Source organism: Somniosus microcephalus, unplaced genomic scaffold, assembly GCF_052327205.1.
Source record: "Somniosus microcephalus isolate GS21.2 unplaced genomic scaffold, FLI_Smic_1.0 unresolved_chr5, whole genome shotgun sequence".
Classification (NCBI taxonomy): domain Eukaryota; kingdom Metazoa; phylum Chordata; class Chondrichthyes; order Squaliformes; family Somniosidae; genus Somniosus; species Somniosus microcephalus.
Genome location: NW_028225183.1, coordinates 45,757,065 through 45,829,153, shown reverse-complemented (window position 1 = coordinate 45,829,153; position 72,089 = coordinate 45,757,065). Strand labels below are relative to the sequence as shown.

Genomic DNA, 72,089 nt, shown 5'->3' with positions numbered 1-72,089 from the left:
CAGGAATGACGTACGAGGAGAGATTGTGTCAATTGGGCTTATACTCACTGGAGTTTAGAAGATTGAGAGGGGATCTCATCGAAACCTATAAAATTCTGTCAAGCCTGGACAGACTAGAAGCAGGAAGGATGTTTCTGATGGCTGGGGAGTCCAGAACCAGGGGTCATAGTCTAAGGATAAGGGATAAGCCATTTAGGACTGAAATGAGGAGGAATTTCTTCACCCAGAGAGTGGTGAACCTGTGGAATTCTCTGCCACAGAGGGCGGTGGAGGCCAGTTCATTAAATATATTCAATAAAGAGTTGGATATATTTCTTCAGGCTAAAGAGATCAAGGGATATGGGGAGAAGGCAGGGACAGGGTACTGAATTTGGATGATCAGCCATGATCTCATTGAATGATGGAGCAGTCTCGAGGGGCCGAATGACCTACTCCTGCTCCTATCTTGTATGTTTCTATGTAATACCATTGGTACCGCCTTCCTTGGTTTGCACTGGTAACCGTGAATATTCCACTGTTGCCCCTGGTGAGGATTTCATTCGAGGATAGCAGTTCACCATCTCCATAAAAGTGGAATTGTTTACCGCGATATTCTCCGGGCGTGCTGCAGGTATTGGTGAGCGTCTCTGCTTCCAAATACACCACTGTCAGCTCATCAAAAGATATCACTGGGGGTTTTTGCCGAGCTGGGTAAAATAAGTAGATACAATGGACCAGTGGAATTTCTTGTACAGTGGAAGTTTGGGACCTCAATATCTATTGGGCTGTCTTGAAGGGAAGTTTCAATAAAAGGGGAACTGGTGAACTTATCGGGGAAAGCCATCAGAAGTTTGGAAGCATTGAAATTACACTGTGGGAAGCGAGCGGAGCAAGGGAAATGTTTAAGTTGAAAATCTTATTTTTCTACATTAGCGGAGGAGCAAATCCACTTGTGAAGACTGAAAGCCCCTGTTAAACCAGGGAAAATCGAATTGTAAGAGCTGGAGTCCGAGCTTCAAACACTGAGACACATCAGGGAGGGGGCGAGTTACCTGGACTCTGTGTATCACGAGGTATTCACGCCAATTAGATTAATTAATTCAGATGTAGTCCGTGGCCAGGGTCAGGATGGTGTGACTAGAAGTGAGGCAGGTACGGGGATCCAGGAGGTAGTGTTGGAGGAGCCGCAGCCCTTGCACTTGTCCAACAGGTTCGAGGCTCTTACTCCCTGTGAGGATTGGAACAGGGACTGCGGGGAGGATGAGCAACCTGGCCACAGCACCGTGGAGCGGGGGGCCATTCAAGTGGGGGGAGTTAAAAGAAATGTTGTAGAGGTAGGGGATAGTATCGTTAGGGGGATAGATAGAGTTCTTTGCAGCCGAGAGCGAGAGTCCCGAAGGCTATGTTGCCTGCCCGGTGCCAGGATTTAGGACATCTCCTCTGGACTGGAGAGAAACTTGTAGTGGGAGGGGAGGATCCAGTTGTCGTGGTCCATGTTGGTACCAACGACATAGATAGGACAAGGAAGGAGGTTCTACTGAGGGAGTTTGAGCAGCTAGGGGCCAAATTAGAAAGCAGAACCACAAGGGTAATAATCTCTGGATTATTACCTGAGCACGAGCGAATTTGGCTAGGACAAATAAAATTACAGATTTAAATGCGTGGCTCAAAGACTGGTGTGGGAGAAATGGGTTTTGCTTCCTGGGACACTAGCACCAGTACTGGGGCAGGAGGGAGCTGTTCCATTGGGACGGTCTTCACTTGGCCAGTGCTGGGATTAGAGTCCTGGCGGATCATATAACTAGGGCTGTAGAGAGGGCTTTAAACTAACTAGTGGGGGGGGGGAGGCTCCAAGAGAGCAAATAACAAAAATGACAACAGAGAAGGTCATAAACTTAGGTAGCAGTGGGGAAATTAAAAACCAGAGCTTGTCAGGAAGGGGCAGAAGGTATGGAATAAAAGGTAACGTAATAAAAAGGGCAAAAGCAGGAAAGAAGTGTCACAAAACATCTTTGAAAGTTCTCTAACTGAATGCACATAGCATTCGTAACAAAATAGACGCGTTAATGGCACAGATAACTACATATGGGTATGATCTTGTGGCCATTACAGAAACATGGCTGCAGGGTGACAATGCCTGGGAATTAAACATACCAGGTTATTTAACGATCAGGAAGGACAGGCGGGAAGGAAGGGGAGGTGGGGTGGCTATGTTAATAAAGGAAGGAATCACTGTAATACAGAGCAATGATATTGGGTCAAAAGTTCAGGATAATGAAACAGTTTGGGTGTAGGTAATTAATAATAAGGGGAAAAAACACTAGTGGGCGTAGTCTATAGGCCTCCGAGCAGTGGCAACTCTGTTGGACGGAGTATCAATCAGGAAATAGTTGAGGCTTGTAATAAGGGAACATCTATAATTATGGGGGTATTTAACTATCATATTAATTGGACAAATCAAATTGGGCAGGGCTGCCTTGAGGATGAGTTCCTTAAGTGTATTAGGGATGGGTTTCTTGAGCAGTATGTAACTGAACCGACCAGGGGGCAAGCAACCTTAGATCTGGTCCTGTGTAACGAGACAGGATTAATTAAAAATGTCCTAGTAAAGGATCCCCTTGGAATGAGTGACCATTACATGGTTGAATTCCATATTCAATTAGAGGGTGGGAAGGTTGGATCTCAAACAAGCGTGCTAAGCTTGAATAAAGGAGACTATGAAGGTATGAGAGCGGAATTGAGTAGAGTGGATTGGGGAAATAGATTAAAGGGTAAGACGATACATGATCAGTGGTGTACATATAAGCAGTTATTTTACAACTTCCAAAAAATATATATTCCACTGAGAAGAAAAGGGTGTAAAAGAAAAGACAGCCATCCGTGGTTAAGTAAAGAAATTAAGGATAGTATTCGACTAAAACAAGGGCATATAAGGTAGCCAAATCTAGTGGGAGGATACAGGATTGGGAAAACTTTAAAAGACAGCAAAAAATAACAAAAAGATTGATTAAGAAAGGGAAGATAGATTATGAAAGTAAATTAGCAAAAAATATAAAAACAGATGGTAAGAGTTTTTACAGTTATATAAAAAGAAAAAGGGTGGCTAAAGTAAATGTTGGTCCCTTAGAGGATGAGACCGGGAAATTAATGGTGGGAAATATGGAGGTGGCAAAAACACTGAATGAATATTTTATATCAGTCATTACAGTAGAAGACACTAAGAATATCCCAACACTGGACAAACAGGGGGCTAAAGGGGAGGAGGAGCTAAACACGATCAAAATCACTAAGGAAGTGGTACTCGGTAAAATAATGGGACTCAAGGCGGATAAATCACCTGGACCTGATGGCTTACATCCTAGGGTCTTGAGGGAAGTGAATGTAGGGATTGTGGATGCATTGGTAATAATTTTCCAAAACTCCCTGGTCTCGGCAAAGGTCCGGGCAGACTGGAAAGCTGCTAATGTAACACCCTTATTTAAAAAGGGCAGTAGACAGAAGGCTGCAAACTATAGACCGGTTTGCCTAACATCTGTGGTAGGTAACATTTTGGAGTCCATTATTAAGGAGACAGTAACAGGACATTTGGATAATCATAATTTAATAGGACAAAGTCAGCATGGTTTTATGAAGGGGAAGTCATGTTTGACAAATTTGCTGGAGTTCTTTGAGGAAGTAACATATAGGGTGGATAAAGGGGAACCAGTGGACGTAGTGTATTTAGAGTTCCAAAAGGCATTTGACAAGGTGCCACACAAAAGATTATTGCTTAAGATAAAAAATCATGGGATTGGGGGTAATATTCTGGCATGGATAGAGGATTGGCTATCTAACAGAAGGCAGAGAGTTGGGATAAAAGGTTCATTCTCAGACTGGCAAACAGTAACTAGTGGTGTTCTGCAGGGGTCAGTGCTGGGTCCCCAACTCTTTACAATCTATATTAACGATTTGGAGGAGGGGACCGAGTGTAACATATCAAAGTTTGCAGATGATACTATGATGGGAGGAGGACATAAAAAACCTGCAAGGGGACATAGACAGGCTAAGTAAGTGCGCAAAGAATTTGCAGATGGAATACAATACTGGAAAGTGTGAGGTTATGTACTTTGGCAGGAAAAATCGTAGAGCAAGTTATTATCTTAATGGCAAGAAATTGGAAAGTACTGAAGTACAAAGTGATCTGGGGGTCCTGGTGCACGAAACTCAAAAGATTAGTATGCAGGTGCAGCAAGTGATTAAGAAGGCCAAGGGAATGTTGGCTTTCATTGCTAGGGGGATAGAATATAAAAATAGGGAGGTATTGCTTCAGTTGTACAAGGTATTGTTGAGACCGCAACTGGAATACTGCGTACAGTTCTGGTGTCCATACTTAAGAAAGGACATACTTGCTCTCGAGTCAGTACAAAGAAGGTTCACTCGGTTAATCCCGGGGATGAGGGGATGGACATATGAGGAGAGGTTGAGTAGATTGGGACTCTACTCATTGGAGTTCAGAAGAATGAGAGGCGATCTTAGTGAAACATATAAGATTTTGAAGGGGTTGGATCGGGTGGATGCGGGGAAGAAGTTCCCGATGATGGGTGAAACTAGAACTAGGGGGCATAGTCTTAGAATAAGGGGCTGCTCTTTCAAAACTGAGATGAGGAGGAACAACTTCACTCAGAGGGTGGTAGGTCCATGGAATATGCTGCCCCAAAAAGCTGTAGAAGCTACATCATTACATAAATTTAAAACAGAAATAGACAGTTTTCTAGAAGTAAAGGGAATTAAGAGTTACGGGGAGCGGGCAGGAATTTGGACATGAGTCTAGGTTCGGATCGGTCATGGCCCTGTGGGTAGCGAAGCGGGCCCAGGGGCCGTGTAGCCTGATCCTGCTCCTATTTTGTGTGTCTAATTCTGTTAGATTCAGGAGATGGTTCTGTGATAGTGGATTGGCGGTTAGGATCAGATCAGCCATGAACTTATTGAATGGCTGAGCAGGCTCGAGGGGCCGATTGGCCTACTCCTGCTCCTATTTCTTATGTTCTTATGTTCTTATGTAAATGAAGGAGAAAACGGCTGCCGGGCTCGGATGCTGAGGCTGATTTCAGAGACACTTTCACCAGTTGCCTGTAATGCTCAAAATCATTCAATCGTTCCATTAATTTACTGCTGTCATTCTTATTGTTCATGTTCTTCCGTGTTCACTCAATATAATATATCTCTCCCATGTAGTTGGAATTGTAATGTTATTTATATTGTAGATAATATGGTGACCAGAAATGTGTGCTAACCCGCAAGTGGCCTGCATTCAATCTGTTCAGCCGGGATAGGAAATAAAATGGCAAGATCCATGTCTGGTCACTCGCTTGATTAGCAAAGCTTATATTCACCCTCAAACAGGTAGCATGGTGGCATAGGGGTTAGCACTGTTGCCTCACAGCACCAGAGACCCGGGTTCGAATCCGGCCTCGGGTGACTGTCTGTGTGGAGTTTGCACTTTCTCCCCGTGTTTGCGTGGATTTCCTCCGGGTGCTCCGGTTTCCTCCCACAGTCCAAAGATGTGCGGGTTAGGTTGATTGGCTGTGATAAATTTACCCTTAGTGTTAGGGGGGATTAAATACATGGGGATAGGGTGGGATATGTGTTGGTGTTGGTGTAGGGGTTATGGGGATTGGGTGGGACATGTGTCGGTGCAGGCTCGATGGGCTGAAATAGCCTCTATCTGCACTGTGGGGTTTCTGTGATTCTGTGAACAGCACCAGCAAAAACACATATTTATCAAACATTGATCTATTTGCTGTTTGTGGAACCTTGTGTGGGTAAGGGGGCTTTGAGCTCTTTTGTCAGATTAATTGATTGCATCAATCTAACTAATACAGTATCAGATGGCAGTGATAAATTAACTTGTTGGCATATGAAATATCGACTGAAGTTACACTCAAATATATACGTCTATATAATCAAAAGTAGTAGAGACACAGGGGATCCGAATAATCCTATCCAGGCGAGCTTCCAGCACTGAATACAAAACAACTACTGAAATCGGTGTATATTCAACTATTTGATGGAGAGTGTCGAAGCAATGACAGGTGACTTGCTGTGAACCTCTCAAATGTAAGGTTTTTGTCGTGTGCTACTGCACTAGTAAGAGGGCAGGGCTAGGGGACCTGGTTGAATGGAAGAGGAAGAAGCAGAAGAGGAGGAAGCAGAAGAGGAACAATCAATAAGGAGGAAGCAGAAGAGGAGGATGTGGAACAGGAGGAAGGAGAAGGAAGGATGCAACTCAGACAGCCCCTTTCTGGACGGGATATCCAGCATGCAATCATTCACCTTCCGTACCAGTGACCGCAACCACAATTCCCCTTTCAACATTAATCCCACACCTTATCTTCCATTTGTTCGTCAGTATTTACTGTGCGCCCATTGAATGTCATCTGCAAACTTTGTTGTTCCGATTCTCGTGTTTACATACTTTCTGTAAATGGGGAAGATAATTGGTTCTAGCAGCGATCTCTCTGGAACACCACTTCACACCTTTCAGTAATCTATTAACATCTACATATTGCTTTCCGTTTTGTAGCCAGTTGGCTATCTATTCTGCTAATTGTACACTAACTCCACATCCACTGACCTCAGTCATGATTCTACTGTATCAACTATTTTTTAACATCCATGTATATCACAGTTATCAAATGAACTTTGTCTACTCTTTCTGTTACTTCTTCATAGAATTAAATAATTTGGCTCAAACATGACCCCCATTTTGAATTCCTTGTTAAATATATTTTATTACATTATCCGTTTCTAGATAATTTTTCTATATAATCTTTGAGTAAAGATTATATTATTCTCCTACCTACGACGTTGCGATAACTGGCCTAGATTTTCCTGGACTTATTCTACATCTCTTTATCAATATAGGAATACCATTACCTGTTCTTCAGTCTTCTGGCACTATATCATTTTCTATTTTTTAATGAAAATGTCATCGTGCCATAGCTCTGTTCTAACCAGCATCGGTTATTTTGTAATGGAGTACAGTGACTTAATATATTTTAAACACAAAGCTTGCGAACAATGTAGTCCTTGTAATGTAACAAGAGACTAACATCACAAATCGATTGATCTGGTGGAGAGGATTGTTGAATTCACACATTATTATATTTTTCTACGGCATTTACTCATTTCAAAAAACGAGGTTACATTTTCCTTCCTGGTCTACACTTCTACTATTAGGTGATCTGTAGAACAACTATTAACGTCAACCATCACTTATTTTTCTTTATCTCAATTCATATGGATTCTGTTTGTACACTACTGTTAGTTAATATACTTGTTTTTACTTCGATGATGTTATCTCTAGTGAGTACCGTTACCCACCGCCCCATTTTATCATTCCCTATCTTTCTAAATAGTCTGCAAGAGGGAACTGGAATTTTTCCCAGGTGGAACGTCAATTGCAGAAGATTTAAATGAACCAGTGGAAGTGCAATAACAGTCAAAGGTGTTAAACTGATTGGAAAAGTAGGAAGGACAACGGGGACAATCAGAACGTCGTGCAGTTAGTTGCAACTAACAGGCATGTGGACCCTTTAATTAACATTAACATCAGCATGAACAACTTGCCTTTATATTGTGTTTTAAAATACAAAAACTTCAGAAGCTGCCTCACAGATGCGTAAGACATATGCAAGACCAGTTTAAGAAAGAAATATTAAGAAGCATTATCATAAGCTTGATCAAAGAGATGAATTTTATGTAGAATTTTAAGCAAGGGGAGATGGCGTGCTATGGGGAGTTCAATGTTGTGAAGGGAACAGGAGGAGGGTTTCATGGGCAAAGTGAGTGCAAGGAGGGCAGGAAGACACACGGGAGAGATACACAGATTACAATTTGAAGACTACAGCAAGGGGTCGACTAGCGGGAGTTTCCTCTGGTGGACGCAAATAAGGGGTAAAATCAGCAGAGGCAGCGGAATAGTTGACAATAGTGGAGAGATCACCTGAGAGGTAGGAGGAGCCATCCAAGTATACTTCAGAGGCTCCTTCAATTGTTGATCACAAAACAGGTTGTGACTCAAAGTCTATTAAAGGCAGTGGACACTTGTGAGGGTGTCCCTCGTACGCAAGTCCCGTTGTATTAATTCTAAAGTCCATTTAATGATGCGTTGGGATGAAATCAATAATTCCATTGATGAGGTGTTTGACCTAAGAGGAAAGGTTGAGCAGGCTGGGCCTATATTCATTGGAATTTAGAACAATGAGAGGTGATCGTATTCAAACATATAAGATGCTGAGGGGGCTCGACAAGGTAGATACAGAGAGGATGTTTCCCCTCGTGGGGAAAACTAGAACTGGCGGGCATATTTTCAGAATAAACGATCGCCCTTTTAGAACTGAGATGAGGAGGAATTTCTTCTCTCAGAGGGTTGTAAATCTGTGGAATTCTCTGCCCCAGAGAGCTGTGGAGGCTGGGTCATTAGATACATTTAAGTTGGAGATAGACAGATTTTTGCAAGACAAGGGAGTGAAGAGTTATGGGGAGCGGGTAGTGAAGTGCATTTGAGCCTCAGATCAGCCATGATCTTATTGAATGACGGAGCAGGCTCGAGGGGCCAAGTAGCCTATTCCTGCTCCTATTGCTTATGTTCTTATTTTCTTATGTCTAAGTCCTGACGAGCACAAGATAAACGTCATTCAATTACTCCCGCTTCCTGTATCCAGGACAGCGCTCTGATCTTTTTTGTTACTAGTTGGATACCAGCATAGTTTTATTCCTGGATTTGCAGAACTTGCAAAACCACTCGATGAACAATTTAAAGTAAAATATGATCAGGAGATTCAGTGGAGTGTGAGCGGAATGCAAGAAAATCCTCTATAAGCCCGTAATGTAGGTAAAGTGTTGACTGGACCAGAACGTCGCCAGTAGGTGGCGCTCACACGCTGAATAAATCCGTTCTGCCCACTGCAAAACCCGTGAGGCATGGGCAATCGGTTGTAACCTGTGCAGTCGTTCTTGATATAAGAACGCAGTCAGACTATGGTCGGTGGATGCGACCTCGAGATGGAATGGCTGTGTCGGGTCAGGTGATATCAAACAGGTATCCCGCATAACAGCCAGTTTCAATTTCGCAACTGCAGCGGTGTGATCTGGCCCCCACAGGGAGGAAATTTGATCATATTTTACTTTAAATTGTTCATCGAGTGGTTTTGCAATGTCTGCAAATCCAGGAATAAAACTATGCTGGTATCCAACTAGTAACAAAAAAGATCAGAGCGCTGTCCTGGATACAGGAAGCGGGAGTAATTGAATGACGTTTATCTTGTGCTCGTCAGGACTTAGACATAAGAAAATAAGAACATAAGCAATAGGAGCAGGAATAGGCTACTTGGCCCCTCGAGCCTGCTCCGTCATTCAATAAGATCATGGCTGATCTGAAGCTCAAATGCACTTCACTACCCGCTCCCCATAACTCTTCACTCCCTTGTCTTGCAAAAATCTGTCTATCTCCAACTTAAATGTATCTAATGACCCAGCCTCCACAGCTCTCTGGGGCAGAGAATTCCACAGATTTACGACCCTCTGAGAGAAGAAATTCCTCCTCATCTCAGTTCTAAAAGGGCGATCGTTTATTCTGAAAATATGCCCGCCAGTTCTAGTTTTCCCCACGAGGGGAAACATCCTCTCTGTATCTACCTTGTCGAGCCCCCTCAGCATCTTATATGTTTGAATACGATCACCTCTCATTGTTCTAAATTCCAATGAATATAGGCCCAGCCTGCTCAACCTTTCCTCTTAGGTCAAACACCTCATCAATGGAATTAAACTAGTGAATCGTCTCTGATCTTCCTTAAATGCAAGTATATCCTTCCTTAAATAAGGAGAGTAAAAGTGTACGCAGTATTCAAGGTGTGGTCTCTCGAATACCCTGTAAAGTTGTAGCAGGACTTCCCTGCTTTTATTCTCCAACCCCTTTGAAATAAAGGCCAGCATTCCATTTGCCTTTTTGATTACTTGCTGTAACTGCATGCTAACATTTTGTGTCTCATGCACCAGGACCCCCAAGTACCTCTGAACTGTAGCATTTTGTAATCTCTCTCCATTTAAATAATAATATGCTTTTTTATTTTTTCCTGCCAACGTGTATAACCTCGCACTTAACCACATTATATTCCATCTGCCAAATATTTGCTCACTCACTTAGCCTGTCTACCTCCCTTTGCAGGTTATTTGCATCCTCTGCACAACTTGCTTTCCCACCCATATTTGTATCAACTTGGTTACATTACATGCGGTCCTTTCATCCAAGTCATTGATGTAGATTGTAAATAGTTGAGACCCCAACACCGATCCCTGTGGCACACCACTAGTTACCGTTTGCCAACCAAAAATGACCCATTTACCCCGACTCTCTGCTTTCTGTTAGTTAGCCAATCTTCTATCCATGCTAATATATTACCCTCAACTCCGTGAGCTCTTATCTTATGCCGTATCCTTTTATCTGGCACCTTATCGAATTTCTGCTGGAAATTCCAATACACCACATCCACTGGTTCACCTTTGTCCACCCTGCTCGTTACCTCCTTAAAGAACTCCAGTAAATTTGATAAACATGATTTCCCTTTAATAAATTAATGCTGACTCTGCTTGACTGCATTATGCCTTTCCAAATGCCCTGCTACTGCTTCCTTAATGAAGGAATCCAGCATTTTCCCAACGACAGATGTTAGGCTAACTGGCCCATAGTTTCCTGCTTTCTGTCTCCCTCCTTTCTTAAATAGGGGTGTTACATTTGAGGTGTTCCAATCCTCTGGCACGTCTCCAGAATCCAGGGAATTTTGGTATTTTGCAACCAATGCATACAGTTTCTCTGCAGCCACTTGTTTTAAGACCCTGGGATGCAGCCCGTCAGGTCCAGAGGACTTTTCATCTTTTAGTCACTTATTTTACCAAGTACTATTTCCTTACTGATAGTTGTTGTCTTTAGTTCCTCCCTCCCTGTGGCCCCTTGATAATCCGTTATTGGGATGTTGTTAGTGTCTTCTACCGTGAAGACAGATAAAAAGTATTTTTCAGAATCTCTGCCATTTCCCCATTCCCCAATATTAATTCCCCAGTCTCATATTCGAAGCGACCACCGTTAACTTTAGCTACCCTCTTCCATTTTATATACCTGCAGAAGCTCTTACCCCACGGAGGGATCCTCAATGCCTAATAGGAGACCTGTTGCTGCAAAAGCTGAGCTTTTCGAGGATTACATTTCTAGCCTGAACTGCTTAACAGTGTTAAAAATTCACCTAACAGTTCAAGGTGCTACTCGATTGAACTTGTCACCTGTCGCAAGACGTCGACATACTGAAGCGTGCACTGGGGCTTAGAAGAAGCTTTCAGGAACCGTACCAATCTGGTATGGAAGGTGATCGGGGCGTTGGTGTAGGCATGTCCACGTGTAACTCTGGTCCTCAAAGGTAAAGACAAACTTATATTGATCCTCTGTTCTGATGGGTATAATCCAAAATCCATTCGTACTGTCTAGGGTGGAGTAGTATTTAGAGTCTTTTGCGAGTTCTGATAATAAGGTCGGCGCTTCCTTAATGATAGGGGCATTCTTGGGTGTAACCTTCTTAATACTTCGGTTATCAGTAGTGAGCCTCCAGCTTTCATCCAGCTTCCGAACTGGCCAAGCTGGTGAATTGGCCGTGAAAGTGCCTGTTCTCAGAATGCCCTGTTTTAAGAGGGAGTCGATTAAATCTCTAATTTCGGGATTACTTTCTTTGGGAATTGGTTACCGTTTAACAAAGGAGTGGGGCAGTCCCTTAAACGTCACCTCACCCTCCATTCGACCGCAGTCATGCATACCAGTGGCGAATGCGGGTGAGTGCATTTGAATTAATAATTTGACTTTCTTATCTGGGTGATCTGGTGCCTCGTACATGCAAGTCCTCTTAATCGCGAATACGGATTGGGCATCCGATATTTCAACCAATTCACTGCCTCATCTCCCGATCCAAATACACCACTGGTTGTAATCAATAATTTTCCTGTCACATTCCAAAATATCCTTTCCCAATATGCCCCTTCCGTCAGGAATTGTCATCGTGACAGGGTCATCAACATTCAAATCAATCCCGTTTGTGCACATAGTTATCATTTCCCTCTTAAAGCAGAGGTTGACCTCCCATCAAAGCCTTGTAACGTCAAGTAACCTTTGCCCGCCGCAGTATGGCATTCAGGATGTGGGGTATGGATGAGGTAACAGATGAACGGGTGTCAATAAGCATGATATGTTGTCGGCTCCCCGGTAGAGCACATGACATTTCTGGTCGCCCGTTAACATCACGTCGGAACCCACTTCAGAAAAAGAGGTGAACCGTCCCCTTCATTGGGCCGTTGTCTGTGATCCCTGTGGTTGTTGTACAGCCGGATCCGAGATGGCTGCCACCTGATTAGCTCATGTAATAATAGGAATGCTCGGTATGGCTGTTAATTTACTCATTTCTGCGGCCAATTGATCTACCTTGGGGGTGGGGGTAGATTTCCTTGAAAGGGAGGGTACCGTTGGCACTGTTTTTGAGGCTTCCTAAAAATTTAGAGTAGTGCCCAGGTCTCCCACAGTTATAACAATTTCCTTCGAATCAACGTGTGTAGCGGGGTGCAGTGGGCATAACTGGCCGTTCTACCACACTAACATGTTTAGTTGGTCCACACCCATCCGTTGCAAAAGTCCATGACTGATTGGTGTACTGGAGTAGGTCAGTCCACCCAGTCTCAGGCGAGACTATGTGTCCTAGAGCATGCCTCAGTGAGCTTTCTTGAATGGCTCCTGGTCCTTCCCTTCATCATCGGAGTCAGGTGCAACCCCTTGGGTTCCACCATAAACCGTGTCGAGCTTGTCACGCTATACAGTGGGCGATTCTACTGGTCCCTGAGTTGCTTGATTACATGTCTTAGCCATATCCATGCTGCTCATGCTCCTGAATGGACTCCATGACTTCTGCCGAGGTAGTAGCGATATTATAAACCAGGAACGAAGATTTTGCAGTATCTTGGGGTTGCTGGCAGCGAGGAGGAAGCATTTCAAATCGGTGTCCCCTAATTCGCTGTGCCCCGCTTCCATGTCGGCCATCGAACTTTAACGTCGTTGGGGCACTCGGATCGTGTTATGGGGCCTAACCCATTAACACAAGCTTGTACTTCGACAGCACTGAGGGGAATGGAGCGCTTCTCGGAGGTGGTTTCCTCCCCCTTGTCATTATACGCTTGGGTTCTAACTATGACGCTCACAGGGGCCGACCGCCTATTCTCATGGATGGAGGACACCCCGGGGTATCCCCAACCATCATGTCCACCGTGCAGCTATGCCTTTTCTCCAGTGCGTCTCACCTCTCCTCCCCCCACTGCTCCCACTGCTGAATCGTAACGGCAGCCACAACAGCCTCCCGTTTTTCCAGCTTTCCATCTAGTTCGTATATCTTCAATCTACACAGAGTCTGATCCGTCTCTCCCACTTGCGGGAGAAATTCTCGCAAGGCGCCTCTGGCATTTTTTAAGTCATGCATAAGATTCTCCCTCTCTATCTCACAAGATTGTAATGCCTGTTCGGTTTCTTCTAGTTCACGCATAGCACTTCCTGCCTGGACCGCGCACCCGCTCTTTTGTTGCAGAACTCCCGCAGCTTGAGAGGTCTTGCGCTCTAAGTCAGTAATTCGTTTTTTCAAATCGCCTACTTCTTGAAAAATGCTTTCCTTATATGTGTTCGACCTCCAGCTCTTACTGCTTTTTTAAGTCCACTACCTCCCGGCTATACGATAGCAAAATACTACAGATGCTGGAAAGTGCTGGAAAAACTCAGCAGGCCAGGCAACATCTGTGGAGAGAAATTAGAGTTGACGTTTCGGGTGAAAACCCTTTAACAATACTAAAGAGGCATAAGGAATGAAATAGTTTAAGAGGCCGGCTATGTTTTTCCTTTAACTCATTGTGCTGTGCTCTTAGCTCTTCTATCTCTTTACTTGGTATCTTACATTACTCATCAGCACTTTGCGCACAGTAAAATACTGCATAGGCGAGTAGCCTAGTCGTCTTTTCACTTCTCATTTTCTTTAGCTTCACACTTTCCTGAATAAAGTTTCTCATCTCTTCAAAGGGGACTCGGTCTCCTTTGGTTAAACATTCTGTCAATAATAACTGTGCTTGCTCCTCACAGGCACCTCTGTCTAACTTACTCTTATATGCGTTAACGAAACTCTTACTAGCCATTTTGTAATTTTCTTAACAGACCTCTACCATCAATAACTATCGCCGTGCAATTCAGGGGCACTCCCCACGAGGGGGTTATCCCTCCTGAAGAGCAGCAGCTGATCAGGAAGCTACTTTCGAGGTCCGATCTAGTACACAATACTAGCCGCTTTGGCTAGTCCCGTCTGAAGGGTGCCAATCTATAAGATCTTAAATGATCCCTCAGTGTTCTTGGAAAAGACACAAATATACAGCAGCCAGTATGTTTGAGCAACAGATCAAGATTTAGGAAGCTTATGGCATAATATACTTAACAGTGGGCGACAGTTTAACGAGTAGCTTGCAGCCCTTTGACTCTGGAACTTCTCGGACACAGGTGACGTCATCTTCAACCTGTTCCTTTGCCTTCGCGGTAGTTTTGTGTGAAGTTATTCTTTTAGTTCGAGGTTTCAACCATTTTCTTATCAACAGTTCGTTTGGCCGTTAACAAAATATGGTCGTTAACAAAATCACCTATTTTCATAGTTTCTAATGGGCAATATACCATCTGTCACTCAGACTGAGGGCAGCACCTTGACTTCTCCTGGTCGGTAACTTTCCAATAACTCTACACTGTTCCATCGTTAACTGTTTATACATTTCTTCACTTTATTGGAATTTATCTTATCTCTCTTATTCTAGCTTCCCTGGTACAAGCAGTGCAAGGCCTAATACCAAGGGGCCCATGTCAGAGCTGCCTCCTTTATCTTGACGGTGTTCAGGCTATCTCACTTTGATCTACCAAGTGGATACATGTACTCCCAAGATCTCTTTAATTTTCATCCATTATACTAATTATCTCTCAAATATATTTGCAATTAGTTTTGTTAAGCGAACTCTGATACCTACTTAGAATTATAATATGTTAATAGTACAATAACATGTTATTTAACTATTTAACCTGCACCTGCAGCCTGAGCCTGTGGCTATTTGTTATCTAACATTAGTCAAAACTGCTTTTTAATTGTCTTGTGGCTACATTGGAACAGACCTTGGCATTTCCATACTCACATAGAATCATGGATAAGATTAGTTGGTCAATGGCTACGCTTGAATTTATACATATATGATTCCCATCTACCACGAATCTCTAATACCAGTCCTTCGTACAATCCCCATCCTCAAAGATGGTGGAGCCCAGTAGGGGAATGCAAAATACAAGGCTGAAGCATTTGTTATCTGCACCCCCACTTCCATCAGCAACCTGGGATGCTAGAGAGTTTCATATCCTGCACATTTATAAGCCAGGTCTCCTTATATCCGCTATTTCATAATCACATATGGCATCTTGCGCCTGCGACTTGTCAATCTTATGTGTAACACTCCTCGCAATAACGCACATGCATTCCAACAGCATGCTAGTTGGCTTTGCTTTTTTCGTCACTTTAATTGCTGCTCTTTCTACATTATTCTCTGTTTTGTTTCTGTTTGTCCTACCCAAATATTAGCCAGACCTGACTCTGCTTAGCTTCCAAGGTCAGACGAGACTGGGCGGTTTTTAGAAATTATTTATTGAACATTAAACACAATTACTTCATCGTGATCATTCCATTGTATCATACAAATCCATTCCGACGCTCTGCACAGCCATTCCTCCACCACATATTAACACCAAACCCTAATGTTTAATTTGTCTCCCGTAAAATGTATTAGTCGATCGTACTTTAAGAATTGATCGTAAAAATGCCATCTTTAAATTCCTTTCTGAATAAAACACCCACAGAGCCTTATAATGATATTTTAGCTTATATTAAAATACTCTTGTACATTTATTCTCCTCCCCTGAAAAAACAGAGCATTCCTTCTTTGCACAATCACGAATCTAGTCAAACTGAACATTAAATTAATGGCCTCTCCGCTAGACTCTGCCAGACTCTCCTGCAATCCCCATCTCAAAATGAAATCCCACCAGATTCCCATTCTCGCTCTTCGGTCCCCACCCAGCAAAACAAACTCACACAACTCTCGAACAAAGTACTTAAAATCCTTTAACTGCGGACATAACAACAGTCAATGTGACAGAGTCTCATCCCATGTCCCACACACTGGGAAAGTTGCCCCCTTCTCTCACCCAATATTACACAAGACCATCATGGTAAAAATCCGGTTATGAACCAATTTGAAATCCAGTTCAATTCATTCTGGACATTTAAAATTCACCCACACTCCCTTCCAAATCCTGTTGAAATCCAGCTGTGGGTATGTACGCTGCCAAAACTCCTTACACACAGGCGTCTTGAATCTCCATTCTCTAAATAACGCATAGAAATCTTGAGTATTGCAGTTGTCAAATTGGAACAACTTTTCCCTTTCTCCAGCAGAAAGCTTGGAATAGCGGGACGCATTTTATTTCCTTTGGAGATTTCCGCATGTATTTATTCCATCCAATCCTGTGGTATTGCCCTCACCATATTCTCATACATGATCATAATTGAGTTTTCCTCTAGCTCCTGATCCTCCTCCCACACCAGGTCCCTCACTGTCGCTTCTGGCAACCAACCTGGAATTACCTCGTATTATACATTCTTCACACATATAATACCAGCTTTTATAAAAGCTTGATTAAATAATACCTTCAAGGTTGAGCCAACTATTCAAAAATAAGCGCAAAAAATTCCTCAGCACCCTTGGGCATAAACTGCACACTTTTTAAAAATTAGCCGAAGACTCTACAATCCCCTTATAAACCAAAGGGAGAGGTTTAATCGATTTCAAACAGATATTCTTGTATTCTATATACAATATCCCCTACCCACCTATCCCACTTCGTTTAAAAAAACAGCTCAAAACAACTCTTCCACAAACATGTGTTTGACGTCTGAAGAAATCACTTCACCCATTTGATTCTAAGGAATTTTTTTTAGATCAATACGTGGGAAATTGTGTCTTCCCTGATTTCTCCGTCAAATGATGGTATTATAAGCAACCAAGGCTGATTTCCCTGCTCATGAAAACCTCACACAAGCCTCTTTGATGGAATTTTCCTCCCACTCAGGAAGATCCTTCACCGTCAATAAGTACCATAGCTTAGATAGCAGGAGAGCGGACATCACTGTCGCACTTCCTTGCACTTTCAATCAACTTCTTTCCCATCTTCCCAAAATCTTTTTAATTTTCCTAACCTCCGGTTCCCAATTTAATCGATCCACTCCTTCCCTGTCCTTCTTGCACCACATATGCACCTCAAAAGCTTCCAAAACTTCCAGCACCATAAAGGGCATTTCCTCCAACACTTTCCCCCTACCCCTTCCTGCAACCAGGCACTGGGACATATTATAATTCACTCTGGCTCCTTAAGCCCTATAAAACTCCTCCACTACGCCCCTAGGTTTCCTCACTGACTCCCCATTTCTCAATGTTATATTTGTGTTATCTGCATATTGGTGTATTACCGACACCCGCCCGGAACTGGGAACCGCAATCCCGACTACACCTTGTTCCTTTCACATCATGTAACATGGCGGTTCTGCTATCAATGTGTACAAGAATGGTGACAGGCGAGAACCCTGTCTCACTGACATCTGTATCGGAAAATACTTGGATAAAAAACCGTTACATATAACACAGCGAAATATGTTTGAATAAAACATCCTTAGCCACTCAATGACATTTTCCCCGAAACCAAACGCTTCTAAAACCATAATTAAAAACTCATGAGAGACACTATCAAAGGCTCACTCTTGATCTATCTTTAATACATAAGCCTCCCGCCCACTCTCTTCGATGTGCTCTAACGCATCACGGATTGAGACCACAGAGTCTGCGATGTCCCGGACTATGACTTCATGACTTCATAGGACTGAGAGAGCAAAACTATCTGCGCCATCACCTCCTACATAAGATTTACCATAACCCGTGCATAGATCTTATAACCCACATTTAATAACGTGATGGAATTCCAATTCTTTAGACACCTTCTTTCCCCTTTATTTTTATATAAGCTAAGTTTTTGAAACCTCTCATCATAGATGGGGCCAGCCGACCCTTAATTTTAATCCCCTCAAAAACCTCTTAGAGCAACAGACTTAAAATCTCTAAAACTTCTTCATAAAATTCTGCACTTATTCCATCGGACCCTGGCTCCCCCCTCGCGCCTCATACGACCCCACACCGCATCATTCCACTTATTGCCACATATATTTCCACTAATCCTATTTGTTTGTCACACATTCTTATCCCATCCTCCTTTAAAACGTCTCTAACAAAAGCACTTACCTTCTGCATCTGCAATTTGGAAATGTCTTATTTTGTATATAAATCTTGATATAAGCTGCTAGCAGCCTCCAAAATATCCAAACTTTCATAAATGACCTTCTTCACAACCGTCAACACTTCAAATAATGATAATCTCTGTCGCAGCTTCCCTTGCTCTCGGAAATATCTAATTAATCTTTCGCCCTCTAATTCATCTTTAGCCATTGCATGGCGAATGGCCCCCTTGCATTTTTCAGCTTGCAATGAATTCCACTCCTCCTTTAAAACTACCCACTTAGTGTCAGCTCCCTTAGCCCCTCCGTCAACTGCGTTACAGACATCTGTAAGCCTTTTATTGACACTTTCCTTGCGACGCCAGTTAGCTGCCGCTCTCTATTTCCCAAAATGGATCGAAAAAATGCGTACCTCATATTTGAAATTGTCCCACCAAACGCTTCTTTCTTTCAAGAGCAAAGGTTCCTTCTGAGCATTATTTATTATATTAAAATCCCTTCTTTAGAAGCGATTTCTTTCAGGTTTTGGTTGTTTAACATCCACCCCCCTAGACCGATCTTAACTCTGCTGTTCTTAATTCTTAGAACCAAAGCCGAGTGGTCACTAAAAAAAGCATTTTTGCAATAATCTCCAACACCTCAGAACGTAACCCTTCCCGCATTTACTCAAAATATATTCAGCTCTGTTTTAAAACATCTTCTACTCAACTTGTTCTGGAAAACTCCCTTTATATGGGGTTCCGATCCCTCCATAATTCTCTCAAATGTCATTTTGTCATTATTTTTACAAACATCCCTTTGGTGTTATCATCCTTAATGGCCATCTGGGTTGAAATGTCCATCCGAGAAAGAAATACATTAAAATCCCCCACTATACTCAGGTATTCCGCCTCAGCCACTTCAGTACAAAACCACCGAAAACATTTGTGACGCTTGCAATGCTCGTTCGGTGCATAGATATTAAAGAGATCGCAATTCAATTCCACCATTTTTATCCTTTAACCGTAAATTCTCCCCTCAGTGTACTTGTTCATCAAGGCAACATTCTCTTTTGTTGACGGACTCACCAACAAGCCACCCCTCTACAGCGATTGTTTGCACAACTTGCAAACACCTCTCCCTTCCAAAGCTTCAGAACGCATACCAGGATATCCTTATCCCAAAAGATTTCTTGCAGACACAACAAGTCAGTGCTTTAAAACAATGCACCAAATGTTGCAATTCGTTCTCACCACTCAGTGCATTCACATTAATCGAGACGAATGTAATAATGGCTCCGAATAAGGGAAGTATGCCTGATAATTTCCCATCATTTAATCTCTGGCCCTTCCCTGCTCTCATGCTCCTTCCCAAACTTTCGGGCAGCTGTCGCTTTCTCCAACAGCCTCCGGCTCTTTTCCCCTCCTGTTTGAACCTTCCCTGCAGTTTCAGCCTCTTCCTTGCATTAGGTTTGTGCTGAGGAGCTGCCCCTTCTCTCTCCCTCTGCGCTTCACTAATCGCTTTCTTTCCACACGATGCCACCTCTCCCACCACTTTCATCTCCCTGTCCCCTCTGATTTCTCACTCTCGAGCTCTTCTGTATTCTCCTGTCCCTGCTGCCCGTCAGATAAAAAATCTCCCTTAGAGAGTCTTCCTACCTCCAATAGTGCCGCTCCCTTCGGCCTCAACTCCACCGCTTAAACTTGTTCCCCATTTCTTCTGTCTCTCGGACAATGGCATATCTGCACCTATCTTTCTCCCTTCTGGTGTCTTTGTCTCCCCGCTCCCGACCGGCTGTCACATTAAGGCTCCTGCCTCTTGCAACCTCTCCTTGTCTTTCCCCCTCCTGTTCTTCGAGATGTAGACTCCCCGTATTTACTTTGGAGTACTTACAATTACCACGCACCCCGCTCCCACCTCCTCTCCTTCGCGGACACCAGATTCTTCAGGCTGCTGTTAAAGGAACAAAATGGCCCAAAAACCTGAAAAAATCATCAACGTATTAAAAGCTCACTCCAACTGCCTGCAGCAATGAAAGAACCAGCAGCACCTGCTTAATCCTATCCCCGCCCACCAAGGGAGTGCTACCCACTACCAGCAGCACCTGCTCACTCCTATCCCCTCCCACCAAGGGAGTGCTACTCACTACCGGCAGCCCCTGCTCACTCCTATCCCCTTCCACCAAGGGAGTGCTACCCACTACCAGCAGCACCTGCTCACCGCTTTCCCCTCCCACCAAGGGAGTGCTACCCACCACCAGCAGCACCTGCTCACTGCTATCCCCTCCCACCAAGGGGTTTTAAACTAAATTGGCAAGGGGATGAGATACGGAGTGGAGCTATAGTCGGGGGTGATGTACAGCCAATTTTAGAGGAAAAAGCAAGTCAGCCTGGAAGGCAGTGCAATTATGTAACGGCACAAGGGAGTATGGCAAAGCTGGTTGGCATTTATTTTATTTCAAGAATTCTTGCGAGTAGGGCATATGAATTGAAGATGCAGTTGAACACATGGGAGTATGATATTGTTGCTATCACAGAGAAATGTTTGAGGGAGGTGCAGCCCCAAACAGTGCATAGATATGTCGGCACATCTCAGAGAAGTGTAGAAATAATAGGGTAATAATAGTAGGAGATTTCAAGTTCCCCAATATTAACTGGGGTAGTCATAGTCTGAAAGGCTTAGAGGGTGTGGAATTCGTAAAGTAAATCCAGGAGAGATTTTGAGTCAGCAAGTAAAAAGTCGTACAAGTGAGGGTGCGGTACTGGACCTAATTCTAGCGAATGTAGCCGGGCAAGTGGTAGCAGTGTCAGTAGGAGAGCATTTTGGTGACAGTGACCAAAAATCGGTGAGATTTAAGGTAGTCATGGAAAAGGACAAAGGTGGACTGGAAATAAAGGTTCTAAATTGGGGAAGGCCGATTTTAATATGATAACGCAGGATCTGGCAAAAGTGGACTGGGATCAGCAACCTGTAGGAAAATCCTCGTCAGAGCAGTGGGAGTCTTTCAGATAGGAAATAGAGAGAGTACAACGCCAAAATGTTCCCGTAAAGTTCAAGGGTGGGACCAACAAGCCCAGGCAACCCTGGATGTCATGGGATATACAAGAATGGATTAGGAAAAAAAGGGAGTCTTTTGGCAGATACAAAGGACTAGACACAGTGGAAGCCCTCGAGGAGTGTAGAAAGTGCAGGGGGGTAATTAAAACAGAAATTAAGTGAGCGAAGAGGGGGCATGAAAAACACTTTGCGGCCAAATAAAGGAAAACCCCAAGGTGTTTTATAAGTATATTAAGGGCAAGAGAATAACCAGGGAAACAGTAGGGCACATTGGGGACCAAAGTGGCAATCTGTGTGTAGAGTGGCAAGATGTGGGTGAGGTTTTAAATGAATAATTTGCATCTGTGTTCACTATGGAGAAGGACGAAGTAGACATTGAAATCAGGCAGGGGGTCTGTGATATATTTGAACTAATTAGTGTTGAGAGGGAGGAGGTACTAACGGTTTTAGCTGGCTCAAGAGTGGATAAACCCCCAGAGGAGTTTGCAGGGGCACTGACACATATATTCAGATCTTCTCTGACCACAGCGGGGGAGCCAGAGAACTGGAGGACAGCTAACATCGTTCCATTATCCAGGAAGGGTAGTAGGGATGAACCAGGCAATTACAGGCCATTGAGCCTAACATCAGTGGTAGGGAAATTATTGGAATAATGTCTTAGGGGCAGAAAATGTCTCCACTTGGAGAGGCAAAGATTAATCGAGGATAGTCAGCATGGCTTTGTCAGGGAGAGATCATGTCGAACAAATTTTATTGAATTTTCGAGAGGGTGACTAGTTGCGTGGATGGTGGTAGTGCAATTGATGTCGTCTACATGGACCTCAGTAAGGCTTTTGCCGAAGTCCCGCATGGGAGACTTGCAAAAAGATAAGGGCCCATGGTCGACAGGGCAACTTGGCACATTGGATCCAAAATGTTCTTATTGGCAGGAGGCAGAGGGTGATGGCCGAAAGTTGTTTTTGTGATTGGAAGCCTGTAGGGATCGGTACTGGGTCCTTTGCTGTTTGTAGTGTACATTAATGATTTATTAATGAATGTAGGAGTTATGATGAGCAATTTGGCAGATGACACGAAAATTGGTGGAGTGGTAAATAGAGAGGAGAGAAACCTTAGGCTACAGGATAGAGGGGTTGGTCAGATGGGCAGAACAGTGGCAAATGGAATTAAACACTGAACAGTGAGAATTGATGCATTTCGGGAGGACTAACAAGCCAAGACAATATACAATGAATGGTAGGACCCTAGGAAGGGCAGAGGATCAGAAGGACCTTGGTGTGCATGTGCATAGATCCCTGAAGGCAGCAGGACAGGTAGATTAGGTGGTTAAAAAGGCATATGGGATAGTTGCCTTCGTTAGCCGAGGCATAGAATATAAGAGGAGGGAGGTTATGATGGATCTGCACAAAACGCTACTTAGGCCACAACTGGAATACCATTCTGCTCGCCAAACTATAGGAAGGATGTGATTGCATTGGAGAGGGTTCAGAGGAGATACACCAGGATGTTACCTGGGCTGAAGTGCATCATCTATAAAGACAGACTTAACAGGCTGGGTTTGTTATCCTTAGAGCTGATTGAGGTGTACAAAATTATGAGGGGCATAGATAGGGTAAATAGAAAGGAACGTTACCCCTTAGTAGAGGGGTCAATAACCAGGGGGAATAGTTTCAAGGTAAGGGGCAGGAAGTTTAGAGGGGTTTTGAGGGAAACCTTTTTCACCCAGAGAGTGGTTGGAATCTGGAACTCACTGCCTGAAAGGCTGGTAGTGGCAGGAACCCTCACAACATTCAAGAAGCATATAGATGAACACTTGAAATGCCATTGCATAAAAGGCTACGAGCCATGTGGTGGATAATGGGATTAGAATAGATAGGGCCTGGTGGCCTGCACGGACGCGATGGACAGAAGGGTCCCTTTCTATGCTGTATAACTCCATGACTCTATCTATAGCATATTGTTGCTGTCGCCAAGGAGGTCGACCTCACCAACGGCCGCAGCGCCCAATACCTGACTCGCAATGAGTCTGTGGACTATCCTCCCATCCGCTGTGTCTCTCCCTGGTTATGCGAAAGTTTGGCCTGCAAGAAAAATGGACAACGTGTGAGTGAGTGTGCAGCCATGAGCTTAGAAGATGTGCTTACCTTAGTTGAATAGCCGTTAATGTGTGCAAGGTGTAGGACGAGCATGTGAGGTTTATGAGATGGCTATAATTTTGGATGAGCTTTTGGTATTTTGGGCATTTGGGTATTTACACCATCTGTGCACAGAGTGAGGTTGAGATGGAGAGATGTACAGGTATTGAAGAGCAGAGACTCACCCTGACAACACGAGCGAGATCGTTGAACTATTTACGACACTGTGTATGTGTCCTCGGCACCAGGCTCCGTGATAGCACATGCTGGGCTACCTCCCTCCAGACTCTTTTAAACTCAAGGGGCAATGGCCACCTGCCTCTCGCTGGAAAGAGCACTGCCTGTCCCTGTTCAACTGCACCAACCAGAGCCACCAAAGCTGGTTGCTAAAGCGTCGAGCACTCTCCCTGGCTTCTGAGTAGCCATCACAATCGTTTCATCAATCTCAATGAAGTTTGCAGACCGATATTCAACGCTGCAATCAGCAGGGTGTGGCTGTGCAGCAAGATGGACCGCCCTCTTTAATGACTGGACGGCAGCAGTGTGTCTGAGTTTCAGGGTAATAAACTTCACCTGAGCTCAAGTAGCGTTCCGAGGTTGCGGCTCGCTCCCTGATCGCTCCCGACATTAGCGCCCTAAGCGAGGTGTGCAGCGCTTGATTTAGCACGCAACTCTCCTCCAGTGGTGATGAACACGAATTTCAAGGAAGAACAATCGCACTCTACTGAGCTTGTGGCCGCTCAGTATCAAAAAATTAGGGGGCACATTGTTGGGGAGGACTGAGGCTATTAGGTGAGGTGGGGAGGAGCTGAGGATATTAGCCGGGGTGGAAAGGAACTGAGGATATTGGTGGGGTGGGGAGAAGCTGAGGATATTAGGTGGGGTGGGGAGGAGCTGAGGTTAATAGGTGGGGGGAGGAGCTGAGGATATTAGGTGGGGTAGGGAGGAGCTGAGAATATTAGGTACGGTGGGGAGGAGCTGAGGATATTAGATGGGTTGTGGAGGAGCTGCGGATATTAGGTGGGGTGTGGAGGAGCTCAGGATAATAGGTGGGTTGGGGAGGAGCCGAGGATCTTAGGTGCAGTGGGGAGGAGCTGAGGGTGTTAGGTGGGGTGGGGAGAGGCTGAGGATATTAGCTGGAGTGCGGAGGAGCTGAGGATATTATGTGGAGTGAGGAGGAGCTGAGTTGGGGGAGCTGAGGATATTAGGTGGTGTGGGGAGGAGCTGATAATATTAGGTGGGGTGAGGGGGAGCTGAGGATATTAGGTGGTGTGGGGAGGAGCTGATAATATTAGGTGGGGTGAGGGGGAGCTGAGGATATTAGGTGGTGTGGGGTGGAGCTGAGGATATTAGGTGGGGTGGGGAGGATATGAGGATATTAGTTGGGGTGGGGAGGAGCTGAGAATATTAGGTGGGGTGAGGGGGAGCTAGAGAATATTAGGTGGTGTGGGGTGGAGCTTAGGATATTAGGTGGGGTGGGGAGGAAATGAGGATATTAGTTGGGGTGGGGAGGAGCTCAGAATATTAGGTGGGGTGAGGGGGAGCTGAAGATATTAGGTGGTGTGGGGTGGAGCTGAGGATATTGGATGGGGTGGGGAGGAGATGAGGATATTAGTTGGGGTGGGGAGGAGCTCAGAATATTAGTTGAGGTGGGGAGTAGCTGAGGATATTAGGTGGGGTGAGGTGGAGCTGAGGATATTAGGTTTGGTGTGGAGTAGCTGAGGATATTAGTTGGGGTGGGGAGCATCTGAGGATATTAGTAGATGTGGGAGGAGCTGAGGATATTAGGTGGGGTTGGAAGGAGCAGATGTTATTGGTGGGGTTGGGAGCAGCTGAGGATATTAGTTGAGGTGGGAGGAGCAGAGGATATTAGGAGCGGTGGGAAGGAGCAGATTTTATTGGTGGGGTTGGGAGCAGCTGAGGATATTAGGTGGTGTGTGGAGGAGCTGTGGATATTAGATGGGGTGTGGAGGAGCTGAGGATATTATGTGTATTGGGCAGGAGCTGAGTATATTAGTTGGGGTGGGGTGGAGCTGAGAATAATAGGTGGAATGGGAAGGAGCTGAAGATATTAGGTGGAGTGTGGAGGAGCTAAAGATATTAGTGGGGTGGGGAGGAGCTGTGGATATTATTTGGGGTGTAGAGGAGTTTAGGATGTTCGATGCATAAAGACACAAAGAAAGGCTGAAGAAGACAGGGGAGCAGTTCTGCTGTGTGAAATAAATAATATCTTCACCAAATTCTTCGAATTGCAGTAGTACGAAGTGACAAACTAGGAATTTACTTTACAACAGATCCTCAGATATTCTGGTCAAATTCCAAAACCACACACAGTTGTAGATGGCTGCCTTTATTAATTATTATTGTTTTTTATTCAATACACTGTTGCTTTGCTTCAAATATTGAACAGACATTTCTCACAATGACATCTCACAACAGACATTAGAAAACATACAGACGGCGCAGTTAAATGGCAAGTGAACTTTAACATAGATGAATGCGAGGTGATTCACTTTGGTAGGAAAATAGAAGTATCATGAGGGAAGTGCGATTGATGTTGTGTATGTGGACTTTCAAAAGGTGTTTGCAAAAGAACCACGTGACAGTCACGGTCATACAATTGTAGCCAATGGGATTAATGGGATAGGGCTGCATGGATACCAAATTGGCTAATGGTCAGAAAGCAGTGAGTCGTGGTGATGGGTTGTTTTTCAGACTGGAGGGAAGGAAACAGTGGTGTTCCCCAAGGGTCGCTATTTCTGATATATTTCAAAGATCTAGAGTTGGGTATACAGGGCATATAAACTCGGAAATGTAGCACACAATGAGGAGGATAGAAACAGACTCCAGGAGGACATAGACTGATTGGTCAACATGAGAGCATAAAAATAGGATCAGGAGTACGCCATTTGGGCCTTCGATCCTGCTCCACCATTCAATTCGATCATGGCTGACCTTTGGTTAAAAAGCCAGTCATGTAACTCTTGGTAACTGATCCTCATTCCTGCATTTCTTAAAAAAATATCTTTTTCAAAAATGTTATTAATTGTTTTAAATAGTTATTTAAAATGATTTATAGTTTATTTAATTATTGGGATGTTTTTTAAAATTTTATTTAAAGTTAAACTAGTCTTTTGGCGCCCGTACTTTTCATGAGTTTGACAGTTCTTACTATCAAACTCATGAATGAAGTTTCCCCTCCCCTGATTGGCTGCACAGTGCTCAGCTGATCCCAGCCGGTACATCGCACTAACTATGCCGCTGGATCAGGCAAGCACATCGCGCTAACATCTGAACCGGGCCAGTGACAGGAATTCCAAGCAGGCCCAGGCTTCTGATGTCAGCGCACCGGGTGAGTGCACATCGGGGGATTGCATGCGCGGCAAGCACACGATCCTAATTTCTGGCCCAATAACTTTCAAAGGGGATTTTGGAAAAATACTTGAAATAAAACAAAATACTGGTGAAAGAGCAGAGGAGTGGAATTAATTGGATAGCTCTACCAAAGAGACGGCACAGGTACGGTGGGCCGAATGGCCTCCATCTTTGCTGTATCATTCTATAATCACCGATAACTTAGAAAATACAAAATGGAGCATGGCAGAAGATCAAATGGCTCCAGGGCTACAGGTGAAAAAATAATTAAATACAGCACCACTGAACAGCAAAGCAATTAAAATGCTAACAATGCATTGGGGTTTATTTCTAAGGCGATAGAATTCAAAAGAAGTGAAGTTGGTCAATGTTGGGGAGTGGTGTTTCACAAGGATCGGTGTTGGGAAGACTTTTGTTCACCATTTACTTAAACAATTAGGACTGAGGAATCAGAAGTGCAATTTCAAACATTGTGGATGCCACCCAAATGGGGGTTTATACTTAATACAGAGAAGGACTGCGACAAAATACAGGAAGACGTTATTAAACTGGCAAAATGGGCGTGTAACTAGCAAATGAAACTCATATGGAGAAATATGAGGTAGTGCATTTTATTAGGAAGAATACGGGGGTCACATACTCCTTGGAAAATCAGTTCCAAACGGGGTTGAGGGACAGAGGGATGTGAGGGTACAGTTACATAAATCACTGAAAGTTGCAGTGCAGATTGATATGGCCATAAATACAAAGAGAGCACTCGGGTTCAATTCTAGAGGGAGAGAATTGTAAAGAATAGAAGTTATGTTAAACTTGTATAGAACCTTGGTTGGACCACATTTGGTGCAATGTGTACAAAATTCGATAGACTCTGGACCAGTTCCCATGGATTGGAGGGTAGCTAATGTTACACCACTATTCAAAAAAGGTGGCAGAGAGAAAATGGGGAATTATAGACTATACGCCTAACATTCGTAGTGGTGAAAATTCTAGAGTCCATTATAAAAGATGTAATAGCAGAGCACTTGGAAAACAGTGACATGATCGGACAAAGTCAACATGGATTTACAAAAGGTAAATCATGCTTGACTAATGTACTGTAATATTTTGAAGATGTAACTGGTAGAATAGATAAGGGAGAACCAGTGGATGTGGTGTATGTGGACTTTCAGAAGGCTTTTGATAAGGTCCCGCGTAGATATTAGCGTGTTGATTTAAATCACAAGGGATTGGGGGCAAGGTTCTGAATTGGATAGAGAACTGGTTGGCAGACAGGAAGCAAAGAGTTGGAATAAACGGGTCTTTATCCAAGTGACAGGCAGTGACTAGTGGGGTACCGCAGGGATCGGTCCTTGAACCGCAGCTATTCACAATATATATTAATGATCTAGACGAGGGCACTAGATATAATATATCCAAGTTTGCGGACGACACAAACCTGGGTGGGCGTGTGTACTGTGAGCAGGTTGCCGAGAAACTGCAGTACGATTTCGACTCGGGTGATTTGGCAGATGCATGGCAGATACAGTATAATGTTGATAAAAGAGAGGTTATCCACTTTGGTGACAAAATGGGAAGGCAGGTTATTATCTGAACGGCAATAGATTGGGAGAAGGGGAAGTGCACCTTGGTGTCCTTGTGCACCAGTCCCTGAAGGTAAGCAGGCAGGTGCAGCAGGCGTTTAAGAAGGCAAATGGTATGTTGGCCTTCGTAGCGAGAGGATTCGAGTACAGGAACAAGGACGTCTTGCTGCAGTTGTACAGGCCCTTGGTGAAACCACACCTTGAGTATTGTGTGCAGTTTTGGTCGCCTTATCTGAGGAAGGATGATCTTGCCATGGAGGGAGTGCAGCGAAGATTCATCAGACTGATACCTGGGATGGCAGAAATGACGTATGAGGGGAGATTGGGTCGATTGGGCTTTACTCGCTGGGGTTTAGAAAGCAGAGAGGGGATCTCATTGAAACTTATAAAATTCTAACAGGAATAGACAGACAAGGTGCAGGAAGGATGTCCCCGATGGCGGGGGACTCCAGAACCAGGGGTCACAGTCTAAAGATAAGGGGTAAGCCATTTTGGACTGAGATGAGGAGGAATTTCTTTACCCAGAGGGCGGTGAAACTGTGGAATTCTCTACCACAGAAGGCAGTTGAGGACAATTCATTAAATATATTCAAGAAGGATTTAGATATATCTCTTAACGCTAAAGGAATCAAGGGATATGGGGAGAAGGCAGGCACGGGGTACTGAGTTTGAATGAGCAGCCATGATCTCATTGAATGGCAGAGCAGGCTCGAGGGGCTTAATGGCCGACTCCTGCTCCTATCTTCTATGTTTCTATCGTCTTCATTTTATAAGAAGGACATACAGGGGCTCGTGAAGGTACAAACAGTATTTACTAGAATTAAACCAGAACTCAGAGTTTATATCTGTCAGAAAGACTGAACAGGCTGAGGCTGCTTTCATTAGGAAAGGGAAGACTGGGGGATAATCAGATAGTGTTCTTTGAGATTATGAAATACCTTGATAGTGTAGATTAGAGAAGATGTGTCCACTAGCAGGAGAGGGCAATACTTGGAGTCATAGATTTAACATCTTCATTAATAAACCTAATAGGGAATTCAGGAGAAAGCTTTTTACCAAATGAGTGGTCAGAATGTGTAAGTTGCTACCACGAGGAGCAGTTGATGCGAATAACACAGACACATTTAAAGGGGAGCGAGACAACACATGAGGGGGAGAGGAATAGAACGGAATTTTACTGGGTTAGATTAAGGAGGGTGGATGGAGGCTCGTGTGGAGCATGGACACCAACATGGATATTTTCAGTCGAATGGCCTGTTTCCATGCTGTTAATATGTTGTAAATTGTATTAAACAAGTATAGGACCCGGGTCAGGTCACATTTAGAGAACTGTGCATATTAATCGTCTCCATAATATAAAAAGGACATAGAAGAACTGGAGAAAGTGCAAAAAATACTTACAACAATAACGTGTATTTATATAGCGCCTTCAACATAGTAAAATGACCCAAGCGATTCACAGGAGCGTCATTGAATAAACCCTGACCCTGAGCCACATAATGAAATATTAGGAAAGATGACCAAAAGCTTAGTCAAAGACTTAAGTTTTAAGTTTATTTTTATTCATTGATGGGATGTGGGCGTCGCTGGCTAGGCCTGCATTTAGTGCCCATCCCTAATTGCCCTTGAGAAGATGGTGGTGAGCCGCCTTCTTGAACCGCAGCAGTCCCACAATGGTACGCCCACAATGCTGTTAGGAAGGGAGTTCCAGGATTTTGTCCCAGCGACAGTGAAGGAACGGCGATGCAGGTCCAAGTCAGGGTGGCGCGTGGTTTGGAGGGGAACTTGTAGGTGGTGATGTTCCCATGCGTCTGCTGCCCTTGTCATTCTAAGTGGTAGAGGTCGCGGGTTTGGAAGGTGTTGTTGAAGGAGCTTTTGCGAGTTGATGCAGTGCATTTTGTAGATGGTACACACTGCAGCCACTATGCGCTGGTGGTGGAGGGAGTGAATGTTGAAGGTGGTGGATGGATGGCCAATCAAGCGGGCTGCTTTATCCTGAATGGTGTCGAGCTTCTTGAGTGTTGTTGGAGCTGCACTCATCCAGGAAAGTAAAGAGTATTCCATCACACTCCTGACTTGCGCCTTGTAGACGGTGGAAAGGCTTTGGGGAGTCAGGAGGTGAGACACTCGCCGCAGAATTCCCAGCCTCTGGCCTGCTCTTGTAGCCACAGTAATTATATGGCTGGTCCAGTTCAGTTTCTGATCAATGGTAACCCCCAGAATGTTGATAGTGGGGGATTCAGCAATGGTAATGCCATTGACTGTCAAGGGGAGATGGTTAGAGTCTCGCTTGTTGGAGATGGTCATTTTCTGGCAGTTGTGTGGTGCGAATGTTACTTGCCACTTGGCAGCCCAAGTCTGAATGTTGTCCAGATCTTGTGGCATATTGTCACGGACTGCATCAGTATCTGACGAGTCTCGAATGGTGCTGAACACTGTGCAATCATCAGCGAACATCCCCACTTCTGATCTTATGATGGAGGGAAGGTCATTGATGAAACAGCTGAAGGTGCTTGGGCCTAGGACACTGCCCTGAGGAACTCCTGCAGTGATGTCATGTGATTGAGATGAATGACCTCCAACAACCACAGCCAACTTCCTTTGTGCTAGGTATGATTCCAACCAATGGAGAATTTTCCCCTTGATTCCCATTGACTTCAGTTTTGCTAGGGCTCATTGATGCCACACTCGATAAAATGCTGCCTTGATGTCCAGGCAGTCACTCTCACCTCACCTCTTGAGTTCAGCTCTTTTGTCCATCTTTGGACCAAGGCTGTAATGAGGTCAGGAGCTGAGTGGCCATGGTGGAACCCAAACTGGGCGTCAGTTAACAGGTTATTGCTGAGTAAGTGCCGCTTGATAGCACTGTCGATGACACCTCCCATCACTTTGCTGATGATTGAGAGTAGACTGATGGGACGGTAATTGGCCAGGTCGGATTTGACCTGCTTTTTGTAGACAGGACATGCTTGGGCAATTTTCCACATTGGCGGGTAGATGCCAGTGTTGTAGCTGTACTGGAACAACTTGGCTAGGGGCGCAGCTAGTTCGGGATCACAAGTCTTCAGTACTATTGCCGGAATGTTTCAGGGCCCATAGCCTTTGCAGTATCCACTGTCTTCAGCCGTTTCTTGACATCACGTGGAGTGAATTGAATGGGCTGAAGACTGGCATCTGTGATGCTGGGGACCTCAGGAGGAGGCCGAGATGGATAATCCACTCGGTACTTCTGGCTGAAGATAGTTGCAAATGCTTCAGCCTTGTCTTTTGCACTCACGTGCTGGGCTCCACCATCATTGATGATGGGTGAATCTAGAACTGGGGGCATAGTCTTAGAATAAGGGGCTGCTCTTTCAAAACTGAGATGAGGAGGAACTACTTCACTCAGAGGGTGGCAGGTCCATGGAATATGCTGCCCCAAAAAGCTGTAGAAGCTACATCATTACATAAATTTAAAACAGAAATAGACAGTATCCTAGAAGTAAAGGGAAAAAAGGGTTATGGGGAGCGGGCAGGAATTTGGACATGAGTCTAGGTTCTGATCGATCATGGCCCTGTGGGTAGCGGAGCGGGCCCAGGGGCCGTGTAGCCTGATCCTGCTCCTATTTCGTGTGTCTAATTCTGTTAGATTCAGGAGATGGTTCTGTGATAGTAGATTGGCATTTAGGATCATATCAGCCATGATCTTATTGAATGGCGGAGCAGGCTCGAGGGGCCGATTGGCCTACTCCTGCTCCAATTTCTTATGTTCTTATGTTCTTATTGAGAATGGGGATATTTCTGGAGCCTCCTCCTCCTGTTAACTGTTCAATTGATCACCACCACTCACGACTGGATGTGGCAGGACTGCAGAGCTTTGATTTGATCCGATGGTTGTGAGATCGCTTAGCTCTGTCTATCGCATGTTGCTTCCGTTGTTTGGCATGCAAGTAGTACTGTGTTGTAGCCTCACCAGATTGACACCTCATTTTTCGGTATGCCTGGTGCTGTTCCCGGTATGCTCTCCTGCACCCTTCGTTAAACCAGGGTTGATCTCCAGGCTTGATGGTAATGGTAGAGTGAGGGATATGCAGGGCCATGAGGTTGCAGATTGTGGTTGAATACAATTCTGCTGCTGCTGATGGCCCACAGCGCCTCATGGTAGCATCTTAAAGGAGCTGCCAGATTTCGAGAAGCAGAGAGGTTCAGGGAGGGGATTCCTGAACTTAGTGCCCAGGCAGCTGAAAGCACAGCGGCCAATGGCGGAGCGGTTACAATCGGGGATGTGCAAAATTGTAGATTTGGAGGAGAACGTAGTACTCGGGAGTGTTGAGTGGCTGGTGGAGCTTGCAGAGGTAGGGTGGGCGAGGCCATGTAGGGCTTTAAAGACAAGGATGTAAATTAAAAAATGGTGGCACTGTAGCTCAGCGAGCACAGGGGTCGTGGTTTATGGGGATCTAGTGTGGGTTAGGTTATGGGCAGCTTTTGATGAGCCCAAGTTATGGAAGGTGGGAGATGGGAAGCCGGCCAAGAGATAGTTGGTGTTCTCAAGTCTAGAGCTAACAAAGACATGGATGATGGTTTGAACAGTAGATGAGCTGAGGCAGGGGCATAGTTCCGCGATGTTATGGAGGTGGAAGTGAGTCGTCCTGGTGATGGAGTGAATATCTGGTCGGAAGATTATCCCGTGGTCAAATACGACACCAAGGTTGCAAACAGCAAACCGGTGCTGAGGAGAGGGATGGAGTCGATGGCTTGGCAATGGAGTTTGTGAAGTGTCAAAAGCTTCGGTCTTACATATATTTCGCTGGATGGCACCAGAACTGAAAGTTTGCAGCTATCGGGAAAGATTAAACAGGTTGGGCCTTTCTGCTATAGAAGAGAGGGGGCTTAGATAAGGCCTGATAGAGATCTTGAAATTTGTGAATGGATTGGAAACGGTAGATGTGGAGAGAAAGCGCAGTGTGAGAGAGGCGGGGAGGGGAGGAGACAGAGTGAGAGATTAAACAGGGAGAGCGGGAGGGGAGGAGACAACTTCAAGAGTGACAGACAGAGCAGAGAGCGGCCTCTGATCTTCCACCACCACCTCCAGTTTTCTGTAACCACCAATTTCAAACCGTTTATCGACTGTAGAACAGAAACACAGCGCTCCGCACAAACCCTTACAGACTCGGATTTCATATTCAAGGGTTTCCCGAAACCATAATCTTTTAAATAAGGTCCTGTTACAATTAACAATCAGTAATATTCCCGCCTATATACAGTCACTTCGATCACAAGTCGACCCGTCTCCTTCCATGTCAATCTCTGACCTTATTCCATCTCCCCACACTTCCCCACACAGACGGGTTCAACAGTTTACAAACACCTTATTCCAGCTGATTTGGAGAATCTCATGTGTTGGGGTACGAGTTGTGATGCGGGGTATCTCCGCCAGATTTACCATCTCACAGAGACTCTCACCCTGAACCTGTGAACTGAAAATGACCCTGAATTGAGACTGGAGCCGAACACCCCCCAGTTAGAGTGAGGCCCGGCCCGGACATCCCATTCTCTCTGTGGGGGAGGGGGGGGGTGCAGCGAATGTCAGCGAGTCACCAGGAAGCCGGGGTTCATTTGAAATGAATTCAATCTGGAATCTGAGCCCGGCCCCGGGACATGGGTCATCTGATTCCGCGATCAGCTCTTTTTGGAAAGAGGTGGTGGCTCTGAAACGAGCCTTTGGGTTCAGATGTTTACAAGTTGTCCTTTTTACTTTCTTTTGCTCGCTGCTTTGGGAGACTTTGCTGATTTGGGCTTGGCCTTGGGTTTTTCCAACTTCTTCGCCGCCTTCACCATTCCGCCTGTGGCCTTCTTGGGGCTCTTGGGCTTCTTCACCGCCGCCTTCTTCCCAGTCGCTGCTTTCGCTGTCTTTTTTGAACTTGGTGCTTTCTTGGTGCTCGTTTTCTTGGCTGTTGGTTTCTTGGCTGAAGGTTTCTTGGCTGTTGGTTTCTTGGCTGGAGATTTCTTGGCTGCTGGTTTCTTTACTGCAGATTTCTTGGTTGCCGGTTTCTTCACCTTCTTTCCCTCTTTCCGCTGGTATTCCTTCTTAGCGAGCCTGAAGGAACCCGAGGCGCCCGTGCCCTTGGTCTGCTCCAGGGAGCCGTTTTCCACTTTCCTCTTGATACTTAACCTGATCTGGGAACATAACTTCAGCACATCGATGCCGTTGGCAGCCAGTGCCTTCTTTACCACGGCCAGGGACATCCCCTTGCGATCGCTGCCACTCGCCACAACCTTGAGGATCTGCTCGCCCAACGTGGGACCGGCTGGCTTGGAGCGGGGAGCCGCCTTCTTCTTCTTGCTGGGAGACTTGGTTTGAGCGGCGGCGGCAGGAGGAGCTGTTTCGGCGGCTGCAGTATCAGACATGTCGGCGACTCTGTAGAAAATCTCTCTGACAGTCAGAGCTGGGTCAGAAATGAAACGAGAGGCAGCGGCACAGAGCAACTTAAAGGCAGTGAGCGGACGGGGCGGAGACATCCTGCTGTCAGCTCCCGGCCCCTCCAGCCTCTCTGTGTTTCTCTCTCCTCATTAACTCTCCGATTCCAATTAAACTCGGGCACTCCACATTCCCAGACTGGCCTCTTTCTGTCTCAAAGACCGGGATGTTTGCTGCCGAGAATATTTCATCAGAATTAAAGGCAGCAATTTCCATTTATAGCCGTTTCATTGCTGCACTGATCGCGCTCTCTCACCCCATCGCCGACATGTTCTCTGTTTTTTGACTGAAATTTTAAATCAAATAAAGCTTCACGTTTAATTCCCACTTCAGAGCTGAGCAGGGGGGCAGGGCGATCCTATGACAGGGAAATCTTTGAATTTTATAGAAGAGGGTCTCTGAAATCAGTCGATGAGAGCAGACACACAAACACAGTGACATTAGTCTAACCCGCCCGTCCCTTTAACACACTCTCGCTGACACAATGTTCACTCTGCTCATTCACAGCACAATCTGTTCCCAGATTTACAGTTCACAGGACAGGTTTTCATCTCCGCTCGGCCTCTGCTGCCGATTCTCGGGGTTAGTTGGATTTTCCCAGCTCAGTCAGTGTTAAACACTCTGAGGCCGGCGCTCCTCACAGTGTCTGTTCCCCAGATTCAAGGGCAAGAGCCAATCACAGCTGTGGCTGTGTTCACTCATATCTGGTTTGAAGGTATATTGTTCACCGGCAGAAATATGTTTGATTTATATGAAAGTAGAAATGAATTGATCATCGCCCCTCTAGCCTCTCTCTGTCTCTCTCCCCGCCGATAATGAGGAACAGAACAGAGCAACTGGTGTCCTGTGCATTCCATTCTCAACACCCAGGGACAGCAACCAGAGAGAGAGAGACAGAGAGACTGTATCAGTCTGAATGTTCGTACTCTGAGCCATGCGGTCCACGCACTCTCTGTTACCGAGATTTAGGGAGGAACGTGTCACAGTTTGGCTCTGTCGATCCTAGCCTGCTTTTAGACGATAGTATTATTCGCAGAAATAATGTGACATTCTGTTTTCCACACATGCCTTGAAGTCGGTTTCAATAGACCGAAAACTGAGAGGTTCAGCATCGATCCAGATATAACAGGCAGGGCTGGGGGATAGAGGGACTGGGGATTGATACTGTACACTAGGCATTGAGGCAGACACATGAGATGAGTCGCTTATATCCCGGTCACTGTCTGATGAACTTTTAGAAATCTAGATCAACAAACACGACCGCGCGTTGGCTGTTCAGATTCTTTACATACACAAATATATATGCAGAGGGGAAAAAAACACAAATAACCTTCAACGTAACACCGGCCGTCGTTGAACATGTTTGAGGGAGCTGAATAGAAACGGGACTTGCTGACAGTATAAATATGGAAGGGGTTTTAATTCTTGCCGGCATTCCAGTTATGAGATTGTGGTGAACGCAGAATCTGATTGGATGTGTAAAGAAGCCAATCGCAGAGAACAAAGGAAATTGACAACATTGCCAATAAAACAATCACAATCCTTGCCTGCATCCATCCCTCATTAGCAAAGCTCTGTGGGACGGACTGTGGGGCTGCTCAGAGCAGCGTTTACTTCAATTATTTCCTGATACTGACTGAGACGATGGTTGACGATAAGAAATCCGCTGCCAAGAAGGGCTCCAAAAGAAACCGGCACCAAAAAGCGGCAAGAGGCGCAGAAAGTCGAGGAAGGAGAGTTACTCCATCTACATCTACAAATTGATGAAGCAGGTTCATCCCGACACCCTCCAAGGCCATGACCATCATGAACTCGTTTGTGAACGATATTTTCGAGCGCATCGCGGGTGAGGCTTCCCGCCTGGCCCATTACAACAAGCGGCACACCATCAGCTCCCGGGAGATCCAGACCGCCGTGCGCCTGCTGGTGCCCGGGGAGCTGGCCAAGCACGCCGTGTCGGAAGGGACAAAGGCGGTGACCAAATACACCAGCTCCAAGTTAAACTCCACACTGTCCTGAAAGAAGAAATTCCAAACACAACGCCTCTTTTAAGAGCCATCCACAATCTCTCTGAAAGAGCTACACAAACTCATCTCCCTTTAGGCTCAATTTACTGTAATTATTTCCTTAAGGAATGTGTTTGAGAACGTTTGATGTTCCAGCTGTAGATTTAGTTTGGTATCTTCAGATAAGTTGGTTCACTGGCCGGATCGACCTTAGTGTCGTTGTTGTATTTCCCATCCCGTAAACTACAAATACTGTCCCTGGTCGCTCATTCCCTTTGTTCTCAGACCCGTTCACTTGCAGCGCCTTCCGACGAATTAAAAGCTTGTTTTCGAGATGAGAATCGGATTTCAGTCACCTCAATCTCTGTAAAAACATTTTCATTTTTTTTCAATGCCAGTTGTGGTCAATCATTTTATTAAGCCGAGACTTCCTGCATTGAAACAACCCAGAATGGGGTTTCTTAGAGACCAGAACGCGGGCATTTTGAACACTCTGTCCCTCTTCTCTTCTCACAGCAGGGCTCCTAGTTCTGGATTCACTCCCGCAGCAGCGCCTGTGCAAAGATTCGATCGATAATCTGTGAATCCTCACTTTTACAAAATTTGAGCTGGAATGTGTCCCGTTACAGAATCAATGGGGAACTAATCCCGCCCGTGAAAGTGCGATATTCAACCCGAAATTAATCCTGATTGTAACAGCCTGGTATTTGCAAGGGAGAGATGAAATTAGATAAAATGAATTTTTTTTTAAATGGTGAAAACTTTGGCTAATGGTGTATTTATTAACTTAATTCGCTCGTTTAGGAAAATAATTGGCGGACTTTTCGAATATTAAAAATCGTTGGTGGTCTGACTGTTGGGGACAGTTATTTCCACACACTTATCATTAGTGGGAAAACCAGACTGTGATTGGTCACCGGAAAACACCAATGAAATTCACCACATAGAGACCAATCACAAGTACGCTCTCTGCATTCATCCAGAAGGTATAAGAAGGGCAGATTTGGGAGTAGATTTTCATTCTTTCGCTGAACGAGTGAATTGTGGCAATGTCTGGAAGAGGAAAAACCGGCGGTAAAGCTTGGGCCAAGGCTAAGTCTCGATCATCCCGGGCCGGACTGCAGTTCCCTGTGGGCCGTGTTCACAGGCTCCTCCGAAAGGGCAACTACGCTGAGCGTGTGGGTGCCGGAGCTCCGGTCTACATGGCTGCTGTGCTCGAGTATCTGACCGTTGAAATCCTGGAGCTGGCCGGCAACGCGGCCCGCGACAACAAAAAGACCCGCATCATCCCCAGAGACCTGCAGCTGGCCGTCCGCAATGACGAGGAGCTCAACAGGCTGTTGGGAGGGGTGACCATCACTCAGGGCGGGGTGCTGCCTAATATCCAGGCGGTGCTGCTGCCCAAGAAAACCAGCACTGCCAGCTCCAAGAGCAAGTAAAGCAGACAAGATTCAATCTGATAACCCAAAGGCTCTTTTCAGAGCCACCCACAGTTTCCAGGAAAGGGCTGATTCCTGTTCTGTTGTATGGGTCACAATTATCTGTGACCTAATTTAACATGTTAAGTCTTAAATTCTACCTTGAAATTCACAGATTTGCCCATTAAGTTATGTTTCCACCACTCACCTCACGCTGCCACACAGTAACAGAGTGACTGATACAATTGCTATCCTGTATGAACGAACACTCCCTCACTCACATGCAGTACCAGTGAGTGAGTGCTAGTGCTTTTCCTATATTCACCTGTTAATCCCACACTGATACAGTACCAGAGAGTGACAGATAAAGTTTCTAGTGTAGCTTCACCAGACAATTAAAAATGGAATGGCGGCGCCCACAGACGCAGCGGCTTTGCTTCTCCCAGGACGGTGCTATTTACGTTTAATGTTAATGTTATTTGTACTGGACTCAAGAGAGCTTGCAAGATCACATTTCTTTGTTCATGTACTTGTGCATTGTACAATGACAATAAAGTTGAATTATTATTATTATTCACCAGGCAATTAAAAATGTCACATTGTACTAGACAGTGTCAGATACAGTAGCTATCGCTTTTCACCAGCCAATCTGCCACTGACAATACAAGCAGTGACAGAGGCGTTGTCTATCCCACACTGCCACACTGTACAAGAGAGTGACAGATACAGTATCCCATATTCAGCAGTGAATCTCACATTGGCACCAAGAGCCAGAGTGACAGAGACAGTATCTATCCCACAATCAATGATCAACCACACTGTTCACACTGGAATCGGGTGAGCACGTCCATCTGCTTTTAATGGTTATTTGGAGTTTTCAGCTGGAGAAATAAAGTATTTGGCAATGGATTTAAGCTGAACATAAACACGGTGCTGAAGTATTTTCTCTCCAAATTAAAATGGTTTCTGCTGAATTATTGTCTCTTGTTGCAGCACTCACCGTCAGTCAGTAGATGGCAGAGACCTCTAATAGATTGGAGAGTGCGGATTGTGTCCACACATCCAGACCGCCGTGAGTCTGGTGCTGTCTGGGGAGCTGGCCAAGCACGGGGTGACCAAATACCTCAGCTCCAAGAAAATCACTACAATTTACTGACAGAAATATAGAAATCACAACGACTCCTTTAAGAGCCACCCACAGCCTCTCTGAAGGAGCCGCCAGTTTACTGCACTGATTCCATCAGTTTATTAAATCCGGCTAACGTCCTGTCGATCTGGTGAGTAAATTATCAGAACAATAGTATAACTGCTCCAAATTAATGTCTGCCTCAGTTGAATTTTATAATTATAAATAAAAGTGTTTCATTTTTAAATTTGGTGGAATGTTTCTAACTTTATTTTAAAATTGATCAATAGAGGCCAATAGTTAGTTCTGTTAAGGAAATGGGATTCCAATCAAGTGACCAATCCGAAGTAGCCTCAGGATAGAGCGGGCACCGACAGTGAGAACTGGAATCTTTACAATCTATATTAACGATTTGGTGGAGGGGACCAAGTGCAACTTATCCAAGTTTGCCAACGATACAAAGATGGGAGGGAAAGCAGTGAGTGAGGAGGACATAAAGAACCTGCAAAAGGACATAGACAGGCTAAGTGAGTGGGCAGAAATTTGGCAGATGGAACATAATGTTGGAAAGTGTGAGGTTATGCAATTTGGCAGAAAAAATCAAAGAGCAAGTTATTATATAAATGGAGAGAAACTGCAAAGTGCTACAATACAAAGGGATCTGGGGGTCCTGGTGCATGAAACACAGAAGGGTAGTATGCAGGTACAGCAGGTGATCAGGAAGGCCAATAGTATCTTGGCTTATATTGGAAGGGGGATGGAGTATAAAAGCAGGGAAGTCTTGCTTCAGTTATACAGGGTACTGGTGAGGCCACACCTGGAATACTGCGTACAGTTTTGCTTTCTGTGATAAATCCATTAAATGCAACAAGGACTCAAAGAGGCGATATCGTAGAATTAACACGATTACTTTATTAACAACTGGGAAACACGTTTACAGACAGCCTGCATCAGCATCCTGGCATTCCACGTTGTGCTGATCTAACAGGAATCAAACCTCTGACCTTAGTAGCAGCATTGGCTACAGCACCACCTGGTGGATAACCTTAATCATAACATCCCAGATTACTATATCCCTCCACCCTTGAGATTTCAGTATGAATTTCTTAACAAACAACCATTGCTGAGGGTCAGATAAGGAGTCTCCATTCATCACGTTCCATACTTGACGAATGTAACAGTTCAGTATCAATCTCTCTGGTGGCTTGTGAGCCCTTTGTGAATGTGTAACACTAAAGTCCCTGCATGTTTGTGGTGAAGCCACCAGCTGCTCCTGAGCAGTGCTCAGAGTATCTGACTCTGCAACAATGGTTTCCTCTTGACGGATAGGTTCCTGTGGAATTATCTCTGTCCCTGGTGGTGGCACCACAGATGCACTTGGATAACTGGGGGCAAACCTGTCTTCAGTCATTGCATCTGTAACCTTCAATTCAATTTCCCCTTGTCTGGGAAGTATCTGATCTACATGTCTGCGTATCTACCATCTCCCAACAAAACCTTGTATGATACTGGACCTGTCATTGAGTCTATGAAGCCAGGAATCCACTTTGGTCCATAAGTGAAATTCTTGGTAAAGATCGCATCTCCTTCTCCAAAACTTCGGCTCTTTGTTCTTTGGTCATGGTTCTCTTTTTGTTTGTTTTGTCTGTTTTCCATTTTCCTTTTTAGGTCTGGGTGGACAAGGTCAAGAGTGGAGCGTAGTCTACGACCTAATAACATCTCAGCAGGAGAGAGAGTCCTGTGGTGGATTGAGGTGTTATTCTGTAGCTGAACAGAACCCGTTACACTTGGGCTGCTAAACTCCCTTTTGCACTTTTTTTCAACATCTCCTTAAATGTTTGTACGGCTCTCTCCGCAAGTCCATTCGAGGACGGATGATATGGAGCTGAGGTCACCTGCACTATGCCATTTTTTCCCAAGACCTCTTTTGTCTCTGTACTCACAAAACAAGTGGCATTGTCACTCACCATGATCTCCGGTCGCCCTTGATTACTGAAGCTCCGGCGCAGGCAGTCTATAGTAGTAGTGGCGGAAGCAGAATTTACAGGATAAACATCCATCCATTTGTAATGTGCATCAATGATTATGAGGAACATCTTCCCCATGAATGGACTCGCATGATCTAAGTGCAATCTTCTCCATGGTTTATCCAGCCACTCCCAGGGGTGGAGAGGAGCTGCTGCTGGTGCCTTCCGATGTGCCTGACAAGTGCTGCATGTCTTGACTAGATTTTCTATCTCCTCATCTAGCTATGGCTACCACAAGTAAATCCTAGCCTAGGCTTACATACGCGAGACCCCAGGATGACACTAGGATAGACTGTCGTGCTGGCCGTGGAATAATCACTCGTGCTCCCCACAACACGCAACAATCCTGCACACCCAGCTCTGTTTCCTGACACTGTAGGGTGAGAAGTCAGCCCCTTCCGGATGCTGTGGCCATCCCCTCACCACATATTCTCGAACTCTAGACACTACTGGATCTTTACCTGTCCATGTTCTTACTTGCTCTGCAGTCACAAGTGCCGTGTCAGTGTCCTCCAACATCAAAACTCTGTCCTCTGGAGCTGCATGGATAGGTGTGCCTGGCAGTGTAAGACGGCTCAAGGCATCTGCATTCCCATGGTACTTGCCCGCCTTGTTGACGATGACTTACTCATATGCCCTCAACGTCACTGCCCACCTCTGGATCCGGGGTGACACCATCTGTGGAACTGCTTTCATTTCGTTGAAAAGAGAGAGAAGAGGTTTATGATCGGTGCATATGGTGAACTTCCTGCCATATATGTACTTGTGGAACCTCTGTAACCTAAACATTACTCTTTGTCTAACTGGGAATAGTTTATTTCCGCTGGTGTTAGAGTTCGGGACATAAACCCTATTGGTCTTTCAGTTCCATCTTCTATGCAGTGTGAAAGAACTGCCCCCAACCCTTAAGGTGAAGCATCAAAAGAGAGAATAATGTCTTTCTCTGCATTGTAGTGAACCAGCACATCCGACGACAGCATCAGTTTCTTGGACTGTTCAAATGAAACCCCCTGCTCCTCTCTCCACTGCCACTGTGTCTCCTTGTGCAGTCGTTTGTGAAGAGGTGCTAACATCGTTGACAAGTTTGGTAAAAATCTCTTATAATAGTTCAGCAGTCCCAGGTAAGCTTTTAACTCAGCCACATTTGTAGGAGCAGGGGCGTCCTGCAGTGCTTGTACCTTCTCCTTGAGTGGATGGAGCCCGGTGGCATCCACTCTGTGTCCCAGGAACACTGCCTCATTCCCCAGGGAAGTGCACTTACTCCTCTTCAGCCAGAAACCTGCCCTCTCCAATCTCTGTAGTACCTCTCTCAAAGTGCTCAGATGCTCCTGGTCGGTTCTTCCCTTCACCAGAATGCCATCCAGATAGATGGAAACATGTGGAATCCCTTGCAGTACACATTCGATTGTACTCTGGAAGATAGCTGGACTAGATGAGACACCAAACGGTAAGCGGATATAAGTAAACAAGCCCTTGTGTGTATTTATGGTGACATACTTCTTTGATTCGTCATCCAGTGTAATCTGCAAGTAGGCATGACACATATCCAACTTTGTGAATTTCTTTCCTCCAGCCAGGTTTGCAAAGAGATCCTCTGTTTTGGGAATAGGATACTGCTCTAGTTTGGACACCCGATTGACAGTCAATTTATAGTCTCCACAGAGACTTACCGAATTGTTCGCTTTTAGCACAGATACTATGGGAGCTGCCCATTCCGAATATTTCACCGGCTCCAGTATGTTCGCTCTCAATAGACGGTCAAGCTCAGCCTCTAACTTTGGCTTCATGGCATAAGGCACAGGTCATTGTTTAAAAACCTTGAAGGTGCCTCCTTGTCTACATAAATCTTAGCTGGGGGGCCATTAAATGTGCCAAGTTCCTCCTTGAACATACTCTCATGTTCTTTCAACACTTCTTGCAAAGTCAACTGTTTGCCGCATCTATTTGATGTACTGCTCCCCAGTCTAATTTAAGTTCTTTTATCCAGCCCCGACCTAACAGGTTTGGTCCGGTACCCAATACTATAACTACAGGTAGCTGTTCCACTGTGTCCCTGTGTTGCACAGTTACCTTAGCTGTACTTAATCTCGCTACTCATTCACCTGTATACGTTTTAAGATGCAGGGAGCAAGGCTTTAACTCTGGAACCTTTACACGGTTCCACAATTTTGAGTACTCTGCCTTGTTCATTATGGTAATGCCACACCCTGTATCCACTTCAAAGTTCACCTTAGAGTCATTTACTGTCAGTTGCAATGTGATAGGAGCCACTTTTGGAAAGTTCTCTAACACGCTATACATTATGAACATGTCCTCTTCTTCCTCAGCTTCCCCGCTGATGTGGTGTACTCCATGTTTTTTCACTTCTCTCCCTTGGTTTTGCTGTCTTCCCCCTTTTGGTTTGGATTCCACCACAGGTGATTTCGCCCTGCAAGCTCGTTTTATGTGTCCTTGTTTCCCACACTTGTAGCACTTTTCCTCCAGAAACCAGCATTCAGTCGCCAGGTGATCGCCCTTGCATCTATAACATGCCTTCACAATTTCACGTTGTGGTCTCTGACGCATGTTCAACTTGTGCACAACAACCTGACCAGCAACTTGCATAGCATTAGCCCTGTCTGAACCCTGTATTGGTTTTACATCTCGGTTCACTGTCCCTATGGCTTGTGCAAGTTCCAATGCTTTTTCATAATTAAGTCCAGTCTCGGATAATAATCAACGCTGCATTCGGTTATCCATAATTCTGCAAACTAGCCTATCTCACAGCATTTCCTTCAGGTTGTTCCCATTATTGCAATCTTGTGCTAATTTACGTAACACTGCTACATAGTGCATTATGCTCTCTTCCTCTTTCCTGTTCCTTGAATATCAAAAGCAGAAACCTTTCCAACGGTGGCAGCCATGATCTCTTCCAGCTTGTAGCTAACTTTAGCTCGTGATTTTGTTGTTTAAATGTCCCGGCAGACTTTTCTTCTTTATGCAGCGTCCTTAAGTTGCCTCGTCGCCAAATGTGATAAATCCATTAAATGGAACAAGGATTCAAAGAGACGATATCGTAGAATTAATACGAGTACTTTATTAACAAATGGGAAACACGTTTACAGACAGCCAGCATCAGCATCCTGGCATTCCACCTTGTGCTGACATAACAGGAAGCAAACATCTGACCTTAACAGGAAGCAAAACTCTGACCTTAGTAGCAGCATTGGCTACAGCACCACCTGATGGATAACCTTAATCATAACATCCCAGATTACTATACATTCCATATTTAAGAAAAGATATACTTGCTCTCGAGGCAGTTCAGAGAAGGTTCACTCAGTTGATTCCGGAGATGAGGGGGTTGATTTATGAGGAAAGGTTGAGTAGGTTCGGCCTCTACTCATTGGAATTCAGAAGAATGAGAGGCGATCTTATCGAAACATAATATTGTGAGGGAACTTGATCGGGTGGATGCGGTGAGGATCTTTCCACTGATGGGTGAGACTAGAGCTAGGGGGCATAATCTTAGAATAAGGGGCTGCCCTTTCAAAACTGGGATGAAGAGAAACTTCTTCAGAGGGTAGTAAATCTATGGAATTTGCTACCACAGAGAGCTGTGGAAGCTGCGACATTAAATATATTTAAAACGGAGATAGACAGTTTCCTAGCTGATTAGGGAATTAGGGGTTACGGGGAGCGGGCAGGGAAGTGGACGTGAGTCTAAGTTCGGATCAGCAATGATCCTATTGAATGGCGGAGCAGGCCCGAGGGGCCGTATGGCCTACTCCTGCTCCTACTTCTTATGTTCTTATGTTATGTTTATCATTACAGTCCATCCAATGACTTTCCTGAAACTCTTGAATTTCACAATCCCCGACAGTATCTGTGCAGGAAGCAAACTTCAGAAGGAGAATAACCTCACAAGTTGGCCTCTTGTCACAGCAGCTCGGTTTAACCTATTGTGACGTGGAAAGCCCCGGTTCCCCGTCACACCATCTGTCTGATGTATAAAAGCTGAATGGAAACAGGACACTGAGCGCATGGACACCCAGGAAGACTAAAAGAGCATTTCACTGTGAGGGGAGAATACAGGGTCCGGGCCAAAGAGTCACTTTTAGCCCCATAGTCCTTATAATTCTGAAGCTATTCCCCACCCCAATATAGCCCCGCTCCCGGTCCCAGGGCCCTGTTCTCTATCTGAGGCGGTGGGTGGCTCTGAGAAGAGCCTTTGTTTTGTGCCCTGGATGTTGTCACTAAGTACTTTACGGTGGCGCTTGGCTCCGCCTTTTCCCAGTCCTTTGCCTCCCCTACCTCTTCCAGCTATGACGATTCCTCACAGGAATATAAACTGAATGTATTTATGAAGCCAGCCCGGATCTGATTGAGAAAGGCAGAGTGTGAGAGAGGCTGGGAGGAGACAGAATCAGAGTGACAGGCTGAGCAGAGACAGCGTCCTCTGAGCTTCAGCTCCGCCTCCAGCTTTCACGCTTCAGCATTTAAATATTTGCCTGCTCCTCCCCCTCTCCCCGCACAAGCGACAGGAAGGGCCCATGCGAGCTCCCCTCCCCCAGCTCTACGAACGGGTGCTGTTTGCTTGGTGCTCGGCTGATGATCGCTGAACACATCATGGAGCGGAGATATCACGGGCCGAGTATGGGAGCAAATAGCAGCCTCTTCACAGCAACACATCGCATTGGGACTGTGTCCGCAGATGGGCTTTGAGTCGGGGTAATTTCAGCGGCAGATTGGAACAGGAACTAGTTCTGCAACATGGAGTGAGTGGGGGAAGGGAGAGGCCATTCTCGGGCTGTGTGTGTACAGTGCAAGGTAACAAAGAAAGTAAATCACCTCGCTCTTTCAAATCATTGCTGCTTTCTTCCCCCAAATCAGTAGTGAATGTTCCTGAATCGGTTCAAGTCTCACCGTGTCTCTTGTTCTAGGGCAGCGAACAGTGGAAAGTCAGCCTGACTGTGAGGATGTGGGCAGTTTCACAAAGTGCATTTATTTCAGGCAGCAGGTGAGATGTGTGAAAGATCACATTTCAAAAATCGGTTATTTATTCGCTGCGTTGTGTTCTCCTGAAACGTGTTGTGAGTCCCCCAGATTCACCAGGATCCGGGTTCTGTGGCAGTCTGTTAATTACACAGGCCCTCAACTCGCTTTCAATAGACTGAAAACAATTGTTTGTACTGACCAGGTGCCTGTGGTTATATCCAAGAAGCGTTCCTGAACTTTATATGTCGTCCCTTGGGAGTGGTAGGTAAAAACCAGGACTATGCCAACCGGATGGTGTCATTCATGATCCAGTGCTTGGTTTGTGTTGTGTCTGGATGCTGATAACTTACTATAGACCCGTCCTACACAACTGGTGTGGTGAATCTGAGTGCCGCGGTGCTGCAGTGAGGTCCGTCAATGTAACTTTGTATCGCGGTTGCACATACGAGAAACTGACAGGTACATGACAAAACCCCATTCACGTACCAGAAACAGACAGGTTCAGGACAAAACACAACTCACATACCAGAAACTAATAGGTACAAGCAAAATCCCACTTACATACCAGAAACTGACAGGAACAGGACAAAATTCCAGTCATATTCCAGAAATTGACAGGAACAGGGCAATACCCCTTTGACGGACAAGAAAATGACAGGTACAGGACAATATCCTATTCACATACCAGAAATTGACAGGCTCAGCAGAAACCCACTCACATATCAGTAACTGGCAAGTTCAGGACGAACATTCACTCACATATCAAAATCTTATAGTTAAAGGTCAAAACCCCACTCACATAACAGGTACAGATAGGTACAGGGCAAAACTCCACTCATATCAGAAACTGACAGGTACACGAGAAAACCACTCACATACCTGAAACTGCCAGGTGCAGGACAAAGCCCCACTCATATACCAGTTACTGATAGGTACAGGACAAAACTCTACTCACATATCAGAAATAGAGAGGTTCAGGACAAAACTCCACTCACTTAACAGAAACTGACAGGTACAGGTCAAATCCTCACTCACATACCAGAAACTGACAGGTACTGGAAAAAATCCCACTCACATATCAGAAACTGAAAGGTACAGGAGAAAACATCACTCACATAACAGAAACAGACATGTACATGACAAAACCCCATTCACGTACCAGAAACAGACAGGTTCAGGACAAAACACAACTCGCACACCAGGAACTGATAGGTACAGGACAAAAAACCGATCAGGTACAAGAAACTGGCGTTAACAGGTAAAACACAAATCACATACCAGAAATTGACAGGTACTGGACAAAAGCCCATTCACATACCAGAAACTGACAGTTACAGGACAAAGCTCCACTCATATACCAGGTAGAGGACAAAACCCCACTTAAGTACCAGAAACTGACACTAACTGGATAAAATACCTGCATATAACAGAAACTGACAGGTACACCAGAAAACCCTACTCACATACCAAAAACTGACAGGTACAAAATAAAGCCCCACTCACATAACAGAAACTGACAGGTACAGGTCAAAACCTCACTCACATACCAGAAACTGACAGGTAAAGTACAAAACTCCACTCTCGTACCAGAAACAGACAGGTACAGGACAAAACCCCACTCAACTACCAGAAAATGAGAGGTACAGAGCATAACCCCACTCAATTAACAGAAACTGACCGGTACCGGACAATACCACACTCACATACCAGAAACTGACAGGTACAGGAAAAAATACCACTCACATATCAGAAACTGAAAAGTATAGGAGAAAACCCCACTCACATGCCAGAAGCTGACAGGTACATGACAAAGCACAACTCACATAACAGAAACTGACAGGTACAGGACAAAATCTCACTCACATTCCAGAAGCTGACAGGTACAGGACAAAATCCCTTTCACATAACAGAAACTGACAAGTGAAGGACAATACCCGACTCACATACCAGAAACTGACAGGTAAAGGACAAAACACCACTCACATAATCAAAACTGACAGGTACAGCAAAAGAAGGTCACTCGCATACCAGAAACTGACAGGCACTGGAGAAAGGCCACTCACATACCAAAAACTGACAGGAACAGGACAAAATCCCACACATTACAGAAACTGACAGGTACAAGACAAAGGCCCACTTACAGACGAGTAAATGACATGTACAAGACAAAACCTTTTCACATACCAGATCATGAAAGGTGCAGCACAAGCAAAATCACATATCAGTAACAGGCAAGTACAGGACAAAACCACACTCACATATCAGAAACTGACAGTTACAGGTCAAAACCGCACTCACATACCAGGAACTGACAGGAAGAAGACATAACCTCATTCACGTACCAGAAACAGACAGGTTCAGGACAAAACACAACTCACATAACAGAAACTAACAGTTACAGGCAAAATTTCACTTACATACCAGAAACTGACAGAAACAGGACAAAATTCCTGTCATATTCCAGAAACTGGCAATACACCACTTATAGGCAAGAAAATGATAGGTACAGGACAATATCCTATTCACATACCAGAAATTGACAGGATCAGCACAAACCCACTGACATATCAGTAACTGGCAAGTACAAGACAAAACCTCACTCACATATCAAAAACTTACACTTACAGGTCAAAACCCCACTCATATACCAGGTACTGATAGGTACAGGGGAAAATCCCACTCACATCCGAGAAGCTGACAGGTACAGGACAAAACCACACACACATAAAAGAAACTGGCAGGTACAGGACAAAAGCCCACTCACATACCAGTAACTTAAAAGTACAGGACAAAACCTTAACTCATATATCAGAAACTGACAGGTACACGAGAAAACCACACTCATATACCAGAAACTGACAGGTACAGGACAAAGCCCCACTCTTATGCCAGGACAAAACTGCACTCACATGTCAGCAATTGAGAGGTGCAGGACAAAGTCCCACTCACAAAACAGAAACTGACAGTTGCACCATGGGTGGCTCTGCTGCACAGGCTGGGAGGAAAAAGAGTGGAAGAGCTATAGTGATAGGGGACTCAATTGTAGGGGAATAGATAGGCGTTTTTGCGGCCGTAATCGAGACTCCAGGATGGTGTGTTGCCTCCCTGGTGCAAGGGTCAAGGACGACTCGGAGCGGCTGCAGAACATTTTGGAGGGGGAGGGTGAACAACCAGTTGTCATGGTGCACATAGGCAACAACGATACAGGCAAAAAACGGGATGAGGTCCTAAAAGCAGACTATAGGGAGTTAGGAGGTAAATTAAAAAATAGGACCTCAAAGGTAGTAATCTCAGGATTGCTACCAGTGCCACGTGCTAGTCAGAGTAGAAATAGGAGGATAGTTCAACTGAATACATGGCTAGAGGAATGGTGCCAGGGGGAGGGATTGAAATTCATTGGACATTAGAACGGTTCTGGGAGAGGTGGGACAAGTACAAACCGGACGGTTTCCACCTGGGCAGGGCCGGGACTGATGTCCATGGGGGAGTGTTTACTCGTGCTGTTGGGGAGGGTTTAAACTAAAGTGGCAGGGGGTTGGGAACCTGAGCAGGGAGACAGAGGAAAGGGAAACAAGGAAAAAAGCAAAAGACAGGAAGGAGAAAAACAAAATTAGAAGGCAAAGACCTCAACGGTTTAAATCAAACAAGGTCACAGTAAATAATAATTCATATAGGTCTGAGAGCATTAAAAAAACAAGCCTGAAGGCTTTGTGTCTTAATGCAAGGAGCATTCAGAACAAAGTGGATGAATTAGATGTGCAAATAGAGGTAAACAAATATGATTTGATTGGGATTACAGAAACATGGCTCCAGGGTGGCCAAGACTGGGAACTCAACATCCAGGGGTATTCAATATTTAGGAAGGATAGGCAAAAAAGAAAGGGAGGTGGGGTAGCATTGCTGGTTATAGAGGGTATTAACACAATTGAAAGGAAGGATATTAACTCTCATGATGCGGAATCTGTATGGGTAGAACTGAGAAATATCAAGGGGCAGCAAACGTTAGTGGGAGTGGTATATTGACCTCCAAACAGTAATACGGAGGTTGGGGATGGCATTAAAAGGGAAATTAGAGAAGCATGCAGTAAGGGCACAGTAGTCATCATGGGTGACTTCAATTTATATATAGATTGGGCAAACCAAATTAGTAAAAATGCTGTGGAGGAGAATTTCCTCGAATGTTTACGGGATCGTTTTCTGGAACAATATGTCGAGGAACCAACGAGAGATCAGGTCATCTTAGACTGGGTATTATGTAATGAGAGAGAATTAATTAGCAATCTTGTTGTACGAGGCCCCTTGGGTCAGAGCGATTATAATGTGATAGAATTCTTCATTAGGAAGGAGAGTGAAGTAGTTGACTCGGAGACTAGGGTCCTGAATTTAAAAAAAGGAAACTACAATGGCATGAGATGCGAGTTGGGTAGGATTGATTGGGGAATGTCACTCAAAGGCTTGACGGTGGATAGGCAATGGCAGACATTAAAAGACCGCACGGATGAACTACAGAAGTTGTTCATCCCAGTTTGGGATAAGAATAAAACAAAATGTGTGGCTCAACCGTGGCTAACAAGGAAAATTAGGGATAGCATAAGATCCTAGGAGAGGGCATATAAATTGGCCGGAAAAAGCGGTAACCCTGAGGATTGGGAGCAGTTTAGGATTCAAGAAAGGAGGACAAAGGGATTAATTAAGAAGGGAAAAATAGAATATGAAAGTAAGCTTGGAGGGAACATAAAAACTGACTGTAAGAGCTTTTATAGATATTTGAAGTGAAAAAGATGAGTGAAATCAAGTGTAGGTCCCTTGCAATCAGAAGCAGGGGAAGTTATAATGGGGAACAAAGAAATGGCTCTCCAATTAAATGCATATTTTGGTTCTGTCTTCACAAAGGAGGACACAAATAACCTCCCAGAGATGTTGGAGAACATAGGGTCTGATGAGAGGGAGGAACTGAAAGAAATCAGTATTTGTAGGGAAATGGTGTTAGTTAAATTGATGGGATTGAAGGCTGATAAAACCCCAGGCCCTGATAAATTACATCCTAGGGTACTTAAGGAGGTGGCCCTAGAAATAGTAGATTCATTGCTGATCATCTTCAAAAATTCGCTGGAATCTGGAACAGTACCCATGGATTGGAGGGTAGCTAATGTTACCCCACTATTCAAAAAGGGTGGTAGAGACATAGCAGGAAATTACAGACCAGGAAGCCTGACATCGGTCGTGGAGAAAATGCTAGAGTCCATTATGAAGGATGTAATAGCTGAGCACTTGGAAAACAGTGACAGGATCGGACAAAGTCAACATGGATTTACAAAAGGTAAATCGTGCTTGACTAATCTACAGGAATTTTTTGAGGATGTAACTGGGAAAATAGATAAGGGAGAACCAGTAGATGTGGTCTATTTGGACTTTGAAAAGGCTTTTGATAAGGTCCCGCATAAGAGATTAGCATGCAAAGTTGAGGCACATGGGATTGGGGGCAAGGTATTGACTTGGATAGAGAACTGGTTGGCGGACAGAAAGCAGAGAGTAGGAATTAATGGGTCTTTTTCCAAGTGGCAGGCAGTGACTAGTGGTGTATCGCAAGGATGGGTCCTTGGACTCCAGCTATTCACAATATACATTAATGATTGAGATAAGGGAACTAGATGTAATATCTCCAAATTTGCAGATGACACAAAGCTGGGTGGGCGTGTGTGCTGCGAGGAGGATACCGAGAAACTCCAGGATGATTTGGACAGGTTGGGCGATTGGGCAGAAGCATGGCAGATGCAATATAACGTGGATAAATGCGAGGTTATCCACTTTGGTGTCAAAAACAGAAAGGCAGACTATTATCTGAATGGCAATAGATTGGGAGAAGGGGAAGTGCAACGAGACCTGGGTGTCCTTGTGCACCAGTCGCTGAAGGTAAGCATGCAGGTGCAGCAGGCGGTGAAGAAGGCAAATGGAATGTTGGCCTTCATAGTGAAAGGGTTTGAGTACAGGAGCAAAGATGTCCTGCTGCAGTTGTACAGAGCCTTGGTGAGGCCACACCTTGAGGACTGTGTGCAGTTTTGTTCACCTTATCTGAGGAAGGATGTTCTTGCCATGGAGGGAGTTCCGTGAAGGTTCACAAGGCTGATCCCTGGGATGGCAGGAATGATGTATGAGGAGAGATTGGGTCGATTGGGCTTATACTCGCTGGAGTTTAGAAGAATGAGAGGGGATCACATCGAAACTTATAAAATTCTGACAGGTCTGGACAAACTAGATGCAGGTAGAATGTTCCCGATGGTCGGAGAGTCCAGAACCAGGGGTCATAGTCTAAGGATAAGGGGTAAGCCATTTAGGACAGAGATGAGGAAGAATTTTTTCACCCAGAGAGTGGTGAACCTGTGGAATTGTCTACCACAGAAGGCGGTTCAGGCCAAGTCTTTAAATATATTCAAGAAGGAGTTACATATAATACTTAGAGCTAAAGGTATCAAGGGATATGGGGAGAAGGCAGGTACGGGGTACTGAGTTTGGATGTTCAGCCATGATCACATGGAATGGCAAAGCAGGCTCGAGGGGCTGAATGGCCTACTCCTGCTCCTATCTTCTATGTTTCTATGAAACACAACTCACATAAAAGAAACTGAAAGGTAGAGCCAAAATCCCACTTACAAAGCAGAAACTGACAGGTACAAGACTAAAGCCGACATACAGACAAGTAAATGATATGTACAAGACAAAAACCTTTTCATATACCAGATAATAAAAGGTACAGCACAAGCAGAATCACATACCAGTAACAGGCAAGTACAGGACAAAACCCCACTGACATATCAGAAACTTACAGTTACAGGTCAAAACCACATTCACATACCAGAAACTGACAGGTACAGGACAAAACCCCACTCACAAATCAGAAAATTACAGTTACACGTCAAAATCGCACTCACCTATGCAGGGCGGCATCTTTTACCTGGTTTACGGTAATTTACCTGACCAGCAGCCTTTGCCTGCACTGTGAACCAATTCCAAACAGTGGTTTCGAATCGCTAAACCCACCCTTCCAGTTCTGACTGGAGGAACTTATAATTAATGATATATAAAAAAGGACAAAATGGTCTCGATGCGAGAAAATCAAACTTTATTAACTAAAGAATACAACACCACACGATCAAAGGATTAAAGAAACTACACCACACGATCAATGTAAATTTGCTTAACAGGGGAAGGCAGACGGCAAAAACGAGGGATAAATTGCTACAATGTAAGTTTTACAATCTTAGGAATTTCCCTTAAATTACCACCCCTCTAACTCCTTACTAGATTGCCTTGTTGAGGAGTCAGAAACCAGCTCACCTGTGGTCCAAAGAGTAAGAGCGAGAAGAGCTGACCTGCAGTCCAAGGAATAAGAGAGAGATATGCTTCTGAGAAGCTATCTTAATACCTGGGAGCTCCTGCTGTTTTGGCGCTGAAAAGATCTGTGTGCAAATTCGCGCTGAAAAGTTCGAATACACAAGAGAAAGGCCATGATTGGCTGATTCAAACGGGCTATTTCCCAGTCGCCAAACTGCTCCCATTGTCTGGAATGGGTGATTCAAATAAAGCTTGGAGTGGTTTGAATGTGTCTTCAATCTGGGGCCGAAATGTTCCCGCCCACATCCGGAGTTTTCTGGGCTAAAACAAAGGGATCCTACCGTCCCATTGTCGAGTAATGGGTGATTGAAATCCATTCAGTTTAAACTGTTCCCTTCCTCAGTTTGAGTGTCTTTTTCAACAATCTGTGCTGAGCCTTCGAACCATCTCCATTCACCCTGACGGGTTTTGAATGGGGTTGGATTACTATGTAAACAGAAACCGATTCTCTTGTGGTCACTCGAAACCGCAGCCTAAGTGAATAATCCTTTATGTCAACAAGGCAGTGGTTTCAGTAAACAAACATCGATTGCCAGCAGTGAAGGGAAACTCCCATTTTGATTGACAGAATCTGACTGCCACTGCTTGATCCTCCCACTTTTGACAGACCTGCACGAGCTGCTTCCAAGCCTCTTTGTCCTTGGACATGCTTTTCTGATGGCCATTTTTAAACCCCTTTCCAATTTACCAAACTCAAGGGTACAAATTTTAATAAAATGTACTGTCTTAAATTGTGCAAATTTATCCACAACATTCCTTGATTCCGGTGTTGTCCACGTGCCACCCATCTCAAAGCAGCCTTTTGCGGTTCTGGGCACGTTTTAAAACATTGTCCAACCCAGAGACAATTTAAAATCACGCACAGTCTCCATCCACGATGTGGATTAATATCTCCAGTATCTTCGGGGCTGAGGGATTTTGCAAACCCTTACGCACACCAAAAATTGACAAGTACAGCACAAAACCCCACTCACATACCAGAAATTGAGAGGTACAGGATAAAACTCCACTCACATACCAGAAAATGACAACTGCAGCACAAAACCCCACTCACATACCAGAAGCTGACAAGTAGAGGACTAAACCACACTCTCATAACAGAAATTGAGAGTTAAAGGACAAAACCCAACTTACATATCAGAAATGGACTGGTACAGGAAAAAAAAACCACACACATCCCAGAAGCTGACAGGAAAAGGAAAAAACCACATTCACATAACAGAAGCTGACATGTAAAGGACAAAAGCCCAATCACATACCAGAAACTGACAGTTACAGGGTAAAGGCCCATTCACATACAAGAAACTGACAGGTACAGGACAAAGCTCCACTCATATACCAGGTACTGATAGGTTCAGGACAAAACCACACTCAGGTACCAGAAACTGACAGTAACTGGATACAATACCTCACACATATCAGAATCTGAAAGGTACAGGGCAAAACCACTCTCACATATCAGATATTGACAAGTACAGGACAAAGACCCACTCACATACCAGAAACTGAGAGTTAAAGGACAAAACCTTACTCTCACACCAGAAAATGACAGGTACAGGGCAAAGCCCCACTCTCATACCAGAAACTGTTACATACAGGACAAAAAACCAACTCACATACCAATTACTCAAAGGTAGAAGACAAAACTCCACTCTTATATCTGAAACTGACAGGTACACGCGAAAACCACACTCACATACCAGAAACAGCCAGGTACAGGACAATGCCCAACTCACATACCAGGAACTGATAGATACAGGACAAAGCCCCACTCAACTACCTGAAACTGAGAGGTAGAGGACTAAACCACACTCAATTATCAGAAACTGACAGGTACCAGACAACACCACATTCACATAGCAGAACCTGACAGGTACAGGACAAAACATCACTCACATAACAGAAACTGACAGGTAAAGGACAAAAGCCCACTCACGTACTGGAAACTGACAGGTATGGGACAAAACCCCATTCACGTACCAGAAAGAGACAGGTTCAGGACAAAACACAACTCACATAACAGAAACTGAAAGGTACAGGCAAAATCCCACTTACAAAGCAGAAACTAACAGGTACAGGGCAAAATCCCAGTCACGTACCAGAAGCTGACAGGTACAGGACAATACCCCACTCACATACCAGAAGCTTGACAGATACAGGAGAAAACGACACACACATAACAGAAACTGATACGTATAGGACATAGCCCCACTAACTGATAGGTATAGGACAAAGCCCCAATCACGTACCAGAAACTGATGGGTACAGACAGACCCCTGCTGACCCATGAGAAACTGACAGGTACAGGACAAAATCACAATCACATACCAGAAACTTACAAGTACAGGACAAACCCACCACTCACACACCAGAAACTGGCATGAACAGTAAAAAAACACACTTATATACCAGAAAATTACAGGTACAGGAAAAATCACAAATAACATAAGGGAAACTGTCAGGAATAGGTAAAAACCTCACTCACATTCCAGAAGCTGACAGGTACAAAACAAAACTCCACTCACATAACAGAAACTGACAGGAACAGGACAAAATCCCACACATTACAAGTCAAAAACCCACTTACAGACAAGTAAATGACATGTACATGACAAAAACCTTTTCACATACCAGATACTGAAAGGTAGAGCACAAACACAATCACATATCAGTAACAGGCAAGTACAGGACAAAACCCCACTCACACATCAAAAACTTGCAGTTACAGGTGAAAACCGCACTCACATACCAGGAACTGATAGGTAAAGGACAAATTCACACTCACATACAAGAAACTGACATTAACAGGTAAAACTCCAATCACATAGCAGAAATTGAGAGGTACAGGACAAAACCCCATGCACGTACCAGAAACAAACAGGATCAGGACAAAACACAACCCACATACCAGAAACTAACAGGTACAGGCAAAATTCCACTTACATACCAGAAACTGACAGAAACAAGTCAAAATTCCAGTCATATTCCAGAAACTGGCAGGAACAGGGCTATACCCCACTTACAGACAAGAAAATTACAGGTACAGGACAATATCCTATTCACATTCCAGAAATTGACATGTTCAGCACAAACCAACTCACAGATCAGTAACTGGCAAGTACAGGACAAAACCTCACTCACATATCAAAATCTTACAGTTACAGGTCAAAATCCCACTCATATACCAGGTACTGATAGGTACAGGAAAACAACCCACACTAATCTATCGGAAACTGACTGGTACTGAATAAAACCAGATAGCATACAAGAGATCGATGGGTACAGAATAGAACCAACATTCACAGACCAGAGACTGACTGGTAGAGTAAAACCTAAAATTCACGTATCAGAAGCTGCCAGTTACAGTGTATCACCCATACTCTCTCATCAGAGACTGACAGGTACAGAGTAAAACCTACATTCACCATCCAGAGACTGACAGGTGCAGGTTGAATTACAAACTGACACAGAGTATCGGAGTGTGACAGACTCAGAATGAATCCCACATACACGTGCAATACCAGAAAATGATAGACACAATTCATCCCACACAGACATTGATTATTAAAGACTGACTGGTTAGGAATGAATCTCACTCTCACACAAAGTCCAGAGACTGACAGAGAATTTACCTCACTGTCATATAAAGGACTAGACATTGAGAAATACAGAATCAATCACACAATGACAGGAGTTTCAGAGACAGATATACAGAATGAGAGGTACAGAATTAATTTAACTCTCACACACTGTATCTGAGACTGAAATATACAGAATGGATCCCACAATTAGATACTCCACCAGAGAGTGACAGATACTGAATTAATCTAACTCTCGCATACAGAATCATAAACTGACAAAGAGAGAAGGAATTTCACATGAACTCAGGGAATCAGAGACAGACAGGTACAGAATGAATCCCACACTTTCATACAACAAAGACTGACAGATACTGAATTAATCTAACTCTCGCATACAGAATCATAAACTGACAAAGAGATAATTAATTTCACACTAACTCGGGGAATCAGAGACAGACAGATACAGAATGAATCCCGCACTTTCATACAACACCTGAGACTGACAGATACTGATATACTGAATTAATCTAACTCTCACATACAGATTCAAAACGGTAACACTAACTTATTAAATGATCGAGACAAAAGGATACTCACACTGACAGAAAGTAGAACAGACTGACTGATAATCAATGAATCTCACTCTCTCACATAGTATCAGGGACTGACAGATAAAAAAATCTACCTCATTTTCACTTACAGTACCAGACACTGACAATACATAATCAATCACACACCAGCACAAATTTTCAGAGACGGACACACAGATTGATTCTCAGTCACACACATTACCCAGACTGATAGATACAGATTTAATCTGAATCTCAAATGTTATCCAGAGATTGACAGTTCCTGAATCAATCTCTATCTCACATACAGTATCAGACTCACAGGTGCATAATACATCCCAATCAAAGATACCGTACCAGAAACTGCCTGTCTTTGGTATTGTATGTGATTGTTATATGCAATCTTTATCTCTTAGACTTTGATACACTTTGTCAGTGTTTGTTAAATTCTGGATTTGTCAGTTTCTGGTTCAGTATGTGACAATGAGGTGCATTCAGTATCTGTCAGTCTCACGTAATGAGTGAGAATGAGAATAATTTGTTACTTCAATCTCTGATACTGTGTATCGGTGTGTGATTGATTCTGTATTGTCAATGTCTGGTGCTGTATGTGACAATTAGGTAGATTTTGTATCAGAGACAGGCAGTTATAGAATGATTCCCAAATTCATATGCTGTGCCAGAACTGAATGATATTGAATATATCTCAGTCTCATATACATTATCAGAGACTGACAAATACTGAATTAATCTGACACTAACAGAGTATCAGAGTCAAACAGATACAGTACCAGAAAATTATAGAGAAAAATGATCCCCACTCTGACACAGAGTATTAAATACTGACTGATACAGAATGAATCTCACTCTCAAACATATTACCATGGACTGAGAGATACAGAATATATCTCACTGTCACATAGAGTATCAGACACTGACTAACACAGAATCAATCCCACACTGACACAGATTATCAGAGACTGACAGCTATAGAATTTCATGCTCACATATGGTATCGGAGACTGACAGATACATTGCATGAATCACACACTCACATACTGTACCAGATAGTGACAGACACAGAATAAATCCCCAACTGACAGATATAGAATAAATCTCAATCTCACATACAGTATATCAGACTGGCAGAGAGAGAGGATGAATCTCACACTGACAGCGTATCAGATGGCGACAGACCCAGAATTAATACACACTCGCTCACAGCATAAGAAAATGATAGCGACAAAATTAACCCCACATTAAAGACTGATTGGTACAGAATGAATCTCCCTCTCATATACAGCACCAGAGATTGTCAGATATATAATTACTCTAACTTGCAATTACAGAACAGAGGCTGACAGACAGAGATTGAATCTTACAGTAACGCAGAGCATCAGGGGGCCGGCAGATACAGAGTGACTACACAATCACATGCAGTATAATTGATTTACAGATAGATTCAGTCCCACACACAGATACAGTACCAGATACCAGCAGAAATGGAATTAATCTCAGTGCCAGAGTCTAATAGATGCAGTAAGAATCGCACTTTCATAAACCGAGGAAGTAGCAGATTCATGCGGAATTCTTCGCTGATAGACAGTACCAGAGACAGACAGGTTCAGCTCTAATCCAACACTAATATGCAGTCCCAAAGACTGACAGATACAGAATGAATCTCACACTCACACTCAGTACCAGATACTGACATCTTAGACTTAGACTTGCACACCATCCCAGTGAATGACAGATATAGAATGAATCTCAGACTTGCACATCCCAGTGACAGACTGACACAGAATTAATGTCACACACTCGTACACTACCAGAGAATGACTGATTCCAAATGAATTCCAACACTGACACATGGTACCAGAGTCTGACCGTAACAGATGGAATCCCGCACTGACACATGGTATCAGTGACGGACAGGAAACAAATGGGTCCCACACTCACATACTGTAACAGAGACTGAGGTTGAGAATGATTCCCACATTTACATAAATCACCAGAGAATGAATAATACAGAACTATTCCAATACACACATTCACAGTACTAGAGACTGGCAGATACTGAACTAAAGTGGCGGAGACCACACCGCAAGGCGTGAATATAGTGCACTGGTTGAAGGAAGTACAATTAATTGCTGTCACGTCCGGAAGAAGCGCTTGGGACCACGGATAATGGTCTGGGATTTGGTTAATGGGAAGATGAAGCTTCCTCTGCTCTTGCAATGACCTTTCTGACTGCAGGGGGCGTGCTGGTGATAAAAACTCAATCTGATTGGATAAATAAAGAAGCCAATCAGAGACATGCAGAACAATGGAAATTGACAGCATTCCTAAGCAGCCAATGACAATCATTGCCTTCACCCATCCCTCATTAGCATAGGGTTGTGGGGGCAGCCTATTTAAGCCGAGCGCGGAGCGGGATTGCGTCATATTTGTATTTGAAATCGATTTTGAGAATGGTTGACGAAAAGAAACCAGTTGCCAAGAAGGGCGCCAAGAAAACTGTCACTAAACCGGCAGCGAAGGGCGGCAAGAAGCGCAGAAAGTCGAGGAGGGAGAGTTACTCCATCTACATCTACAAAGTGATGAAGCAGGTTCACCCTGACACCGGCATCTCCTCCAAGGCCATGGGCGTCATGAACTCGTTTGTGAACGATATTTTCGAGCGTATCGCGGGTGAGGCTTCCCGCCTGGCCCATTACAACAAGCGGCACACCATCAGCTCCCGGGAGATCCAGACCGCCGTGCGCCTGCTGCTGCCCGGGGAGCTGGCCAAGCACGCCGTGTCGGAAGGGACAAAGGCGGTGACCAAATACACCAGCTCCAAGTAAAACTCCACGCTGTCCTGAAAGAACAAACACAAAACACAAAGGCTCTTTTAAGAGCCACCCACAATCTCTCTGAAAGATCTACACAAACGCATCTCACTTTGGAATCAATTTACTGTAATGTTTCTCCTTAACGAGTGTGTTTGAGAACGTTTGAAGTTCCAACTTTAGATTTGATTTTGAATTTTCAGATAAGCAGTTTCACTGCCCAGATCGACCTTAGCGTCGTTGTTGTATTTCCCGCCCAGTAAACTACAAACACGGTCCCTGATCGCTTTCCCTTTGTTCTCAGACCCGTTCACTTGCAGCGCCTTCCGACGAATTAAAAGCTTGTTTTCGAGATGAGACTCGGATTTCATTCACCTCAATCTCTGCAAAAACATTTTCATTTTTTTCAATGCCAGTTGGGAGTCAATCCTTTAATTAACCCGAGAATTACTGTAATCTAACAACCCAGAATGGGGTTTCTTAGAGACCAGAACGCGGTCAGTTTGAACACTCTGTCCCTCTCTTCTCACAGCAGGACTCCCAGATCTGGTTTCACTCCCGCAGCAGCGCCTGTGCAAAGGATCGATCGATAATCTGTGAACCCTCACTTTTACACAGATTGAGCTGGAATGTGTCCCGTTACAGAATCAATGGGGATTTGATCCCGCCCGATAGTTTGAAATTGAACCCGAAATTAATCCCAATTGTAACAGCCTAGAATTTGCAAGGGAGAGATGGAATAAGGCAAAAGGAATAAAAAACTGTCCGGAAATCTTTGGCGAATAGTTCATTTATTAACTTAATTCGCTGGTTTAGGAAAATATTGGCGGGCTTTTTGAAATTAAAAATCGTTGGCGGTCTGACTGTTGAGGACAGTTATTTCCGCACCCTTGCCATTGGCGGGAAAAACAGACTGTGATTGGTCACCGGAAAACACCAAAGAAATTCCCCACAGAGCGACCAATCACAAGTTCGTATTTTCATTCCTCCAGAAGGTATAAGTAGGGCAGATGTGGGCGGAGTGTATCATTATTTCTTTCAACGAGTGAATTGTGGAAATGTCTGGAAGAGGAAAAACCGGCGGTAAAGCTCGGGCCAAGGCCAAATCCCGTTCATCCCGGGCCGGACTGCAGTTCCCTGTGGGCCGTGTTCACAGGCTCCTGCGAAAGGGCAACTACGCTGAGCGTGTGGGTGCCGGAGCCCCGGTCTACATGGCTGCTGTGCTCGAGTATCTGACCGCTGAAATCCTGGAGCTGGCCGGCAACGCGGCCCGCGACAACAAGAAGACCCGCATCATCCCCAGACACCTGCAGCTGGCCGTCCGCAACGACGAGGAGCTCAACAAGCTGCTGGGAAAGGTGACCATCGCTCAGGGCGGGGTGCTGCCTAATATCCAGGCGGTGCTGCTGCCCAAGAAAACCAGCACTGCCAGCTCCAAGAGCAAGTAAACTGGACAAGATTCAATCTAATAACCCAAAGGCTCTTTTCAGAGCCACCCACTGTATCTGTGAAAGGGTTGTTTACTGTTCGGCCATTCTCGGTTATGAACAGGACATGTAGAACTGTAAATCCACAAACATTACAGCGGGTTTGTTGTTACCGAATATTCAGATCAGCGATTCAATACAGAGGGGGGCTGGCTTCAGAGAAAAACAAAACACACGGAAACTTCACGTGAGACCGGCCCTTTTTAAACACATTGGGAGAGCCGAATATGAACGCATGTTAAGAAACGATTATTAAGCCAGTGAGCGGTTGATGGGCGAACCGTTCCTTATTGGGCCAATAATTCCATATACATCCTGAGCACATTGATCCATACTAACTTTTCCCCTTTTAATTTGCATACATAGAAACATAGAAGATAGGAGCAGGAGTAGGCCATTCGGCCCTTCGAGCCTGCTCCGCCATTCAACGAGATCATCAACGAGAGCATCGAACCAGAATTACAGCTCTGGTTAATATAAAATATTCCAAATAGTAACTACCTCTCCCCGCAGTAAGAGTTGATTTTAAAAGTCAGATTCAGATTTCAGGCACCTCGTTCTCTCGATGATCAATCCCGGTATGTGGAGTTGGATCAGTGCTCCCACTTATAGTTTCCTACTGGGCGGGTGCAGTCAGTTTACTGGGCAGATCACTCACATTTAAACCTAGACAATACCCAGACATTCACTGCCCCCACTTTATAAATCCCAATTACATTAACACTGCAAGAACAGCACGGTGTGTGCACAGTCCAATTTGCCTTGGGGCGATCATAGCTCTTTCCTTTGCTGATTTGGTGGCTCTTAAAAGAGCCGTTGTTGTATTTGGTGCTAAAGTCTGGAGCCGGGCAGGGTGAGTTTAGGCGCGCTCCCCGCGGATGCGGCGGGCCAGCTGGATGTCTTTGGGCATGATGGTGACTCGCTTGGCGTGGATGGCGCACAGGTTGGTGTCCTCAAAGAGCCCCACCAGGTAAGCCTCGCTGGCCTCCTGCAGGGCCATGACGGCCGAGCTCTGGAAGCGCAGGTCGGTCTTGAAGTCCTGAGCGATCTCCCGCACCAGGCGCTGGAAGGGCAGTTTGCGGATCAGCAGCTCGGTGGATTTCTGGTAGCGGCGGATCTCCCTCAGAGCCACAGTGCCGGGTCTGTAGCGATGGGGTTTCTTCACTCCGCCCGTGGCTGGAGCGCTCTTCCGGGCCGCTTTGGTCGCCAACTGTTTGCGAGGGGCTTTCCCTCCGGTCGATTTGCGCGCTGTCTGCTTGGTCCTGGCCATTTTCTGAACAGATCTCAGCACAATCTGGAACACACGGACTGTTAATGCGGAGTCTGCTGTGTGTCCGCCTTGTTATACTCAGTGAGGGACCGCCCCGAGCACTGATTGGCTGGAGACCGGCGCCCACCCACTTCAAACACAACTCTGACCAATCAATGAACCGCTGGAAACTCAGGCCCCGATTGGCTGAACTGTGATTAATCGCCCATTTCAAAAAGTCCACCAAATTTAGTGCAGGAAATAACCGTTTTGAGACAAATCGATTTTATTCTGCACATATTGAGACGATCATTGCCAGAATCATTGAAGGTTTTAAATGTACCTTCCTGGGCTTGGTGCTTTAGGGCCCTTCCCATTGCCCGCACTCTGGGCTGTTGATGCTGACAGGAGCGGGGAAAGGGACCCGCGCCAATCTCCCGCTCTTCCACTCGATTCCTCTCCCTCTCCTCTCCAGCCCATTCAGAATTTCCCTCCGCCCGTCCCATTGTGACGTTAGCCGCCGCTTTCAGGGGAGAGGATCAGAATTCAGTCGCTTCTCTCTGTCCCCGTGGAGCCTGTGAGAAGGCCTTGGCCAATAATCTGTCATTGGGTAACTGTGCAGTCAGCGATCTGATACTCGGCACATTTTAGATTGCTGAATGGAGACTTATTGGCGCCGGTTACAGATAAGAGGCTGACAAATTAAACCTGTTCGTAGAACAGCGCCAGGAATTACTGACGGTGAACGCAGAATAACAGAACAAAAGGACCGAGATTTTAAAATCATTCCATTGAAACTAGACTTTAGATTAATTCGCTTCCACCCGGCACTGGAATTGGCGGGATTTTTCTAAAACAAAAAATTCAAACATTTCGCCTGGTCGACAATTTCAACCAATGATGTGCTTACTTTCTAATGTATGATTGTAGTTCTGTGATTGGTGAAGCAATGGGACTGTGAAGGAGACCACCAATCAGAAGTAAGGTCGGGTTAGACCTGACTGAGAAAGGCAGGGAGGGGAGGAGACAGAGTGAGAGATTAAACAGAGAGAGCGGGAGGGGAGGAGACAGAGTGAGAGATTAAACAGAGAGAGCGGGAGGGGAGGAGACAGAGTGAGAGATTAAACAGAGAGAGCGGGAGGGGGGGAGACAGTTTCAAGAGTGACAGACAGAGCAGAGAGCGGCCTCTGATCTTTCAGCTCCACCTCCAGCTTTCTGTAACCGCCAATTTCAAACCGTTTCTCGACAGTAGAACAGAAACACAGCGCTCCGCACAAACCCTTACAGACTCGGACTTCATATTCAAGGGTTTCCTGAAACCAGAATCTTTTACATAAGTTCCGGTTACAATTAACAATCAGTAATATTCGCGCCTATATACAGTCCCTTCAATCACAAGTCGACCCGTCTCCTTCCATGTCAATCTCTGACCTTATTCCCTCTCCCCACACAGACGGGTTCAGCAGTTTACAAACTGATTTGGAGAATCTCATGTGTTGGGGTTTGAGTTGTGACGCGGTGTATCCCCAGTGTCACCGTCTCACAGAGACTCTCACCCTGAACCTGTGAACTGAAAATGACCCTGAACTGAGACTGGAGCCGAACACCCCCCCCCCCAGTTAGAGTGAGGCCCGGCCCGGACATCCCATTGTGTTTTATTAGACACTGGGGGAGAGGTGGGTGCAGCGAATGTCAGCGAGTCACCAGGAAGCCGGGTTTCATTTGAAATGATTTCAATCGGGAGTCTGAGTCCGGCCCCGGGACATGGATCATCTGATTCCGCGATCAGCTCTTTTTGGAATGATGTGGTGGCTCTGAAAAGAGCCTTTGGGTTCAGATGTTTACAAGTTGTCCTTTTTACTTTCTTTTGCTCGCTGCTTTGGGAGACTTTGCTGATTTGGGCTTGGCCTTGGGTTTTTCCACCTTCTTGGCTGCCTTCACCTTTCCGCCTGTTGCCTTCTTGGGCTTCTTCACCGCCGCCTTCTTCCCAGCCGCCGCTTTCACTGTCTTTTGTGACGTTGCTGTCTTCTTGGTGCTCGTTTTTTTGGCTGCTGGTTTCTTGGCTGGAGATTTCTTGGCTGCTGGTTTCTTGGCTGGAGATTTCTTGGCTGCTGGTTTCTTGGCTGGAGATTTCTTGGCTGCTGGTTTCTTGGCTGGAGATTTCTTAGCTGCCGGTTTCTTTACTGCAGATTTCTTGGTTGCCGGTTTCTTCACCTTCTTTCCCTCTTTCCGCTGGGATTCCTTCTTAGCGAGCCTGAAGGAACCCGAGGCGCCCGTGCCCTTGGTCTGCTCCAGGGAGCCGTTTTCCACTTTCCTCTTGATACTTAACCTGATCTGGGAACTTAACTTCAGCACATCGACGCCGTTGGCAGCCAGAGCCTTCTTTATCGCGGCTAGCGACATCCCCTTGCGATCGCTGCCACTCGCCACAACCTCGAGGATCTGCTCGCCCAACGTGGGACCGGCTGGCTTGGAGCGGGGAGCCGCCTTCTTCTTCTTGCTCGGAGGCTTGGTTTGAGCGGCAGCGGCAGGAGGAGCCGTTTCGGCGGCTGCAGTCTCAGTCATGTCGGCGACTCTGTAGAAAATCTCTCTGACAGTCAGAGCTGTGTCAGGAATGAAACGAGAGGCGGCGACACAGAGCAACTTAAAGGCAGCGAGCGGACGGGGCGGAGACATCCTGCTGACAGCTCCCGGCCCCTCCAGCCTCTCTGTGTTTCTCTCTCCTCATTAACTCTCCGATTCCAATTAAACTCGGGCGCTCCACATTCCCAGGCTAGACTCTGTTTCTCTCGAAGACCGGGATGTTTGCTGTCGAGAAAGTTTCCTCAGAATTAAAGGCAGCAATTTCGATTTAAAGCCGTTTCATTGCTGCACTGATCGCGCTCTCTCACCCGATCGCGCACATGTTCGCTGTTTTTTGACTGAAATTTGAAATCAAATAAATCTTCACGTTTAATTCCCACTGCAGGGCTGAGCAGGGGTGCAGGACGATCCAATGACAGGGAAATCTTTGAATTTTACACAAGAGGGTCTCTGAATTCCGGCGATGAGAGCGGACACACAAACACAGTGACATTAGTCTAACCCACCCGCCCCTTTAACACACTCTCGCTGACACAATGTTCACTCTGCTCATTCACAGCACAATCTGTTCCCAGATTTACAGTTCACAGGACAGGTTTTCCTCTCCGATCGGCCTGTGCTGCCGATTCTCGGGGTTAGTTGGAGTTTCCCAGCTCAGTCAGTGTTAAACACTCTGAGGCCGGCGCTCTGTTCCCCAGATTCAGGGGCAGCACCAGAGAGAGAGAGAGAAACAGACACAATGTCAGGCTTGCACTTTCAACAGTGCTTCCATATCAGGTTCAACTGTATCCCGCTCTGACAAACAGTACAAGAGAGAGCGGATAGCGAGAGAGTGAGAGAGACAGTGAGAGAGAGAGAGATTGGGCTGAGCGAGAGACAGGCCAGAGCGAGGCAGGGCGGTGAGAAAAACATACAGCCTATCAGTTCCAGGCTGGGCTCTCCAGTCCCGTTTATCCAGAGAGATCCCACTGGGGAGGCAGAGGATGCAGACTCACCTCTCACTGAGAGTTACAAGATTTACAGGAATGGTTCCATGGATGAGTGACCTCAGTTCCGGGGAGAGTCTGGCGAAGCTGGGGTTGTTCTCCTTCGAGCAGAGAATGTTGGGAGATTTGATAGAGGAGTTCAAAATCAAAAAGTGCCTGGACAGAGTAGACAGAGAGAAACTGTTTCCATTGGTGGAAGGATGGGGAAGCAGAGGACACAGATTGAAGGTGATTGATAAATGAAGCAGAGGTGCCCTGAAGACACAGTTTTTGATGCAGTGAGCGGTTATGATCTGGAATGCACTGCCTGAAAGGATGATGGTGGCAGATTCAATCCTGGCTTTGAAAAGGGAATTGGATAAACACCTGAAGGAAATACATTTGCAGGGCTCCGGGGAAAGGGCGGGGGATTGGGACAAACTGAAGGGCCCTTGTTGGCACGGGCTCGACGGGCCGAATGGACTTCTTCTGTGCTGTAAACAGTCTATGATTCTAGGCTTCTATGATATTGTACCAGAGACAGACACATTATTAATCCCACACTGCGGGACAATATCAGAGAGTGAGAGGAACAATGTCCCATATTTAACCCTCTCTTCCCTGTTGTACTCTCTTACAATCTCACAGCTCAGGGTCGTTCGGTGTTACTCTCAGTAACCGAGTGATTCTCTCCGATTAAATTAATCTGGTGCTGTTCCTGTCAGATATTAACTCCTGCACGGTCTCAGCAAGCACTCCGAATCCTTCGTTCCTCAATAGTTTCTGCAGGATTGCTTTGTGAAGACGCGATCATGAAGAACAAACAGCCTGCACGGAATGATCCCAAATTGAGCATCTTAAAGGGGCAAGCCTCCAGCTTTAAACATTCTCTGTCCTTTTTCCCCCAGGCCCAGTTCATTTGCTCAGATTCTGATAAAAGTGAGTTGGGGAAAGTTCCCTTTGATTATTGTGCTCAATTAATGCTGGGAGTTGCGCTTGCGCTGTTTAGCCCCGCCCCCTCAATCAATTTCCAGTGAGCAGTAGAGCGCATGCGGGTCCCCTCCCCCAGCTCTGCCTCTGTTCGCCATTCACTCAGTGAGCGGAAGAAGATGGCCCGGAATGTAGACATCAGGGCCCCGGAGGAAGGCAGCAAACAGCAGCCTCCTTACAGCAGCACATCACTTTGGGAGCGTGTCCGCAGATGGACTCAGAGATCGGCATTGAGTCCGGGGACAGTTCAGGGGGAGTCGGCATCTGTTTGTAAGAGCCGGAGTGGAACAAGAATGGGTCTCAGAGCAAGGAGTGAGTGAGGGAAGGGAGAGGCCGTTCTCGGGCTGTGTGTGGCCAACGTGTGTCCAGGGTAAGGGAGACAGAATGGGAAGGATCTGCTATTTACAATCATTGTTGCTTTCTCTCGGCAAACCAGTAGTGAATGTTCCCGGTTTAGTTCCAGACTCGCCGTGTTTCTTGTCATTGGACAGTGAGCAGTGGAAGCAGAGCCGGACAGTAAGGATTGATACAAAGAGCATCTATTGCAGGCACCAGGTGAGAAGTGTGAAAGACACGTTTTAAACAGGGGCTGTTTGTTTTTGTTTGAATGGTTAGTCCCATGGGAGAGGGACTTAGCATGGAAACATCGAAACATAGAAGATAGGAGCTGGAGTGGGCCATTCGGCCCCTCGAGCCTGTTCCGCCTTTCAACGAGACCATGGCTGATCATCCAAATTCAGTAACCTGACCCTGCCTTCTCACCACATCCCTTGACCCCTTTAGCCTTAAGAAATATATCTAACTCCTTCTTGAATATATTTAATGAATTGGCCTCCACTGCCTTCTGTGGTAAAAAATTCCACAGGTTCACCACTCTCTGGGTGAAGAAATTCCTCCTCATCTCTGTCCTAAATGGCTTACCCCTTATCCTTAGACTGGGAAACCTGGTTCTGGACTCCCCGGCCATCGGGAATATCCTTCCTGCATCTAGTCCTGTTAGAATTTTATGAATTTTAATGAGATCCCGTCAATTCTAAATTCCAGCGAGTATAAGCCCAATCGACCCAATCTCTCCTCATACTTCATTCCTGCCATCCCAGGTATCAGTCTGATGAATCTTTGCTGCACCCTCTCCATGGGAAGAGCATCCTTCCTCAGATAAGGCGACCAAAACTGCACACAATACTCAAGGTGTGGTCTCACCAAGGCCCTGTACCACTGCAGCAAGACATCCTTGTTCCAGTACTCAAACCCACTCGCTATGAAGGCCAACGTACCATTTGCCTTCTTAACCACCTGCTGCACTTGCATGCTTACTTTCAGCGACTGGTGCACAAGGACACCCAGGTCTCATTGCACTTCCCCTTCTCCCAATCTATTGCCGTTCAGATAATAATCTGCCTTCCTGTATTTGTCACTAAAATGGATAACCTTGCATTTATCCACAGTATACTGCATCTGCCATGTTTGTGTCCAATCTGCCCTGTGTAAATATCCCTGCTCCATCGGGTAGTCCCATTCACGGAGCAGTGCAGCGGTTGGTTTGTGGCACTGAATTGCTGTAAAATTGGAAAACACACTTGGTGTACAAAAGCTGATTGCTGCAGTACTGCAGTGGAGTCAGACACTGACACTGTTTGTATCGCTGGCTTTCCTCTGCGAATGTTCATAATGATTGTTAGCAGAGAGATTATAAATTGACCCAGAGAGTGGTGAACCTGTGGAATACTCTACCACAGAAGGCAGTTGAGGCTAATTCATTAAGTATATTCAAGAAGGAGTTAGATATATTTCTTAAGGCTAAAGTGATCAAGGGATATGGGGAGAAGGCAGAGACAGGGTACTGAGTTTGGATGATCAGCCATGATCTCATTGAATGGCAGAGCGGGCTCGAGGGGCCGAATGGCCGACTGCTGCTCCTATCTTCTATGTTTCTATCACCTTTTTATTTTTTACCTCATCTGATCTTGATTTATAAGAAATACTTTTAATCCCTACAGGCAAGTATTTGAAGTAACCGGATTAAATGTGAAGCTCCCTCCACCTGAGGCATGAGGAACAGTGCAGCCAGCTCCATCTCACACACAGTAGGTATGTTATCACTCCCAGAGTGCAGAGACACGGACAGGTTATCAGTTCCACAGTCACAGACAGCAGCAGTGGTCAGTCCACCACTGCTCACAGTTTACAGTGACACATTTTCAATCCAGCAGTCAAACAGATCAGGAGAGACCGAGGTTGTTTCCATTTCACCACAACTCAGTACTGCTGACAGGTAGATACATCAATCCCAGCCCATAATCACACCCACTATCAGGTTGAAAGGCTCTGTGTCAATCTCACAAGAGTGCAGCCTGAGCTACAAAATAAATATCCAATACGACAGACTGGTTGAAAGTTACAGAATCCAACGCAATGAAATAACCCAGAGTGCAGACTGATAAGAACATAAGAAATATACGAAACAGGAGCAGGATTGGGCATTTGGCTCTTCGAGTCTGCTCCGCCATTCAGTGAGATCATGGATGATACTCTGACTCATCTCCATTTTTCTGCATTATCCCCATATCCCTTTATACTCCTAATATTCAAAAATCTATCAATTTCTGTCTTGAATACACTCAACGACTGAGCCACCACAGCCCTCTGGGATTCAGAATTCCAAAGATTCATCACCCTCTGAGTGAAGAAGTTTATCCTCATCTCAGTACTAAATGTCCGACCACTTATTCTGGGACTGGGACCTCTCGTTCTAGACTCCCCAGCCAGGGTAAACCTCCTCCTTGCATCTACCCTGTGAAGTCTGGTAAGAATTGTGTATGTTTCAATGAGATCACCTCTCATTCTTCTAAAGTCTGGGGAATTTAGGCCTATTATGCTCAATCTGTCCCCCAAACCAGGAACCAGTCTGGTGAATCTCCGTTGCACCCCCTCTATGACATTACATATACACATTGCATACCAGTCCAAAAATCTCATACATAAACATATTGAAAGATATAGTATCAATTCCATTAGTACTGACAATGCTACACAGTACATACCACTCCAAAAATCTTAAACAGTAACAGATTAAAGGTATCATGTCAATTCGATTATTACAGCCTGAACTACACAATCACACAGAGTACCACAGACTCACTGATACAGAATTTATACCACACTCACACACAGTACCATAGACTCACAGATACAGAATAAATACCACACTCACACACTGTACCAGAGACTCACAGACACAGAATTTATTCCACACTCACACACAGTACCAGAGACAGAGAGATATAGAATGTATCCCACACTCACACAAGATACCAGAGACTGACAGATACATAATTAATCCCACACCCAAACACATTACCAGAGATTGACAGATGCAAATGGATCCCACACTCGCCCAGTTCCAGTCACCAGTAGCAGACAGAGACACAGTATCAGTCTTACAGTTTCTAACAGTGTATCCACAGGACATTACTTAAAATATCCCTCCTTCATGTACAGCATGAGAGAGAGAAAAGCGAGTGAGAGTGAGAGTGTCGGTATTAGACTTCCTGTCAATGTGCCAATTTCACGCTCAATAACAGCATCCCACCTTCTTAGAAAGTGCAACAGAGAATGAAGAGAGACAGAGCAAATGGTTAGAGGGAGAGACAGAGTGAGGAGGACAGTGAGAGGGAGAGAGAGTATCAGTTCCAGACTAAACTGTGAAGTTCAGTTTATTTCCAGAAAGCTCCCAGTGGAGAGACAGAAGATGTGGTCTTATACTGATATTGTACCAGAGACAGACACATTATTAATCCCACACTGCGGGACTGTGTCAGAGAGCGAGACAAACAATGGTCAATATTTAACCCTCTATTGC

The 72,089-nt window shown here is 45.1% G+C and overlaps 4 protein-coding genes across 4 annotated transcripts; 2 read left to right on the top strand and 2 right to left on the bottom strand.

Annotated features, from left to right (window-relative positions):
* Positions 1-34,299: 34,299 nt before the first annotated feature.
* Positions 34,300-34,956, bottom strand: LOC147088100 (histone H1.01-like). The gene has a single exon (XM_085977917.1). The coding sequence runs from the start codon at positions 34,954-34,956 to the stop codon at positions 34,300-34,302; it is 657 nt and encodes a 218-aa protein (XP_085834043.1).
* A 3,101-nt stretch (positions 34,957-38,057) lies between these two features.
* LOC147088099 (histone H2A-like) lies at positions 38,058-38,512 on the top strand. Its single transcript, XM_085977916.1, has one exon. It carries the CDS (start codon positions 38,082-38,084, stop codon positions 38,469-38,471), a length of 390 nt encoding a protein of 129 aa, XP_085834042.1. The 5' UTR covers positions 38,058-38,081; the 3' UTR covers positions 38,472-38,512.
* Positions 38,513-62,011: 23,499 nt separating this feature from the next.
* LOC147088098 (histone H2A type 2-C-like) lies at positions 62,012-62,401 on the top strand. Its single transcript, XM_085977915.1, has one exon. It carries the CDS (start codon positions 62,012-62,014, stop codon positions 62,399-62,401), a length of 390 nt encoding a protein of 129 aa, XP_085834041.1.
* A 3,145-nt stretch (positions 62,402-65,546) lies between these two features.
* Positions 65,547-66,254, bottom strand: LOC147088097 (histone H1.01-like). Its single transcript, XM_085977791.1, has one exon. The coding sequence runs from the start codon at positions 66,252-66,254 to the stop codon at positions 65,547-65,549; it is 708 nt and encodes a 235-aa protein (XP_085833917.1).
* Positions 66,255-72,089: the final 5,835 nt, after the last annotated feature.

What these genes read in the sequence shown, in the direction of transcription:
- LOC147088098 (XM_085977915.1), top strand. Translation starts at nt 62,012, where the DNA reads ATGTCTGGAAGAGGAAAAACCGGCGGTAAAGCTCGGGCCAAGGCCAAA.
- LOC147088097 (XM_085977791.1), bottom strand. Translation starts at nt 66,254, where the DNA reads ATGACTGAGACTGCAGCCGCCGAAACGGCTCCTCCTGCCGCTGCCGCT.
- LOC147088099 (XM_085977916.1), top strand. Translation starts at nt 38,082, where the DNA reads ATGTCTGGAAGAGGAAAAACCGGCGGTAAAGCTTGGGCCAAGGCTAAG.
- LOC147088100 (XM_085977917.1), bottom strand. Translation starts at nt 34,956, where the DNA reads ATGTCTGATACTGCAGCCGCCGAAACAGCTCCTCCTGCCGCCGCCGCT.